Raw genomic sequence first — 72,089 nt, 5'->3', positions numbered from 1 at the left:
ATATGGGAACTATATGTATTCCCGTCTTGGAATACGATTTTACGGCCTTTACTATTTGAATGTAGTAGTATGGTATGAATATATTCGAACCGATCTCTTTGAAACTTAGTTTGCATAATTACAATTATAATGTGTTGCGTTACCCTGAACATTATTTTGATTCGACTATTCCCTGTTTATTTGAGTATTTTGTTTTATCTTCTACATTTTGCAACTGATATCTTAGAACAATGATTATTTGATAAATTGGTCTTGTATTCCATCGTTTGTATTCACTTAATACTATGATGCGTATCTTTATTGTCGTGGGACAGAAGGATAGTATTCTGCCCCGTGGCGCACTTGTTTTTTTTTCAAAGCTGGTTAAATTAAGTGTTTCTCATTACAGGTAATTGGGACATTGAATGTTGAGATATTACCACTGTTATCTTTAAATAACACAAAATTAATTATGTCGATCAGAAAGCTTGAAATCAAGGATACTACAGACTCTTCAAAATCAGCCGTTTACCCAAATCTTCTCTTCCTACGTAAGGGAGTCAGCTTACAACAAAGTTGAATCCTAAGAATACTGCTTTCAGTTTTTTCCTATTTGTTAATTTTCCATTTTTTATGTAGTAACATCCTTGCTTCCCCTACCTACGATGTTAACATAGTCCCTAGGATTGAATAAAGTTATGTTGAGGTGTGCAGGGGTATAAATCTCAATAGGTCTTACATCTGCGAACATCAGCCTTATTTATATTTTTTGATATTTTTGTGTAATATTTCGTCTTTGACAAAACAGGACTTGCGCAACTCTACCACGGAACTTATCGAAATGTAGGCCATCACTCTTCGTCTACATATCGTTATTACTTTAAGGGTTTCCTTCGAGAACAAACGTAATAACGAATTAAAACAAATATTATTTTAATGGTATTTATTTCATTTAAATATGATCATTTTTGAAAAAGAATTAAAAATATATAGTCCAAGCTCGACAAATGTATTCCTACGCTGGACTTGATATATAGTTCATTGAAAAATGACTGGACTTGATATAGTTCATTGAAAAATGACTTGAATTAACTGTGGTAGGTTCATTGAGTCTGAATTATGTTGAAATATAACTATTTATAATTGAACAAGGAAATAATACTTCATCACAGAATTAGGTGAGATGATTGTATATTTCGTTGCTGGATGATGTTAAGCTAGGAATGGTGTTTGGTAAGATTTTCGACAGCAACAAACATAACATTAACAAAACTATTACGAAGTTTGGATGGAGCTACGTCCACACGTGATTTCATTTCAAGACATGTAAAAGAGGCATTCATCAGATCTTCAATGAACATTTTAATATTATTTTTTTTTATTTGGATATAATAATATTCTTAATTGCATGGAAATTTGAGACCAATATTAACATTAAGATTTGCAAACTCGATCAATCGACATACATTGTATTGTCTCGTATAATACAAATCCATAGTGGCAAAATTGACAAATTAAATAAATCGACAGTGAGAGATATTTGTTTCAGCAATTTATCATCTAGGTAATCTGTTAAAGTGACGACAGGAAAAATAAAATTATGAAAAAGAACAATTGCCAAGTTTCCGTTGTTTATTTCCATGGGCACACGTATCAGTGAAACCACATCAATATGTATCGAAATGTTATAGATTAACATATTTCAATGCATACGCATGTGGGTTAATGTTGCATTTATAATTAAAAAGAACAAAAAACATCATGTTTTAATATAAATTCAATATTTAATGATTTCCCGGTTAGTGCTGTTTGTTTTTTTGATCGGGTTTTAATGTTAGGTGTCCAACGTCTTTATCGGGATGTTTTCGTCGTTCCTCGTGTTCTCGCGTGGTCACGTGACCGGCACGAAGGACTACATTAACACTTGATCGGTAAATATGGCCAGAGCACCCGACCAACGTATTTTGTCGTACAAACAAATATGATACACTTATTCATCGTGCTAAGAAACTGAGAAAAAGTGCTGTACATTCTTCTATTTATTCAAGTATGGTTACATAACGGCGTTACAAACTGGTGTTAATTGAAGAAATGCCGATTAATTGACTACTTTTTAAGTAATTTTGACGATGTTTGTCATTTTCGTAAGAATGTACAGCACTTTTCGTTGCTCTCATACAATTACCTTCACGCTCGTATCTGTTTCATAAGTATTGATTTAGGGTAGTCGGGTGCTCTAGGACGATTCATAGAGCAAGTGTTAATGTTCATTCTCCAATATTGGAACTCTTCAGTGTTTTAAGTATCGAAATCGGCATATAGAAACGAACAAACGTTATTAAACGAATGCAATGGATCGTAATTAATTCAATTAATTATTTACAGATGATTTCCAAAGACATAAGGTATAGTTAGAAGTTTTCGGCTGTACACATGCAAGTTTGTAAATTCGTCACTGTGATAAAACCACCGTCCTCGTCGTTGCCATGACAGCCGATCGAAGCTGCGATCACGAATGCACTGACAAAGTGAAAGTTGAAGTATTTTCGCAACATGCGGTTTAAACTTAAAATTACAATCACACCTCATATTGATTGGGGTTGTTTAATCATACCTGATCAATTGAATTATCAGAAAACTAACAAAAACATTAAAAAACACAGAATGAAGCCTTCGTGTCAGGCAGTGCAGACACAACGCGGGATCTGTAAACAATGTGACGTCATTGGAATGTACAAGTTGCAACAATGTACAACAATGTATATTTTACATGAATACACTAATGAGCAACAAAACGGGACGCAACATTAACCCACATGCGTATGACGACTTTATTGCACAAATTCATTGAGCTTGAGTGTAATCGACTTTCCAAACAACATTAATACCAAATCCATCGATCTCATCGCGTACGATGTAAGGATAGTAGTATTCTTCACCTCAATATCGGTAGCTGCCATTCCTACAATATCGCCTTCACAACTACCCTTAATGGCATGGGTTGTTAACTTCAGGTCTTGTTGTAGATTAAACCATGCATGCGGCACGTAATTAGGGACATGTTCAACTGTGAAGCTAAAATATGTACACATTCATTCTATTTCCTGAACATTATCATCATCATTAATAAATGTTTCTGTAATGGAAATTGCTGTCTCGTATGTACTTGAGTTGTCAATATTTTTACCAAAACGCTTCACGACATATTGTGTAATACCGACCATAGTAACGTACAGTAGGACAACAATTAACCCTTCAGTTACAAATCCGTAACACAACCATATATCCCCAAACCTCTCCATGACATTCCCGAATATCACTGGATTAACGGACGCGCCTATACAAGAAGAGATCATAAAAATGGAAGCAACACTTCCTGTCACCGAGGTAATGTATTCATTTGTCCATGTAAAGATCAAGGAAAACAACATGGATCGGAAGACACCGTGAACGCCACAAGAAATCCAAATGCCTACCTCGTAGTAATACAACGAGCTGAATAACATACCCAGGAAGGACACGAATACTAGCACACAATTGACACCCGCGTACGCCATAGTGTTAATACATTTCATGAACAGGGACGCAACGATCGCAACAATACCACATATATTTGTAACAGCGGTTATCAAAGCGCCATCTGACGGTGTCCAATTAAGATAGTCAACACAGTATACAGTGAGATAGGAAACAAACGCTTCTTCTACGCCAACATAGAAAAATAAGAGAATGCTTATTGTGGCCAATGAAAAACCTTTTACTTTTGCGGGCAGATGTCTACGTTTATGAGTGGATTTTTTCTCCGATTTGGCTAAGTCCGTTGACAAACCAACAGCTCTTGACCCGTCTTCTGGTTCCGTCATAGAGGTTTTCCTGTCAATGTTAGCGCAATGTTTTTGTTTATAAACAAAGTACATCAGCAAAAACGAAATCGCTATGCAGAAAAAAAGAAATGCGGTTAAGGAGTATGGTATATAAATCATAGACTGGAACGTGGTGACGAACGGAGGTATGACAGATGTACCATTCATTCTATCGTGGATAAGATAAACGTAATTGCGTTTTGAATCAGATGTGTTTAAAGAGCGATTATATTGTATAGGTTGGAAATCATGTTTAGTGATGTTATTAATTGTTTTTCTATTAACTGGAGTATCCATTAGAAACGGAGCGGATATCAGTGGTGCAGCGAAGCTGCCAAATGCATAATTCAGTTCGAGACAGAAATACAGCAGTCGGTTGTCCTTCCATACAAGCAGGATTTCAGAATTACCAACTGTAAAAAGAAAAACACATAAAAAAATAGTATGCATCATAAAATTGATTGGTCTGATATTTTGAGTATTCTAGTAATTTGTACTATTTAAAGCATAATGACATAGAGGCGGTCAAGACTATGTTTATTTTGTTTCGGAATTTATTTTGCCTCATGGCCATGAATAATCAGGGAAGATCACAACAACAGAAAACAAGTCACTTCAAGAACAACAAATACCGTTATATGGTTTCGTGTTGTCTTGCGTCCTACTGATAGAAGTACAACAAATACCGTTATATGGTTTCGTGTTGTCTTGCGTCCTACTGATAGAAGTACAACAAATACCGTTATATGGTTTCGTGTTGTCTTGCGTCCTACTGATAGAAGAACGTTCTTTAGCGCTCAGCAAATTTGAAGTATGACAACTAGTTCGCCGGTTGTCGGTATAATGTGACCGGATTTGGTGTCCTGCTTGGTGAATTCGACTATATGCTTCAGTGAAGTAGTAAAGTCGGCATCAGTTCCAGAATGAGACAAACACGAACATACCGCAGCCTACCATTCGTATTCACCACATGTATGCATCTCGCCTACACGGGAGTCCGTCCTCAAATGACCTTAGCTGTCGATATGACTTTAACAACACTAAATCTAACTGTTAGCATGACAGAAACAAATCGAAATTGGTATTGGTTGGCGATCACAGTTACCAACAAAGAGAAGGAGATAATAAGTGTCATATGTAACGAATCATCAAGATCAAACTTACTTGTATCTACAATTCCCTGACAAAATCCCTGTACCAAGTGAGCTGCTATCATAACCCAATACACAGAACACCACGGTATTACAGCCACGGATGTGGCTAACGTGATAAGTGATAAACCAAATATCAACTTCCGCTCCACTTTCCCCAACAATCCAGCAGTTAATGATCCAAAAGTGTAGCCGATAAAAAATGTTGTAACAATCCATGATCCAAGCTCTAAGTCGACTTGGCAGATATGTTGAATGTCAGGAAAAGATGGACCGAAAAGACCTCGGCTCCAGCCCTTTATGAGGGATGAAATCAATGATAGAAATGTATATTTTATGTTAAAGTATATAACTCATTCAATCTAGTAATCAGCATATATCGCCCTCTAGGCTAATTGTATTGCATGACCAGAGAATAATAAATGTGTTATGTCATTTTGCCTTGCTGATGATTTGCAAGAAAATAAATAATTGACATATTTAAAACATAACGCTTATACAGCGAATTTGCAAACTGTCACTACTATAGGGTATAACGACATGGCCAAGAAAATGCTGTTTTAAAGATACCACATCGCCATTATATATAGGTTGATGGGTGGCAATGAAGGACACTGCAAGGTCTCGGCTACCTGTTCTGGCGAACTTTTTGATATGATCAGCCTCCTCGTATACAAATAAGAACAAAAGCAAAGTGATATTGTTTTCTTTCTTTTTTCAAAACTGTCCATGTGTGCCATTTTGCCTTGATCGATGATACCAAAAAATATATCTAAATGTATTATGCCGTTTGTATGCATGGAACACTTCACATGTGATCGATAGCGTTTCTCAAGTTTGGAACGAGGAATGACAATGTAAAATATGAACAAATACAATGTTTTGATAAAAATGGTTTTATGGATTCCATGTGATTCCACGTATGGAGTGAACAAAACATACTTATATAATCAAAACATTATCCACAAACTTAAATATATGTACTTACTATCATCAAAAATGTGGAATAAATGTTGATGGAATAAAGTATGTTATGTCGCTTTGTTGTATCTTTCCTTCTGTCGCTACAAGGATTATTTTGGTCTATTTCCATAATGCTGATGACCTCTAAATTCCTTGATGCTTATTTGTATTAGGTTGTAAAAATGGATTCTTTTCGAAAAGCTTTCTCTTAGAATATTAAATAAATATCCCACTTCTCAAATGTATAGTCAGCCTGGAAAAGATTGGAAAGGAAAAATCATTTCACTCGCATTACGTTAAAAATACACACAATATGTCTATGAAAACATGAACGCGTATAACTTATGAATAATTTGATTGTCCTCCACATTTAGGTAAATATGACAACAATCTGGAAGACATATCTATGTTCAATTCGAACCCTAGAGGATAAAAAAGTTCGAACTGCATCTTACCTTGATTATGAGTAAACACCTTCCTATACAGGGTATGTACACGTGATAAGACATATCATTCGTCCCAAAAGTGTATGACGTACGAAAATCGATCTTCACGTCGGGAAGAGGTTTCAACATACAGTGTTACATACTTACGTGGTCTAGATATTCTTATCAGTAAAACAAACAACAATCGCTTCATATATAATCTATGTGGGTCAAACAACAGGAAGACATATGTTTGTCATGTCCCGGTAAGAATTGGCGATATCTGAAACCTAAAACAAACTTGAAATCATATTTTCCCCATTTCATTGTGCCTGCAATAGAGCTTAAAGTTTTGCCAGACATAGGTAATACATTTCAATTGTCCACATTGATGATGGCCCATTGGCGGCAATTTCGTTTTTAGAGTAGACTTAAAAATTTAAAATGTAAAGGGAAATTTCATGAAGACCAATCTTTTTCAATATAATGCAGAAAAATCGATGTTACTTTGTCTTGATTGCTCTCATATTTATATATTTACATATTTCAATATATTAACAGTCAAACCTCGTTTATTCGAAGTCATCGGGATCGTGGAAAAAACTTCGAGTTATCCGAGTCTTCGAGTTAACCGAGTTTCAAGGTTGACGTGTTGGTATAAATACATCTTTAAAAAAATCATTAACATAAACATGCATCCTTAACAGAAACACGCCTATTTAATTTCAAATAATAATTATAACAAAATCGTATCTATTATTTATGCTTAAAACAATATTTCTAAAAAAAAAATTCATATTTCATGCAATACTGTCGTATCGTTTTTGAAATCAAGTAAGCGTGTATGTCTGTGGTTGGGAGTCGTGTCCGACATGTCATTTTCTAAGTGAGTGAAAGTCGAGAAGATTACCACACAATTGTATCTTGCATTTAGAAGTTACAATTCTAATAGCCGGAAACATATCTGCTGAAACTTTTTTAACAAAAACAATATTAATTCGAAAGTAAATATCTTAACGTTATATCAGCTAATATCATATTGATTCCTGTCATCTTATTGGTAGAAAGCTGCGGTTACAACTGTTCTAAAATGTTTATTTAGATTGCATATACAGCATTTCAAAAACAATATTACGAATGTAAATCATTGTTTATATTGTTTTTCTTGTTCAAATAGATATTTTTTACATGTCTTCACATCTTCACATCACATTGTTTTAAAGAAGTATGTAACCTTGATCACGACTTCTATTTTGTAATACGATGTCTTAATTATGTAGAACTACATGTATATATTCCATACACAACAAGGTACAATCGAAGTACAGGTATGGAAAATGTATTCCGAGCTGATTGTACCCTTAATTAGTAAGCATAAACCACAAGACCATCTTTCATTCTTGACATCGAATGAGATGGAAATCCTGAGCTTTGATGACTTCCGGTAATTAAATAAATCATATCCTAATTCAGTCCAAATCAACATAATCAAGCTTAATAAGATAGACCTTGGCCTATCATTTGTGGATCTAGAAGCTTGGTTAGATGACCGACCTCAAGTTCAACTACATGACCATGGCTGCTTCAGAAGGGCGTAACAAAATAATAGCCATTAATATAATTTGATCTTGAACTTTTACTCAATATGATTTAGTTTCGACCAATTGTTCTTCATTTTCCAAATTCGATCTTTCCACGAATGATTTACAGATCTGACTTTTGATATAAATAGAACCAGACAAAAGACAAAAAAATGTTCTAAGCCTGTGACCCGATATGTTGATTTGTTTGATTCCAACTTCTGTCTCAACAAAATATTTACCCATCGTTTGTGAAGTAAAACAACAGATTTAGTCAGTTAAAACACCATGGTTTGTGTGTATCATAAAGTTATGTTTACGATTGTCTAATGAGGACACATGATTATTTTCCTTTTATTGGAATTGATTTCACTGGAAATGACATATAAAGAAATAATTATATTCTAATAAATGTATACAAAATTATGAATTACCAATAACCTACTTACAAAATGCACATACCTCCTCTCCTGGAGTTCTCATGTCTAGGTGTGATTTAGCGAGACAATTGTGAGAATATCCTTCAAACATATCCTAAGGCATTCCACGTATATGTGTAGTGTGTGTACAAACGCGACCGTATCATATATACCATGGATATACGATGTCATATACATGTAACATATACATGTAACAGTCTAATTATACGTGAGATTGACATCCTTGGTTGTGAACTAATTATATAAGTCACGATACTTAACTGTCCCTGACATTAACTATAATTACCTTGTCTATCCCCAGGCCAATATGCTGGAATGGCTCATATAATCTCATTTCACCACGTATTAGCACTATTATAAATATATGTATACTGTATATAATGTATATACCATAAATCTAAATAAATTAGAAAAAAAAACAAAAACAAGAAGAATTATGGCCCACTTCTTTCATTCTTCTACGATGAACCTGCAAAACTTCACATAAAAAAACAACTTTACAATATTATATGGCGATCTATTTCAATTGGATACACCATTATTATAAGCGAGGCACCTGAACTGGATCACAGGCACTAGCATTGCCTGTCAACAAACTTAATTAATGTCCAGTACAGTCTACATGTGCGTATAGATTTTTTTTAGCTAAACTTGTACAAAGAATGTATTTATTGATGCTTTTTTTTATTTATCTTTTTATTTTGTTTATATAATACCTTTATATTCACAAAGCGTTTTACACATATAGCCTTGCACTGTCAGCACTATACACATACATCTTCCTCACTTACAGTATCAGTATAGAGGAGATAACTCAAATTAAAGTTAAATTCAAGGGGTGGAATAGGTGTCGAGGCCAAAAGCTGGCAATTGAACTACATGACATTAAGCTGATATCACTCATATTTGACTGGAAGTATCCCTAGATGGTTGGGACTCAAAGTTGGTGGGGCAGATAACTCAAGGGTCTTGTAAGGGAGATATACATGTAGCAAAAGTTCCCTTTGGTGAAGGCAAATAATCTTAGCAGTGGGTCTGAACGGTTGCTCCCAAATGGAGAAATATTGCAATTCAAAAAAAAAAAAAAAAAAAAAATGTTGGAATAGCAGAATTAGAATTTCCTTTTTTTTCGTAAATGTTGCAGGATTCTGTCGAATATTGGTCTGAAGCATTATTATGTAAGAGGAAACAACTTTGAAAAAACATAGGGTTTTATTTAAAATTTCTGTTGCAAGTACGGGATAGTGTCTGTACTTGTTCTAAATCCAGAAGTGAAGAGGAAATGAATGATAGATCTAGCTCTCTTTGGGTTGGAAGGGTATGCCCTAAAAGGGATATCAGAGTTGAATTAAGTACAACTGTACCGCCCGATGGATTTTGATCAACAATGGTCTGTAGAATTCTTTGGTGAAGATCCAGTGCTTTTTTAAAAGGAAGGACTGGTTCCTAAATTAAGGAGTTGGAATGACGAGTCCCCATAAAGGAAAGATTAATTTCTGCTGTATACATGAATGAATTTTGATAAAATTTGGTTTACAGCATCCTTTTACAATTTGAATATTGTTAAACTTCATAGCCTATTCCCTCCAGAGAGAGAGAGAGAGAGAGAGAGAGAGAGGGAGAGAGAGAGAGAGAGAGAGAGAGAGAGAGAGAGAGAGAGAGAGAGAGAGAGAGAGAGAGAGGGGGGGGGGGGGGGGGGGGGGGTGCGTCCCGATAACGGGAGTCAAGTGTCACTGCAATGATTTGTACGAAGCGGCAGATTCCAAACGAGGAAATATTTGCAATATAATCACGGAAATATCCAGGTGCGCGATTTTAGGCCTCCTAGGCTTCATATTATTTCGCGATTTTCAATCGGCCTTGATAGATTTGTGCCCCAGTGTTATAAGTTATGTGGCGTCATTCCTTTGTATTTTCTAGTTTATTTACAAAATAATCCCAATGGTCATCATTTACAAATATGTTTGTACTTAATAACATCCTTGTTTACATTGTTGATACACGATATAACAATATCGGAAATTCAACACCAATAAGTTACCGGTTTAAATACTTATAGATGTGTTAAGGACACACAGCTTAGGGTTCCATATATAGGACATGTAAAAAAAAAAAAAAAACTAGGTCAGAGCTAAAATCTAGGACAGTGTTTACCTGTAACGACATGTTGCAGTCTACATTAAATGCATACCAGGTAGGCGTTGTTGTTGCTAACGATTTTGCATGTGTATCAATTACTCGTCATTTAAGTCACTTAAACCAAGATTATACAAACAGATATACTGATCATCTTACGTATTTCGAAATATCTCTATATACATATTACATATTAAGACCCTAAACAGATGTACAGTGGTGGGTGTATGCTTGTATTATACTGATTGGCTTACGTCACTTACGTATCGGTACGTCACTTTCGTTGTTTTGACCAATATGTGAAAAGTGAATTATCATTTGGCATATCATTTACATGATACTAGCTTTATATCAGAAGACGGTGCCACATTGGTGTAGAATTATTTGTGTTAATTACTTCTTCTTTCGATTTCAATATACATTACACATGCACACTGTGTGTCCAATCTGTGATATAATATTCAACCAATATACATATATTCTAGATATTACTATCATATATGATATTAGAAAGATACTGGTGCCGGTGTAACGTTGAAAATGGACCCCCGTGGAAAATGGAACCCGGTTCCATTTTCAACGTTGAAAATGGAACCGGGATGCCGTGGAAAACTGACCCTCCTGTTGAAAATGGACCCCATCAGGTCTCTCTTTTCCACGTGTAGCCTGTTGAAAACGGAACCCCTTGAAAAGTGAGCCACATGTACATGTTTCTCTGAATAATAGCACTGTTATAAGATACAAGTCTGTATACAATTAAACAAGCATACAATTTTGATCGATATTGATTAACAATTCGATCTTTGGTGACCCATATAATGACCTTTGGTATATCTTCAAACTGTTGTATAATATGCATATAAAATGTATACAATATTGATCAATATCGGTAAAACATTTGACCTTTGACCTTTGGTGACCCATATTATGACCTTTGGTATAACTTATCACTGTTATCAGATATGCATATGACATGTAAGCGATATCGATCGACATTGGTTGAAAACTTGACCTTTGACCTTTGGTGACCCATATAATGACCTTTGGTATATCTTCAAACTGTAATAGGATATGCATATAAAATGTACAAAATATTGATCAACATTTCACCTATGACCTTTGGTGACCCATATACTGACCTTTGGTATAACTTATCACTGTTATCAGATATGCATATGACATGCAAACGATATTGATCGACATTGGTTGATAATTTGACCTTTGACCTTTGGTGACCCATACAATAACCTTTGGTATATCTTCAAACGGTAATAGGATATGCATACAAAATGTATACAATATTGATCAACATTGATTAACAATTTGACATGTGACCTTTGGTGACCGGTATAATGACCTTTGCTATAAATTATGACTTATATAAGTTATGCATATATGTAACATGTACAAGATATTGATCGACATTGATTGACGATGTGACCTGTGACCTTTGATAACCTATATAATAGCCTTTGGTTTATCTTACAACTGTAATAAGATATGCATATAAAATGTATACGATATTGATCGATATTTACCATTGACCTTGGTTGACCCATATAATGACCTTTCGTATAAATTCAAACAATAATAAGATAATCATGTATATTATATTCATCGACATGAATAAACACTTTCTCCTATTAAGCGTTCGTTTTTTTTGTTTGTTCGTTGGAACCGGTGTAATTTTCAGCAAATGATGTGGAAATGGGTCAGTATGTTGTGGGGTCCATTTTCAACGTTAAATATGGAACTGGGGTCATTTAAAAAAATGATATGGAAATGGGTCAGTATGTCGTGGTTCAATTTCCCTTCGGGCAGGTGAGCTAAAAACATTTAATACAATGGAAATATTGAAACATACTACCGATAGTATTTAGGTTTAAACGTTTAGGTGTGAATCAACATTGCATATAAAACAAAACACAAATAAGAAAGAAAGACTATCATCAGGTTATATAAAATTAAACATTGTATTTAATCACATCATTGACATCACTCTATATTTTTCTATATTAAGTCTTTTCTAATCAGAAAAAATAATGTTAACTTTAAAAACTTTTAATTCAAACGGAGTACATTTAAATGGTAAAAGACTCTTAGAAGGTGTGAACTTTAAATTACTCCCTCTGTTCCAATAGTGTGGGGACTGATAATCCATCAACTTCGCTAGCCAAGGGTGTTCAATACGATACTCTCCTTTTCAGTGAAAAGGAGAGTATCGTATTGAACACCCTTGGCTAGCGAAGTTGATAATCCATATGCCGTCAAGAATTATAGGACGTTAAACAAAATAAACCAAACCAAAACAATATGATAATGATTGAATACAGTAAAACCCCACTTACTCGAACCCGGTTTACTCGAATACCCTCATTCGTCGAACATTTCCTTTCGTCCCGACAGAGTTCATACGTATTAAGTCTACCTCGAATTACTCGAATACTATGTATCCCCGGACCTCGATCAGGTCCACACGAATTCGAGTAAGTGGGGGTTTACTGTATATGAATGTGCATTATAGATACACTTTGCAACGGAAGCTTTCATAAACTTTTGCATCAAATAAATTTAAACTGTCATTATTGCTCAATAAGAAATAACCATTTCTCTTCTTTTTTTAGTCCAAGCACCAAAAACCATAAGAAATATATAATGGGCAATATCATAGATTTAGAATATGAGACAATGCGTCAGCAGTGGCGTCATTGATAACTACAGTATACATTGTATACATATCTGGTTAATACGATATGAAGTCAACGTTACATTCATTAAGTATGGAAAATGATGTCATAGGTAAATATATATATACATTGTATAACATGGGACATATCAACATCGAATACTGTGTAGCATAATTATGCTATGTTAAATCACCAGGAAACAACAATGCTCAAGAACTGGCATTGTCATCTATGAAGATATGGCGACGGTTATCAGTAATTATGCACAATTTGAGACCTGATGTCATTGGTTACTACAAAGCATGCGAGACATGGTGTCAAAAGTAATAGAAATAAACTGTGCAGGAGCTCTGATAGATATACCCCATACCCCCACAAAGTGGTCTAGAGTGATATGTGGTCCTAAAATGGACCCCACAACATACTGACCCCTTTCCATATTATTTTTTAAATTGACCCTGGTTCCATATTCAACGTTGAAAATGGACCCAGCGACATACTAACCCATTTCCATATCATTTGCTGAAAATGACCCCGGTTCCATATTCAACGTTGAAAATGGACCCCACGACATACTGACAAATTTCCATATTATTTACTGAAAATGACCCCAGTTCCATATTCAACGTTGAAAATGGACCCCACGACATACTGACCCATTTCAAGATATTTTTTTTAATGGCGCAGTTCCATATTCAACGTTGAAAATGGACCCCACAATATACTGACTCATTTCCATATTATTTACTGAAAATGACCCCGTTTCCATATTCAACGTTGAAAATGGACCCCACAATATACTGACCCATTTCCATATCATAAGTTTAAAATTACCCCGGTTCCATATTCAACGTTGAAAATGGACCCCACGACATACTGACCAACTTCCATATTATTCACTGAAAATGACCCCGGTTCCATATTCAACGTTTAAAATGGACCCCACGACATACTGACCAATTTCCATATCATTTACTGAAAATGACCCCGGTTACATATTCAACGTAGAATATGGACCCCACGACATACTGACCCATTTCAATATATTTTTTTTAATGACGAAGTTCCATATTCAACGTTGAAAATGAACCCCACAATATACTGACCCATTTCCATATCATAAGTTTAAAATTACCCCGGTTCCATATTCAACGTTGAAAATGGACCCCACGACATACTGACCAACTTCCATATTATTCACTGAAAATGACCCCGGTTCCATATTCAACGTTGAAAATGGACCCCACAATATACTGACTCATTTCCATATTATTTACTGAAAATGACCCCGGTTCCATGTTCAACGTTGAAAATGGACCCCACAGCACACTGACCAATTTCCATATTATTTACTGAAAATGACCCCGGTTCCATATTCAACGTTGAAAATGGACCCCACAATATACTGACCCATTTCCATATCATTAGTTTAAAATGACCCCGGTTCCATATTCAACGTTTAAAATGGACCCCACGACATACTGACCAACTTCAATATTATGTACTGAAAATGACCCCGGTTCCATATTCAACGTTGAAAATGGACCCCACAATATACTGACCCATTTCCATATCATAAGTTTAAAATTACCCCGGTTCCATATTCAACGTTGAAAATGGACCCCACGACATACTGACCAACTTCCATATTATTCACTGAAAATGACCCCGGTTCCATATTCAACGTTGAAAATGGACCCCACAATATACTGACTCATTTCCATATTATTTACTGAAAATGACCCCGGTTCCATGTTCAACGTTGAAAATGGACCCCACAGCATACTGACCAATTTCCATATTATTTACTGAAAATGACTCCGGTTCCATATTCAACGTTGAAAATGGACCCCACAATATACTGACCCATTTCCATATCATTAGTTTAAAATGACCCCGGTTCCATATTCAACGTTTAAAATGGACCCCACGACATACTGACCAACTTCAATATTATGTACTGAAAATGACCCCGGGTCCATATTCAACGTTGAAAATGGAACCCACGATATACTGACCCATTTCAATATCATTTTTTGAAAATTACCCCGGTTATTAGATTTTCAAAGTGACACCAGTTCCATATTCAAACGTTATAGTGGATCTTGGTTAATTAATAAATTACCAAAAACATAATTGGACAAATCTATGTCGATCAATATCGTATACATGTTTTATGTAGCTTATGACAGTTAATATTTATACAATATGTCATTATATGTGTCACCAAACTTCAAAGGTCAATGTCGATTAACATCGTATACGTAAGAGTATGCATATCAAATAACAGTTTGAAGTTTATACAAAAGGTCATTAAAATTGACACCAAAGGTCACAAGTCAGATTTTTTCAAAAATATGGACCAACGTCGTGAACATGCCATATGCGTATATAGTTGAAAGTTACACAAAAGGTCATTATATGGGTCACCAAAGATCATAGGTCAAAATGTTTATCAATGTCGATCTATATCGTTTTCATGCTATGTGAATAATATATAGCAGTGATAAGTTATACCAAAGGTCAAATTGTGTTTCAATGTTGATCAATATCATACACATTTCATATATATAACCTATTACAGATTGAATATATACCAAAGGTCATTATATGGCTCACCAAAGGTCAAAGGTTGAATTGTGTACCAATGTCGATCAATATCGTGAATATGTTAAGTGAATATCTTATAACAGTAATGAGTTATAGCAAAGGTCATTATATGGGTCAGAATAGGTCACAGTTCCAATTGTTAATCAATGTCGATCAAAATCGTGTTCATGTTACATGAATATCTTGTACCAGTGTTAAGTTATTTCAAAGGTCATTTTATGGGTCACCAAAGGTCACAGGTCAAATTATTAATTAATGTGGACCAATGTCGTATACATTTCATATGCATAACTTACAACGGTGATGAGTTATACGAAAGGTCATTATCTGGGTCACCAAATGTCAAAGGTTGAATTGTGTACTAATGGCGATCAATATCGTGTACATGTACATGTTAAATGAATATCTTATAACAGTAATGAGTTATAGCAAAGGTCATTATATGGGTCACAAGAGGTCACAGGTCAAATTGTTAATCAATGTCGATCAAAATCGTGTTCATGTTACATGAATATCTTGTAACAGCGTTAAGTTATTTCAAAGATCATTTTATGGGTCACCAAGGGTCAAAGGTCAAATTATTAATCAATGTCGATCAATATCGTATACATCCCATATACATATTATATTTCAGTTTGAATATATACCAAAGGTCATTATATGGGTCACCAAAGGTCACAGGTCAAATTATTAATTTATGTGGACCAATGTCGTATACATTTCATATGCATAATTTATAACGGTGATGTGTTATACGAAAGGTCATTATCTGGGTCACCAAAGGTCAAAGGTTCAATTGTGTACCAATGGCGATCAATATCGTGTACATGTTAAATGAATATCTTATAACAGCGATGAGTTATAGCAAAGGTCATTATATGGGTCACAAGAGGTCAAAGATCAAATTGTTAATCAATGTCGATCAATATCGTATACATTCACTATGCATATCATAATTTAGTTTGAATATATACCAAAGGTCATTATATGGGTCACCAAAGGTCACAGGTCAAATTCTCAATTAATGTGGACCAATGTCGTATACATTTCATATGCATACCTTATAACGGTGATAAGTTATACGAAAGGTCATTATCTGGGTCACCAAAGGTCAAAGGTTAAATTGTTTATCAATGACGATCAATATCGTGTACGTGCCATATGAATATCTAAGAACAGTGATAAGTTTTACCAAATGTCATTATATGGGTCACCAAAGGTCACAGGTAAAATTGCTAACTAATGTCGATCAATGTCGTATACATTTTATATGCATATTTTAAAACAGTGTAAAGTTATACGAAAGGTCATTATCAGGTTCAATTAAGGTCACGGGTCAAATTATCAATCAATGTCGATAAATGGTATACATGTATAGGGACATCTTATTTAAAGTAATGCTAATGGTCATTATCTGGGTCACCAGATGTCACAAGTTAAAGTGTTAATCAATGTACATAATTATTATATACATTTTATATGCACTTCTCATAACAGCCTAATGTGATATCAAAGGTCACCTAAGGTCACGGGCCATTTTATTTTACCATTGCCCTTCAATATCGTTTATACATTGTAGCATGTAAGCATATCTTATCGCAACGTCCATGACAATATAAACTAGTACCGAGATCCAATACTTTTATGTGGTTCTATATTCAACGAGGTCCATTTTCAACGGGTATGTAAAGAAAATTTAATATTTGGTTCCGTTTTCCACGGCATCCCGGTTCCATTTTCAACGTTGAAAATGGACCCGGGTTCCATTTTCCACGGGGGTCCATTTTCAACGTTACACCGGTCTATTTAAGTAGAACAATTGAATTTGTGATTTTCTTTATCATGTAAATGTATATTGACTTGGCTTGTGAGCGATAAAGAGCGCCTTGCCAGACTACTTTATCTATTGTAATTGATGACCTGTGATGACACTTTTCTACATGCAATGTACGTCGCTAATCGATTAATTAACCTTGGTAAAATGGCACTATATTTAACGTTGATCACTACCAGCGGTAACGCTGTACTGCATGCATTTTAATGGTAAAATAAGGTTGTATCCTCGGATATATCAAATAATACTTTACAACATGGATGGGTTTTCACCATAATTCTCTCATATGCCCTTAAAGACCATATTTAGTATACTTGGTTGAAAGGGAACTCAGTTTGTATAAACTATGAATCTGGAAATGAACAACAAATCAACTGATCGGAAGTCGAGGTCAGAGGTCAGGGTCACATTCTGAAACTCTTCAATAATGAACATTTTGTTATGACATTATAAAGCGAAGTTCTAAATTAAAGAAAGGGTCACCTGATGAAAGGTCAAGTTCACTTGGTCAAAGGCTAAATTTTATGCTTTTTCACTGATGAAGAGTTTGAATCAAAGTTGATCGGAAATTACGTGTCAACTGATAGAAGGCGAAAGTTACTCTTACCAAGGTCAAAGCCGAATATAGTATCTTCACTGATGAACATATCGTGACGACATTTAGAAGCAAAGTTCGTCGGAATTAAATAATATATCAAACGAATAAAGGTCATGGTCGCTGGGTTAACGGTTGTATCTTTCACTAAGAAACATCTTATTAAGACATTACAAGAAAATAAATGGTTGAAATTTATCAATGAATCAATTGACTCACTGTTTAGGTAAAGGTCAAGATTACTAGGCCCAAAAGTTAATGGTTAAGGTAATCGTTTTCTAATTTTTCACTGGTAAATATTTCGTCATAAAATTATGAAGAAGTTGGCTGGGATTTCACATCGAGCTCAAAATTACAAGCTTTGGCATTCCATGTAAGATGTAGATATTAAGTTCTAAAAAGCAACTTTGTTGATAAATACAACCCATATGTAGGCAGTACATAAAATATTTGCCCAATAACCACAAACTGCATTCGTGTATGAGGGAGAAGGTGTTCAACATCTGTTTGCCTAATCTTCTTTAGATTCAAAAATGTTAAAATATGATTTCGATTATAAGATAAAGACACGTATCACGTTGGAACTAAGTTTTTAAAGGTAATTCAAATACATTAGATCCATGTTTGGCCGTCGTGTGAAAAGTCATTTAAATTGAAAGAAAATAATTTCTAGTCATATATGTTATTTCTCAAATGGATGTCTGCATTATCTAAACTAGGCAGATTATAAATACATACATTCTTTCCTAACAGAAATGACAGATAACTAAGATTACCTGGCAGTGGTCGCTATAGATCTGGGGACATCCTACTCCGGGTATGCATTCCAGACTAGGACAGATTTCATCAATATTCCGGAGAGGATTCATGTTCCGTATTGGTACTATGGCGACTCAAATCTAGTCATGCACAAGACAATCACATCTATCCTCTTCAGACCGGATAAAGAATTCGATTCTTTTGGATACGAGGCAGAACGAGCATTCTCCGATTTATTTGCTGAAGATACAGAAACCGGATCGGAATCTAGCATTGGTCAACAGGACCAAAAACAATGCGATCCGAAGCAATGGTATTTCTTCAGGCATTTCAAAATGCAACTTTACAAAGAAGAGGTACTGAAAATAACGTTTTCAATAGAGTAATTTGTCATTTGTGTTGTATATTGATTAAATGGATAACGAAAGATGGACTTTATACTATTATTATTATTACATGTTATGTAAAATCATGAATCACCATTTTGATTCAATCTATTTTTTATCAATTTAAGGTATACACAAGGTGAATAACTGTATATCGAACAATCCTGAGGCGTTTCTCAATGAATTATATATATTTATGTATCAATTTCGTTTTAGCGTATTTCAAAACGAATGAAAGTGAGGGATTGCTTCGGGAAACAGATGAGTGCAATGAAGGTCTTTTCTGCTGCTATTCAATTTATGAAGGATAAAGCATGGACAGAATTCAAACCTGCCCTTGGTGATGGAATGTGGGAAACCGATTTCAAGTGGGTCTTGACAGTGCCTGCAATATGGGGTGATAAAGCCAAACAGTTTATGCGAATGGCTGCAGAGATGGTAAGTTCTTAAAGGTTATATATAAAATATTTACAGTTTTGATATACTTCCGCATGACAATATATATATATAAACAGTAGTAAACTCGAAGAAAAGAAATACATATTAAACTAATACCCGCATGCATTTATCAGTTATATCCGATGATATAAGACATATATCATTTACACTCGTTGATCGGTCGAGACAATGCTGGTGGTCGTTCTCTTACCTTTACCTTCAAATCAACATTGTGTTTTATTTTATGACATGTGCGTTTACTGTTATACGCTACTCCGCTAGAAATGCTTAATTTTATATCATTACGTTTACATGGGGTCTCTGTACAAATCTGTTTTTGGTTCATCGCTCACCACCCCATTAATCAATTTGGAGAAAGTATAGCAGAGGACATTTCGTCGTAAATCCGAACTGATATAATTATAGTTAGTGTTTTGACACTCGGAGGCTAGTACTCGATTGCAAAAGATGTAATGGTAATTAACAGTGTGTGAAGTTCCACGAAGAAAAACATATAATTCTACACGTCGCCCAGGCTTTTTTATGAGCCTGATCAGTTTAAGCTGATTTTGAAATTTATTTAGATTTCCTTTGTTATAGACATTTTATGCAGCTACGGCCCAATAGAATGATTCGTTGGCGGCTTACACGTGACATTCACGAATTATTCCATATATACCATTTCCAATTCGAAGCCTAGACATGCTTTTAAAGAAGATGTCACGTTTATCTTTTACGAAACGTGGTATCAAGGAGAAGAAAGTAGAAACATACAATTGATGACATTATGGAGTTTGCATGCACTTATAGATTTAAAACTAAATTTACGTCGTTTGTAACTTAAATAAAGTCCACTAACACTGATTTACTCAAATTAGGCTGGCATACCACATTCACAACTAGTATTGGCAATAGAGCCCGAAGTAGCTGCAATTTTCTGCAAAGAGTACAAGCAGGCACTTGATGTAATGTACAAACAGAAGCAAAAAGACGATGTAGCTAGCAACCACAGTACATTGGAGTTGAAACCATTTGACGAGGGTTGTTCATTTCTTGTTGTCGACTGCGGAGGTATGTATAATTTAGTAAAAACTATTTGAAGAAAGCATTGTAAGAGCCAAGATAACGACTTGGAAAGTGGAATCAGTCCGTTTCCACGCCGAACGTTTGGAAATGTAGCGATACCTAGATATGTGTGTGAATCATGATTAATGTAAATATATTAGAAATTGTATTTTATATACATATTCGTCAAATAAATTGCCCCTTAAAATTGCTACAAAAATGTTATGTGATTATGCATATCATATCAAATGAATTATAGAAGGTATCTGCTATGTCCATTGCATGATCGTAAAAGGCGACTGAAGTTTTGATCTTATCTTTTCTCCATTAAAAAGTTTCCTTATTCCTCATGCCTTCCATGACTCTACCTTAATTTTGGATTTTTATTGAACGTTTGGTCCTGTGAGGAAAGCTCTGGGTTCTGTCATCTGGCAGAGGCATAACGACGTCTCTAAAAATTGACTCATAATTTCCGAAAGTGTGACGACTGATTCGCCGGATGTCAGTGAGACAGCACTTCAAGTTTGGCATCAGTTTCGCGCGATCACACGGAGACACTCCCGAACATACCGCAGCCTAAAACACACACTTACCTCACGCATGCATCTAACATACAGAGGATACCGAAGTACCATGGCTGTTGATAGGACGCTTGACAATACTAAATCAGACTGTATTATAAATCATATTTTCAATATACACCGTAATGTTGTCTTAATGACCATCGACATGGTTAGCAATGAGATGCATATATATGTTAGCGACTTTCAAACTGACAATTTACATATAAGCAAGTAAGGCATTTCATATTTCAAAAGTATTCATGTAATATTTCATCGTTTGAAATTAATATTTTCAAGGTGGGACAGTGGATATAACAACGTTCTGTATTCAGGACGGTGTCATGAAGGAGCTTCAACAGGCAAGCGGAGGTGATGTTGGAGGCGAGATGGTAACTCAGAATTTTCTAGATATATGGAATGATGTACTTGGAGAGGAGAAAATGGCGGAAACACAATCAAAATACCCAACGGAGATTCTGGATTTTCAGAACGCTTTTCGGTTCTGGAAGAAAACTCTGACAAAGAACAAGGATGTCGTATCAATCACTCTTCCATTTTGTATATCGGAGATCGTTAAAGACGTTTCACTATCCAAGGGAAGACACAAAATACAGTCAAAAAGAGGAAAAGCGATTATTCCTGTCTCTGTGATGTTGGAACTCTTTGAGGATCCGATCAGAAGAATTGTTCAGCTTGTCGAATCACAATTAAGTGATAAAAGAGCCAAAGATGTGGTCGACATTCTTATGGTCGGGGGCTTTTCAGAATGCAGTCTTTTGTATGAAAAGATAACTGGAGCTTTTAAAAAGTATCGCTTCATCAGACCGTTTGAATGCAACCTTGCGGTGTTGAAAGGGGCGGTTATGTATGGCTTCAAGCCTAATTCTATTTGCGAACGAATCGTTCGTTTTTCTTACGGTATCAGCTCAAGTGAACCATTTGAAGAAGCAAAGCATACAACAAGTGAATGCATAAAGCATCGTACAAACGTTGATGGCCAGGACAGGATCGAAGACGTGTTTTGTATTTTCATCCAAAACGGAGAGACAGTTGTACCAGGTACAACATTTGTCTCCAAAAAGTGTCGAATGCTGAACTCAATTGGCCAGGACCAAATCGACGTGTACGTATCTGAGTACAAGACTGCACCAATGTTCGTTATCTCGACCACGGGCGAATGTAAAAAGCTTGGCACTATCCAAATTAATAGTTCCGACAGGAAGATGCGCGACAGATTCTATGACGTCACCATGTCTTTTGGATATACGGAACTACGCGTGATGGCTATAGACATAGACACAAAACAAGAAGTCGAGGCTGTTCTGAATTTGCTTGGGTAATAAGGCATAGGGAACCCACGATAAACTAATACATTGTAATAACATCACCATCTCAATTTAGATGGTAATGTATTATTGTAGCAGTCCAGGTTTATGTGACGCTAGTCAGTAAAATGGTGTAGCCACAAGTATATGTAGCCGCATGCCAGCTGCATTAAATGATGGAAACAAACAAATCATCAAGGGAACATTTTTTTCTATTGTACTCCAATTTTGTCAAATATCACATGATTGATGTATATTTTATATTGGTGCATGTGGTGCTACACAGAGGATGAATTTCATGATGAATGTATTGATATGTTTAGTATAATATGATCTAGTAAGGTGCTAGGTACCATGTCCAGGCATGACATTTCAGTATAATTACACTATAATACATCTACAGTCACCGCTTAAAGCCTTAAACATATGAACAACGATCACTGTAATATAGTTTGCTTGGTGATGCCAATATAACTACAATAATTAGTAGACAAAACTTAAAACGAGGCACTAGTCTAAATGATAGTGATTTGTCTTGATATTTAACATTGAAGGGCAAATTCTATCGACACACTAAACAATACAAATCATTTTAAATGTAGTTCGCCTTCAAATGTGTACTTTCTTTAATTCAATTCGACAGCTGAACACATTGGACTGGATTGGTTACAAGTATATAGATAGTAAAATAGATAAATTTGTTTGCAATAAGTATACAACTGTAACTTTGTAGTATCAGCAGCTGAAATTGACCATTCTTCTTAATACCAACAAGTCAATATATTTTAAAACATTTTAAAGCTTATACCCACGTAATCGTTTTCACATTTAACTTTGTATACATACACGTACATGTATTTAAGGCAATGAGATTTTTAACTGACAAAACAAATTTACACAAATAGTTTGTGGCGCTGTGATAACTTTAATTAATGATGACTGGGATATGTTTCAAAAATGTTTTACATATGCCTTATGCTATGTATTTGTTGACAAATTACATGTTTATTTACCATTCAGGACCATGTTGTAAATGAGATTTTGCTAAACATGTATTATCCTCTTTAAATCAAGTCTGTTGATATTACTGTATCAACGACTCAGTCATTCATTTAAACAATTAATCAATATTTTTTAAAAGTATCTAGACATATTCTGAATTTAATGTAACTGGAAATGTTGCATGGATGATTAAATACCATATATTACCGTTTCTGTAATCCAATCGGATTCCCACTACATCACAAAAACATCTTAAACGATAACCAAGATAAAAAAATCCAAATTGAAAGATTTTGCATGAAGACCTAGAAGATGCATAACCAGAGACATATATGTCTCTGGCATAACTACTAAAAATGTGTGAATAAAAATATAAGTGCATGCGTACAATGTCAATGAGCGCTGACTACATCCGTAACAAAGTGTTAACTGTACAAATATATTCCAGACAAGATTTATTCTAGAATCATTGAACTGCGAAAAATTGGCACATGTCCTAATTTAAATAACATTGTTATGTGAGCTAAGCCAATTGTTCAAAAGCTCCTGCTACGAGAGTGATAGTAAGAAATGTGATGGAAAGTGGATGGAACTTTCACATAGATGGGAGTTTATTATGAATGTGTAAAATATATGACCAACAGTAGAATACGCTGAATGTGTTAAATATATGACCGACAGTAGAATACTTTTCCATGGAGTATCAGGCTAGCCCAAACATGGGAAATACGAGTCTGTTCCTGGTTGTCATCTGTCTCTCCAGCATCACAGGTCTTCTCCTGTTTCTTTCCAGACTTTACTTGAAGTCACTGGTTTCAAGGTGTACAGAAACTTACAGATTTCTCTGTGGTTTGATGAACCTTACCACTGAGGATTATGATCTGATAGCTTTCTTCTTTGTTTGGTGATAATGCAGAGCGAATGTAAATATATAGGTATAGATAACTATCATCTTTGATGGAAAACTGTAAACTTAATAAAGTACAATGAGTCAGTAATGTTAACTATTCAGAGACGTTTCATTGTTATAGAAACTTGAAATGTTACTGCTAGCTGGGCGACTTCACGAATTTGGCAATAAAGAATCCAATAGTGTCAGTGTCTGGTGAGATCTCATCACAACATCCGGGAAGAAACAACTGTAACTTATCCCTGTCAGGGCCACTCAGTCCTTCACACAACCGTCCTTTGTTTCCTAGATGGGGTTCCTGTAGTGAAGATGAAATGTTCATACGGCTATGAATTTCTATTGATAGTAGGAAAAACATTATATCAGATAAATGAGTTTTAAATACTAACCAAATCTCATCCTACTCTCATCTTAAACATTAAATGTTAATATACAAAAACAAATCTTTCTGTTGAATTAAGTTGAAAGTTTTTGACTTTCAAGTATTCCTGACTAGCCGTCTATGCTAAGAAAGATGAAGGATGCCAAAAGTCCTAATAATAAGATCATTGTTTTAGTTCAATTCATGAAATGTTTGTATGATATAGTTTCTGTGTCATCAATATTGTGCTTATTTATATAATACCATAACAAAAGATGTTTCTTCTTTTGGTTTATTAAGAAAATTTAACACTTATGCCAAAATTACTGATAATGAACTTTCTACAGTACTTTTTGTTGATTTCCAAAAAGTGATTGACTTAGTAAATTAATCTTATTTATTAAGAAAGCTAATGCTATATGGATGTGATGAGTTCTATATCTAGGTTTGAGCCTTTTTACAACACAGAATGTGTCTTTGTCAAGAACTTTGTCAGAAACCATAGTGTACCATAAGGTTAAATTTTATGCCCTTAAATACTATCATCAACCATCATAAATGAGTTATCATTATCCAAATATTAAACACAAATTCGGAAATTAATGCTGATGATTCAAGCTTTAATCACTATGCAAATAAATCTTTCGAAAATGTACAAGATGCTTTTCAGCTACATTCAAGAAATATAATTAAGTGGTGCAACGAAAACAAAATGATTCTAATTATGTCCCCAAAACACACACAGAAAAAAGAGAAACTTTCAAGGTCTGATTTCAAACTTTGTCTTAATCATTCGGACACTGAAATAAAACAGGTGGTAATTAAAAGCGTTTATATAAACATTTTGAAAGTCGCATGTCATGGAAAAATGATAGAGTTATCATTCTGTTCCACAATATATGACTAACCATAGCCGCATTTATCTTAAAACTACCTACCTGAGTGTAAACCTATATTTTACACTTATTTTTAACACATTTTGTTTGTCTGATGGTTTTTTTTTTTATTTTTTTACTCGCCATGTATTTGCTCTATAATGACCTTTTCTGTCTTGACAGGTGGCTAAGATACAAAATAGAGCCATGGCACATTTAGAATTTCTTTGAGATGCAATAACTGACTTCCTCACTTAAAACCTGAAAGGTAAATTTTGAAGCTCAAACTTTCAGAGGTTGGTAGTAGCATAAAGTATGTAACTTTTGGTATTGTATGAAAACTCGATCTTGTTTTTAATCCGTAAAATTTCTATTTGTCGGAGATGAAGCATCTTAATATATTTAGAACTAAATTTTTTCCTGTACTCACCATTTTGACTAAAGATAAGCAAGGAAATGTTTGTAGAGCCCAAACCACTATTTCTTCATTCTCCTCCAATGTGATGGTACAAGTACTGTACACCAGTGTTCCACCTGGTTTAAGAAGCTTCACTGCCTGTGTATCAAAAAAGGGTCAGCCATGATTAGGTGTCTACTAAATATATTGTCTAAATAGGCCAAGCTCTCTGAAAAGTGTTAATATAATAACATGATCTGCTGAGAACAGTGCAATGTATAGCTATACAATAATTGAATTAATTACTTCATTTTTTTAGTTACAAGTGACACAATGGACCTACTGTTCACAGACTTTCTTTACATGATGACCTTTAAGTTAGGTTAGCTAGAAACTGGAAAAGAATGTTATACAATGTTACCTGATGGAAAAGTTGTTTCTGCAAGATGGGATAGGATTTTAAGGAGTTAAGTGACATCTTATTTTTGCTAGAAGGTCTCTGGCCAAGTGCACTGCATGGCCCATCAAGCAGGATACGATCAAATGTATCTGGTGGATAGGGAGGGCCACCACTAATATCTAGTAAAACCAGAGCAGAATTAATAATGTCAAAGTTAAAAAATCAATAGTTGGCCAAAATGTAAACTCTTCTCCAAAATATTTTGTAAAAATTATCTTAGATTCCTTATATATAGATTTACTTCCCCACCACAAAATATTCTCCAAAATATTTTGTAAAAACTAATTAACTTTGATTCTTTATATTATATAAATTTACTTCCCCACTATAAAACATACTAGGAGCATACATTATATGTCAGAACAGGTATGTCTTATTTCCTTCTTATGATGAGTTATTGAGTAAGTAACTAATATTTACTCATTAAATGCCTTGTAAGGGCTGTTCCGAAATTAAAGAAAAGCAAGTACCAATCAAACGTTGTTAAGTGACAAACAAAAACATTACAGTTTTCCTGTTTCCCTGTGTAGGAGTCAATTCTTTCCTCCTGTGAAAGTTTTCCTGGTGAAAAAATCAGCTAGTTAATTGTTTCCCTGGGAAACTTTCAGCAGGAGGGAAAGAATTGGCTGCTACATCGGTTCTGGTTCAGAATCATATACTATTGCATGAACAAAGTATTGTATGAAAGACTTTACCTGCTGAATCTTTGCATGAATGTCTTGCATCGAATGGATAAGTCTCGATGAAATTTATATTCCAGTTCTTCGCATTTTGTTTTATTTTATCAATTTTAGCTGGTGTTTTATCCAAACCAACCAAGCGACCCTTAAATACAATGAAAACATGCCCTATGACACATGAGGGATATCAAATCACAGTACTTCAGGATATTCCATTTACAGTGATCATAAAGTCTTGCTATAATTATAACAAAGTAGTACCATATATGTTAAGATAAAAATATGCCAAATAATCACTTACACAGCAAAATTGATGTTGATATCTTATTCATTTTTAGAGACTTGTCACACTTTACTATACATCATTTTATAAAGCTGTGAAATACCATGGTATACTGAACTTTGTCTCATTTCCAGAAATTTACACAAATAAATTGTACATGTATGGAATACAATACATGTATCTATACATACCTCTCCAGCCATTAGTGTAGCTATATGAACTGTCTTCCCACCTGAAAATCAAAGAAAATCACATTTTATACTCAAGTTGCTTCCATTTTTTACTTAATAATTGATATCTTGCATATTGTTAGCACAAAATACATATTTTAGAGGTAATCTTACTTCAGCACCTTTCATTTTAAAGCATGATACTTCTACAGCAAACATATTTCCCATGGGTACTTTTATTTATTATTGCACTTATCAATTAATATTCCAATATTGTATTGAGACACTAATCAATCAATACTCAGATATTGTGTTAAGGCACAAATCAATTAACATTTCAATATTGTGTTCAGTGCTTAAATTCACATTATACATGCATATCATGACATTCTTTGATCTTTGAATGCACCAAAATAAGTTAATGTACGGTATAAATAATTTATATGTAACAAAAGAGCAAGTATAGTGTGCATCCATACTAGGTCGTATCCACTACCCTTAATTGGCTTATTGGTTCACCGCTGTTCAGACTGACTTAAGTTCAATTTCCTGGTTAATGGCAACAAATGTAACAGGAAAGTGAATAATGTACCTAACAAACCCCTGACCCTTGGCTTGGCAGTCAGCTTCTCTACTGACTGAGCTCAAGAGACATCCCCCCTGCATGAAGCCAGAAGGCGATAGTATTAACATGTACACTATTTGGCAATTCAAAACTGTCACAAATATAAATATATAATATTAACAACTAGGGTGAGAAAAGAGGAAAACTGAAAAGAGGGGAGGATGAAAAGGAGGGAAAAGGAATAAGGAGGAGCAAGATGAACAAAGTACATGTATGAAGAAAGAAAAAGGGAAATTGGAAGGAAAGGATAGCGGAGAGTATAACATAGAAGGGGAGAGAGAAGGACATGCAAGCAGAGGAAAGAAAAAATAGAAAGGAATGTACTCTTATTGTATTTGATTTACTTGTTCCTAACATGTTTCAAAACTAATTAACTTGTAAGATTATTTAACATTCTCCTACTCAGAATCTACCCTCACTTGTGCCCAACACTGAGAGGTTGACTATATATATATATATATATATAATAGATAATAAATTGTTTTTATCCTTACGGACGAATTATAAAAGTAAAATAAAAAAAAAAACTCTCCGTTAGCGCTTTCGTCGTGTCATGGTGACTCTTCAGAATGATTTTATTTTCAAAATAGATGATTATGACGTCATATATGATGACGTCATAGATGTAGACATAGAGACAGTAATACACAACACAGAATGGCAACATTGTGAATATAAAAATATTCGGAATAAAAATAAAAATAAAACTGTCCTCACGAGGGATCGATCTCACGACCATAAGACTGAAATAGCGGGTGTCTTACCCGTTGAACTACGCGGGCTGTGATTCAAACGTTATGTTTTTTTAATGTTAAATTCTAGAGATGTTGTATAAATACGGAAACAACAAGAAAAATGTGTACCTATGGTTCACAATACCGAGACATTTCAAACGTGTCCCTTCTCCGGGAGTACATACGGAAACAATAGAAAACACATGTAAAATATTTGGATTACAGAAAACATTGTACATAGTTCATCGTACCGAAATATTATGGCCACCTATATGTAGGACCTATGTCCCGTGTCTCAAGATACATGTGATAGCAGAACAAATAACTGTTACAGTAAAATTCCTAAACATTACAATGAAGTAGTACTGTTTAAACTAGGTTTAAGAAGTCTGATAAATTCAGATTCTTTAGCTTCACGTTTAACTACATCAGCATCATTCATTTGATATATTGGGAATATTTTAAACTCTCCGTTTGAACAGTCGTGTATATGTTTACTGACAGGTAAAGCGCGCAAATGATCAGTGCGAATTTGTTGTCTATGTACAGTCATTCTAGTTCGCAATTCAGTACCAGTTTGGCCAATGTAAAATTGAGAACAGTTACTACAAATCAAAACATATATAACATTACTTGATCTACAATTCATATTCCTTTTAACTTTAAAATTAAAACCGTTCCTCAATTGAATTTCACTTTCTTGAATGATATAACTACAAGTTCCACAACGAGGCGTGTTACATTTAGATACACAAGCATTAGTATTCTGACTTCCGAATTTAGATCTTGTTAAAATTCGCTTAAGATTTTTCGGTTGCCTTTTGCTGTTGACGAGAACACATTTATTTAAAACACTCTTCATCTGTTCATTATGCATTTTCATGTCTTCACATTTGTTACGAATGATAGGGAATATATTGAAATTACGGGGATTAAATGTGGAAACAAAAGGAGTTATACTGTCATTTTTGTTTGTTGTGCGATTACGGGATGTAAAAGGTCCCTTTTCTATAGCCAGACGTATGCCATTTTCAATCAACTGGTCGGGATATCCTTGAGACTTCAGGTAAGTGGTAAGTTCATTAAGCCGTGTCTTAATATTGGTATTATCACTCACTATAGTGACAATACGTGATGCCTAATTGAAAGGAATATTAACCTTTATATGCTTAGAGTGGCTAGAATGAAAATTCAAGTAATTGTGAGAATCCGTAGGTTTAGCATACAGATCTGTAGAAATATTGTTATCTTTCATAATCACAAGTACATCGAGAAATGGCAACGAAGATTCACTGGTCTCCATTGTATAACAAATAGAAGGATGTAAAGAATTAAGTTCATTAAAAAAATCCTCAATATTTTGTTCATCTGGCCATATGATGAAACAATCATCTAGAAATCGTAAAAAATGATTTTCAATTAAGTTACGGTATTCAATACCTTGTTTTTTCTCTACAATGTCATACAACTTTTCTTCTAAATATCCCAATACTAAAGTTGCGTATGTTGGTGCGACTTTCGTACCCATAGCAGTACCCTTTTTTTGGTGATAAAAAATATCATTAAAATAAAATACATTTCTTTTGAGAACAATCTCCAGAGCATCAATAATAAATTTCTTTTCAAAACGTTGATCGATCTTATTGGGATACTTTTTCAGCCAATAATCTATGGCTTCTAATCCAATATCATGAGGTATATTGGTGTATAAACTGACCACATCAAACGATACAAGTTTAGATTTAGATCTGACATTTTTCGGAAGATGTTGTAAAAAGTCAAAGTCATCTTTAATGTAACTTTTAACTGAACTGCACATAGGTTTTAAGATAAGGTCCAAAAAATGACAAGCCTTTGAGTGCTACTATTAGGACCACCAACGATAGGTCTGAATTTCAAATCATCTAGAGCTTCAATCTCTACATACATAGAATTTTGCTCTCTAATAGCATCGTTAATTTTTTCGCTCTTATGTATTTATATGTACAGTGTATATATATATATATCTTTCTACAACATGATCTAGTTGTTATCACCAAGGATGCTCTGTATCAAAGTTAGTCCAACAATTTCTCACCTGTACCATAACTTTGGAAAGAATCAAGAAACATTTTGTAGATTAAAATATAATTTAACCAATTTGACCTCACTGCTCTGCCCTCAAAAGGCTAATGATAATACATTTATACAAAAGTGATTGTTTTTCATCAACAAAAGGGTGGATGACAAAAGAATTTACCTGGTGAAGCACACATATCCAGGATAGTTTCTCCTTTCTGGGGGTTGAGAGCCTCACTGACAACAACTGAAGGAAGGTTTTGTGGAAGATCAGAATGTTGCATAGATTTGCCAAACAAGGGGCTTCAAATAAAGGCTGTATCATACTAACTCCAACACCACTGAAACATAAAACACAATTAAATGTACATATGATCAAACCATGACAACACTGGCTATAGCCAGGCTACAGGAGAAACACAAACAAGAGGTCCAATAGACCTGTATGGTTTACTTGATCAACTTCAAATTCAGATAAGAGCAGGCTCAATATTATTCACCTGTTGCATGTATATGAATATCTAGACTATACATGTAGTTAAATTGTGTAGATTTGTTAGGTTTTTTTTTTCTGAGTCTTTGTTCTTAGCTTGTTAAATTCAAAATGTATAAGCTGACCATATATTAACCACCAGCTATTTCAATCAACTTGATAACGGACAATTGGTTCATTATAAGGTCAAGAAGTCACTACATCAATAGAAACATATATTTTGTTTAATAATTACATTTGTTTTATAAAATAAAATAATTACCAAACTTTTTCATTGGAGCAGAACAATTTTTCCCTGCTGACACGGGCTTTGCCATTTCCTACAAATATCATGGACTCTTCCTGAAGTTTTGTTGCCCCCTTTAGACAGGTGGAGTCAACATCACAAAACACTGATACAGAGTCCTCCACGAACATTCCTGTCACAATCAAACACAGCAATATGGATGGAGATGTATACAAGTACATGTATGATATAATACATGTCGCTCTGGTCAATGTGGTTATCTGAAGATGACTGTACTTGAAACATATCCACTTACCTAACGAACATCCCATAATGCCCTGGGCAAAAACATCAGCACCGCGTAACACTGCCATTCCACATGCCAAATCCACTACAACTTTCTTATCATGCTTTAAAACAGAATGGTACATTATAAGTATGTATAAGATGATTTCTGTAGGAGGAATGGAATACTTTCTTGATATTTGGAATAAAATGATGATATTTTTGGAAGAAAGAATCTTTATATGTGTACTCAATGTTTTGATTTTACAAGCCAAGACTCGCAATAATAACAAGAGGCCCAAAGGGCCTTAATGGTCACCTGAGATTTGAAATATTTCAGTTAATTCAATTGACCCTTTTTGGCCCCACCCATCAGTCCTTGGGGTCAGTCAGGGCCAATATGTGCATATCATTAAGCTGTCATCACATACTGATAATTTTAAGAAAGTTAGAATGAATTCCAATAGAAATAAAACAAATGATTGTCAAAAATATGAATTCCCTATATAAACTATAGCAAAGTTTACCCTCTCCCTAGGGGCAAACGTGAGACCCCAGGGTCATGAAATTCACAATTTAAGTAAAACACCATGAAACCCTTCCTTCTATGAAAAGTATTTGATTCTATTTTATATAGGTATTGAGAAGAAGATTTTTTAAAATTTCAGTCGATTTGACCCTTTTTTTGCCCCGCCCATCAGCCCCTGGGGTTCAGTCAGGGCCAACATGTGCATACCATCAAACTGTTATCCAATGCTGATAATGCTGACCAGGTTAGAATGAGTTCCAATACAAATCCAACAAATAATGGTCAAAAATGTGATTTCCCTATATACACTATACTAAAGTTTACCCCCTCCCCAGGGCCAAACGTGGGACCCAAGGGTCATTAAATTCACAGTTTTAGTAAACTCCATCTATGGAGAGCTTTTGATTCTACCAAATATGAGAGTAGAGAAGAAGATTTTTGAAATTTCAGTCAATTTGACCCTTTTTAGCCCCGCCCATCAGCACCTGGGGGTCAGTCAGGGCCAACATGTACATTCCATCAAACTGTTATCCCATGCTGATAATGTTATCCAGGTTAGAATGAGTTCCAATACAAACTCAACAAATAATAGTCAAAAATGTGATTTCCCTATATAAACTATACTAAAGTTTACCCCCTCCCCAGGGGCAAAAGTGAGACCCCAGGGTCATGAAATTCACAATATTGGTAAAGCACCACAAGACCCTTCCATCTATGAAGAGTGTTTGACTCCACCATATCTGAGAGTAGAGAAGAAGATTTTTGAAATTTTAGTCAATTTGACCCATTTTGGCCACACCGCTAAGGCCCCTGGGGGGTGGGGACCATATAATTCACAATTTTGGTTGACCTTTAGCCATAGTAACTTTCTGCCAAATTTCATTGAATTTGGTTAAGTAGTTTTGGAAAAGAAGTCGAAAATGTAAATAGTTTACGGACGCACGATGGACGATGACGAACAAAAGGCGATTAGAATAGGTCACTTGAGACTTTGTCTCAGGTGACCTAAATACTTCTGAGACTCATCTCACACAATCTCATATGAAATGAAATCTCATTTATATAATTATATACTGTCTCAAGTAAGATCAGCATACACAAACTGTATGTTTCTCAAAGCTAACACCTTGTCTATAATACACTGAGTCATTATGGGGTGTACATGTATAGAAGATACTAGTCATACCCTTGAATGTTTGCAACAAGTACCAGAAATATCTTTAAGATTTATTTCTTCCCTAATCCAGACATTTTTTTGCATTCACAAAAAAACAGTAAAATGGAAATATTTAATACATTCCATCCATAACATAAATGCAGAATTTAAGGCACAGGCCTGACTCATTTTATATAATAAATACATATAGGAGTACATATAATCTCATTTATACGTACTCTTATATGTTATTATTATATAAAACGAGTCAGGCACCTGTTGTATAGGATATTGTCTATCACCTGTTTCAGGTCTAGGTTTGGTCCCCGTCCATCCACAACAATGAGGTTCTTCAGTACAGTGTGATAGTAAACCCGAGGCTCCTTCCATCCCTTTCCTTTGTAATTCTGTCCTCAGAGAGATGAAATATAATCAGATTGACTCTATAAATCCAACTCCTACTACATTACAACAGACAGTGTAGATTTCAACTGAGCAAGTAAACAATGATGTATTGCAACATCAATAGAATCTTTCATCACACTGTTGGGATAGTGTACCCCAGAGATTATGATCTAGCTTTTGCATTGCCAATTAAGTGTTGAACTATTCAGAAACCTTATTCCCAGATCTAGAGCCGAGATGGTTCTAATTGCATCACACAAACATTTTTTTCTTCTACATAATATCCCTGACCTTGTTTTTTCCAGTTTTCTTTTTTTTCTATGTAACCTTATATTTTTCAGTTTTTTTTTTCTTTCTATATAATATCCCCACTTTACTTTTTTTCAGTCAACATCATACCTGATTTTTAAATGTTTTCTGTCATATATTTTACCAATAATTTTCTCCAAAATTTTCTTAACATTACATAAATTTCTCACATATTTTCTTAATAAATATTGAAAAAAATTGCAATGGTAAACAAAAAAAACATTGTGTAATCACCAATGGTTCATCAAAAGTGTGACAGAATTGTTTAATGCTATCTGATTGTAACGAAAGAAAGAATGGTAAACTTCACCATTTCCACTGGTGAATTTGAGGCCCATGCAGAGATGATGAAATTTATAATTTCGATAAATTTCCTCATGACTCTTCAATATTACTTTTCATATCATTTGCTTCTTTCATATTTCTGTACATAAGAAGACTAATAGAATTTAATCCGATATTTGGTGGTCCCTTCAAGACTTCAGACCTTAAGGCCTAAAACAAATCTGCTAATCATACGCACCAATCTTTCTGTGCATACTCTGAAGGTTTTGGTCATTTTTTAAGGAAGAACTATTTAAGCTAAGAATTCTTTTCAACAACCTTAGTAAAAACTATTTGAAAAATAAATAGAGGATATCTAACCGTGTCTTCAGTAATACCAAATATATTTCACGAGTGGGGCTAATATTTTGATATTTTTCACGAGTGCGCAGCACGAGTGAAAAATATCTTAATATTAGCCACACGAGTGAAATATATTTGGTATTACTGAAGACGCTGTTAGATATTCTGTTTATTACATTTTTTATCAACGAAAAACCTACCCCGTATGCTAACTAGGCCTACAGCGATAATTTGTAAACAAAAAATGTAGTTCCCCCTGTCCAGGTGTTGAGATATATGTCGGGCTCTCTGATTGGTCAATTATTTTGGTATTTTCTAATCATTGATTTGATTGGTCAAATCAGCAAAAGTGATATTTTTCACTAGTGATAAATATGATATTTTTCACTAGTGAAAAATATCACTTTTATAGAATGAATATTTTTTGATATTTCACTGGTAAAAATGTAATAAAAAGATATCCCCACCTACAAATGTACAATTGTAGCTATCATATTTTCTTTTGGCATACATGTATGTTAGCAGAAACAGCCACATATATTTGTTAGGTTTAATAAATCAAAGAGTTCAACTTGATAACCAAATATATTACTCTAGCTATTTCTTCCTTCACAGTTCTCAATAAATCTTCCTGATCCTTCCCTGCCAGCGGGTTGGTCCTCAGGGTTGTGAACAGTGGAGGCATCCCAAGTCTGTCGAGGAGTTTCTCATACTGGGCAGATCCATCTTCCTGGGGGCTAGATAATTGCTATTGAAAGAAACAAATTTAAGTAATATAAAATAGACTGCATAAAGATGCCTAATGCTTTCAGATAATTTACAATTAATTTCTCTAGTTTTAAATAATTTTTCAAAAAACAGACATTAATGTGTATCCATGCATTTTAGGATCTGACGTTTAAAAATCACCAACATTCTTAAAAGTTGCACAATACATCATTGTGTAAATAGTCAATCCCTACATGACAGTAAAGTTACAATATTCCCGACATTCCTACCAAATCTCCAACTCGATTCCTTGCTGTAAAAACTAACTGTCTCACATTTTTCCTCAAATTGTTTTAACCTTAAATTTAATAACCATATATACATCTTCATGACTTCATGGGATAATTTAATTCAGTTGACAATTTAGGTTGGAAGCTTGATCCCATGTATCTGCTGTACCACTTGGTGTTTCCAAACCTAAATTTCTCGCACTCAAAATATTTATATTTTCACACATTCTCTCATTATATTAACACATTTTTCTTCCAAGTAAATTGAAATGAGTCAATTAAATTGATTAGATGTATGTATATGCAATATCAATACGAGTTATTTCCCTTCTTCTATTGGTGTACCCTATTATTATTATTACATTCATTCGACAGATAACGAGTCGTCCGAACGAAGTGACGTTTAGGATCAGGTTGGGTTAATGTATTAACTGAATGATGACGAGTATTGGACGTGAAAAAACTCGTGATCAACGAATTACTATACGTGCATTACTTCGCCAGACATGGCGAGACTTAGAATCGTCTGCTAAGACATGTGGTTAAATGTATTTAGTTATTGAAATATATTGTCTGACGCGGATGAATAAATGCATATTTGTATTATTTCATCATACCCGAGACTTAAGCAAGGAGCGCTTGAGATAGCTGTTAACTTCAGCTGTCAGGATAAGGGGTCTTAAACCTGAGGTCCAACATCGTAAACAGTCCATGAGTTTTAGTACTACTTCCGGCGGAATACCGTGCACATAATCTAACATTAAATATGATGCTGTCAGAAATATCCGGATACCGTAAAACCCTTGTAAAGAAATATCAAGGCTCGTATAAAAAAACAAACAAACAAACAAACAAAAAACCAAACAAAAACAAAATTAAAATCACCAGGTCCGTCATAAACAAACAACTCTGCTCCAGTCGCTTTTACCGCGATAAATGAAAACGGCTAACAGATCATATTAAATGATGATTATTTCAGCTTATTTTCTCAGAAAGGACGGAAGTTTTGTAGAGAAATGTTAGATCTATGTAGGACGTCCGCGTATCAGGTAAACATACAGAACAATTTGACGTCATACATATATGTTAAAGTGCACATATTCGTCTATTTTAGGAAAAGTAAAGCTCAAGAAAAAATGATCTGAAGGTTTCTGATGTTTTATCGGTCTTTTTAAAAAATCTGACGTCCGCGCATATCATATTCTAAAAAGGCAGACAAAACTTCAGCAACTTTCAGATTATTGAAAAGTATGTTCAATTATCAGATAAAATGCTAACAATAATTTATGATGTATAGAGTTTCAAGAAAATGCAAGAAAAAAAAATTATATATGTTGAAAAAAAAATGGAAAATTAATGATTGTATTGTATTTGTTACGGCCCATCGACAAGAATGGAATATATAATAAATGTAATTTATTAATATTGCAATTCTGTGTTTTACTACTATGACTGATTTCATACATGGTATGTACATAAAGTTTAAAAATATTGCTTTTTATGATATAAATGCCAAAGCCTTACAGAGCCTGAACAATAATTGAAATCCACATTCTTCCATACTTGCTTCTAATCTGTCAACATAGATACTTGTCACGTCATTTTAATGTGATGGCACTTCAAATTATAACAACAACAACAATCAAAAACAATCCAATTGACCATTAATTTTATCCAGCATATCCCATTGCAGAATTACTCAAGAGAAATATGCAATTTGATATTTTCAAAAATCGAAGAGGGATCTGCGTGCTTAATTTTCAAACAACACCATCCATCCAGCTTGTAATAGTCTGTACGATAACCATACCTAGTTAATGACTTACACTTAATAATTAATCATCAGGTCAATACATATCTGATTCCCTGTGTAAATAGACAAAACCTGTCGGGATATGTCCTCAACAACATTCCCTTCGCTCCATATATGGTTTGATTAGATCAGACGACTATACAGTACGCCTCTCCAGGTGGATTTGAATTCTGACTGGAGAATAACGGGATCCAGAATAGTAATGCAATTTTAACTTAGTCCTAGGGACTTGCAATTGATTTATCATTCGCGTTGCGTTAGCAAGTCTGTAGAAACAACAGTTGGGTGTCTGGTATAACGGTCAGTCTGGTCACTTGTTTATTACACCTGAGCCCAGTTGTTCAAAAGGTGAATACGCTAATCACATTTTAACAACATTTAAAAAAAATCCTAGTATGATAATTTGTGGTAGAACTAGCTTGTCAAAACTTTATGAAATTCTGCAATTCTTGATTTATTGACTTGTCGCGGTTTGAAAACGCAACAAGACGACATTTCATCTTCTATATCTCGGGTTGTCGCAGTTTCTGAACGCGACAAAGCGACAAGACGACAACATACATAAGATGGCCGTAATCGATCACCATACGAGGCCGCGCGATCTGTTTACGAGCGATAATTTATGCATTCTTGTCGGACATATTTATACCGAATTGTTATGTTATTGTTCAGCATTGATTTATGTGGCTGTATTTACTTAGCACGATTACGGAGACTTTATATAGTTTTGATTAAGGAAAAGTCTTAGTTTTGTAATACATGTATGTATACATGTATATATAAGAAAATATTACGTACGGTGATGTTTTCCACAGTGATATTCGCAAACAATGTATGGTGACATATTAATAGAATTGAAGCATAGATTATACATGCTTATACTAATTATACTTCTATAACGGCTGTGTGAAGTTAGCTGAACATACGACATACGACATTCAAAACTTCATATCTTGTGTTTTTACCAGGCAACGAGGGAACTTTTGAATGTTCAGCGGTATGTCGTATGTCGTATGTCGTATGTTGAGCTAACTTCACACAACCTTCTATAACAATAGAAATCGACTGTTATTGTCACGCACTGATATATCTATCATTAAGGACGACGAGTCCCTGGGCTGAATTCGAATTGATGCCTTGCATTTAATAACGACCCAATGGTACTCAGGTCCCAATATATTTATTGAATAATTAATGGAAATATATTTATGATAACGTATGAAGCGTAGGTTACCAGAATCACGGGAGTGTTAGATGAAAACTAGACGTGATCTATACCTGAGGAGTGACAGGTACAGCAAGAACAAAACAGATGAGGGTAAAGAAAAATGTAACCGATATGTTCACCAAACTCCAACCCGCAGACACCATGAGGATACACAACATCAAAGTGTCTCCCCGTCCTAGTAGGAAGGTAGGTCACGTGTCTGTTATCAATCCTACATAATCCTCTATATGTGTGAACATTTCATATAAATTGACCAAGTTGATAAACTGATTGGTTTTGAAGCGACACCAGGGGAATTGATTATATTGTTTTGTCTATTGAAACAATAGCCATTTTCTTTTTATTTTAGTTGGAGTGTTTCACGTTCGTAAACAAAGAAATATGGTCACATGGACTTTACATATGAACAATGCTAAGATTAGAAAAAAAACATTCAAGTTAATTAAGGTACCTCGTCTGAAATAAATCAATTCGTTTTATAATTACAAAAAGGAATCCTGGAATACTAGTATGCTTCTCAAAGTATTAATTAGCAGATTGACAATGTTCCTACTTTGGATAATACAAATGTACCGTATTTGACCTAATAAGGGCGCCCCTACCTTTTTTCAAGGAAACAAATCTTTGACTGAGTGTCAAAATGGTGTTCAAAAGTAATAATTCATGTGAAATATTTTGCTACTTTATTTGTTCAATTTTCTTCAGCAAATTAAGTAACTGGAACACATGTTTTCGCCACATTTTGTGTATTCCTACAGGCTACAGATGACATGTCAGTGCAAAGAGCACCCAAAACTAAACACATATACAAATAATAACTTACCATCTTTATTTGAAGGTAAAGTAAAGACTTCATTCTTGTTGATAAATAACTTTTGTTCAGAACAAAAAGCTAGTAAAAGACATTGTAAATCAATTATTAGGTCAAAGAAAACGATGTTTGATATGATCTGGGAAATCACCTGTTTCTATAAATAGAACACAAAAGAGTTCCATTTGAACATAAATGGTGGAACACACGTTCTCTGGTCTAAAGATCATCTGGCATGGTTTACAAGTTTACAGGAGTATTCAAGTGGTGTTAAAGCTTAATATATGATAATGATTAGATATCTTCATCTGGAATATTTTTATGACTGAATATTTTACCGTTTCCACAACCTTGGGTATTCTGCTATAAGGTATAGTCTGTTTCATAAAACTTCAGAATAACTTATCTTAATAAGGGCGCCCCCACTGTCAATTACCCGCGCCCTGCGCCCTTATTAGGTCAAATACGGTATGTGCTTAAGCAGGAGTCTTTTCATGACAAATTCGATTTTGACACATAGCGCATTCTTGTACCAATGTTTAGACTTCTGTCTTTTATGATGAAAATAAAACATTTCCAAACCAATCCAGTAATCGATTTTACGTCAACTCTCTTTTTTATGCGTGGTACTTATGTCTTTTTTGACATTGCCACGCTTTTGATCATGCTGGTACTCGGTTATCTCCCCTGGCAGAGACAACGTTCGCTGGCTCGCTCGTGGTCACTATATTGTGACATTTTGTGGTGTCAAGTCCATCTATAACCAATTATTTCGTAAACATAGCCGATAACCTTATTGTGTTTGTAGGACAATACCGAACCAAACGTCTGCGGTAACCAAAATTTAGGACTTATTTTTGTTTCATTTTAAAAGATATTTCTAACGTCTCCTCGGCACTGCCTTACTGTCAGCCTTTAATTGAGCGTTCTATCCCCTAGCCGAGACATACCAGTCTCTATAAATGGCACTTGCTACTCTTGCATATTCAAGAGAACTCGAAAAAAGATACCTCAAACAAAATTAATGCTCTTATCAAAATAAGGTAACACCCGTTTGACCAACAAGTACATGTTTGCTGTTGTTGTCGTCAAGATGAATCATACGTCATCAGGATTCAAAGATAAACTTCAGTTGCATATAATATACCGTATAAATACAGACTACAAACTTGTTCCTTAGTTAAAGTATAAGCTGTCTTGTCTTTATATTGATTATGCTGGAAGATTTCAAACAACGGTTTTGACACCAAGAAATATATCATTGCTTCTTTTTATTCATTTATAGAGGAGCTTGTCGGATACCTTGAGGTCCATCAAAACCATAAATGAAGCTGTTACTAATGTAAAGAAGAAAGAGCCCGGCGACAATGAGGAAAATATTAGAACTGTTATTAGATCTATTGGAGAAACATCGTCAGTCCATGGTGTTAGTCGTGTGTTCAGTGGAAGCACACGGCGGCGCACAATCTGGTTATTGTTGATCCTCACCTTTTCTGGATACTTTGTGTACCAACTTCACGGTATCTTAACACATTACTACTCATATCCAATCAAGACGAGTTTAAACATGGAGACACGCCCTCTCCTGCTCCCATCTATAACCATATGCAACACCAACACTGTAAGGATGTCTCAAATCCGGGAGTCAGGGACAAAGATAATGAAGAAATTGATGGAAATTGAGCGGCCAGGTCTAGTAAGTTTATTATAAAAACGCATTGTATTTTTCGTGAATTTTAAATGTAATCATTTTATCGGGTATTTATATACCACCGACAGTATAAACGCCTTGTTCATATCACACCAAAAATCAAGAAGACATAAATCACGACGATAAAATATAAAAATGAAAGTGACTATGGTTATTTATACCCTATTGGATAGACCGACAACTTCCTGGTAGGCTTGGATGTGTTTATATGTATTTAAGGTCTAATCTGATTAATTAATTATATTTGAAAATAATTTCTGTAATTGGCTGAAGGTCAGTGCAATCTGGATGCATATGTTAACTTTACAAATAAAAAAAAAACATCTGAGCTATTTTTTGATATGATGGCAAATTCTAATGTTTTTTTTATGTTATTTGACTTTCAGTTTAAGAACGGCACATCCGGTTTGGAATATGGACGCGAGACATTCCAGGACTTACTCAGCAGCATGAGCAATATAAGCGATACTGTGTACGACACTGCCTCATTTCAGATCAGTGATTCTGATGTAGGACATGCTGATGACGATCATCTTGGCGTAATGGGAGGAAACGAGGCACCCGAAGAGCTTGATGATTTCTATATTCTCAATGAGAAACTTAAACAGGAATACGAATCTTTGACCAGGTGAGTAAATTCTATCAGGACACTTGATTGCTATTCATTAGGTAACATTGCCACTAAAGAATTATTTAATTTTATACATTCTGTGAGGTACAATTTGCACTACCATCCATAAAGATACGGACAATACATAATATAAATTGCTTTAACATTGCAATTTCGGGAAGCTGATTATTTTTTCAGTGACGAAATAAAACTATGATGATATTCAAAAACGCTTACGTCTATTTTTAACACATTATATTTAACACATTTACGTTCAAGTTACACTCCAAGTATCATCTCTTTGAAAAAAAAACTTTCTCTTGCGTAGAAATGTTTAGACAAAACTACTTTATTCATTAATCAAACTAGATAAGACCAATGTATAACGGATCTTTTTTTTTTTTGACACATCTCTATGTTCAAATATATCCTTTCCGTGACGTCTTATGTGTGTTGAAGGGAGGGGTCTTACTCTCCTTAGAACCCGGGAAAAACCCATGTGGTCGGTCAGGTTACCCCATACCTTTTTACATCCGATCGGGAAATCGAACCACGGCCGCCATGGTGAAAGGCAAGTGTTTTACCACTGTGCATAGCGACCACACTGTGGCAAAAATGTGCAGTTATGAAACGAGGAATGAAACAGCAATCTACAGGATATATATGTTCTTATTGCCAGACGCGAATTAATGAGTAACCAATGGTGATATACGAGACTGTGACACGTGTCACTGGAGTAAAAAGCAGCATATATATAGCCACGTGTCTTTTGTCTATAACGTGCGTCAGTACCAGTAATGAAATATTACGGGGATGCCATACAGTTGTATGTTTTAGCGAAGGTAAGGGAGCCATCGGAGAGCATATATGCGAGGTCGCTTGTTTACCCTCTGTCATAAAAGCCGGACGCAAACTCCATACACGTTAAAGCTGAGACGTTTTGTTCTGATGATGTAGGCCAAGCTCATTCTGCAGATCAACATGTGCGATACTATAAAATCACTTTTGTCATGACAACCGATTACTGGGTTATTGTTTAAATGTTTCTTTTTTAAATTGTAAGATACAATAAGTGTATTCAAAAAAGTTGTTGCAATTTTGTAACATTAAATGACAGCGAGCCTTACACTGCCATTCATAATAGGAGGCTCATGGGCCTTAACGGTCATCTGACTCTAAAGACCCTTATACTATTGTAGTATACATACTCTGTAGCAAGTATAGTGACATTGATGGCCATGGCGGCCATCTTGGATTTTGGACTGACCCGAAATACAACAGCACTTGATCAGGACCATCACAGGATCACTTCAGGTAAGCTAGAGCTGAATCCCACTGGTGAAACTTAAGAAGTTTGAAATAAGTGGTGTTCAGGAAAACCATGATTGCCAATCATGTTACAAAATGGCCACCGTAGCAGCCATGTCAAAGTTTTTACGAGGGTGAAAATTCCACTGGAGCTGGTGGAGAAGTTTGAAATAGTTGTTCAGGAAAACCATGATTGCACAGTCATGATCCGGACATAGTCCTTTCCATGTGTTTTGATATTTGGGTCGGTCCGAAATGCAAGATGACCGCCATTGCAAACAGTACTACTTTACTACTCTACTATTTTATTTCAGAATACTTAGATAGGCTATGCCTGGTGTCTAATCCTATTGACTTTCTCTATGTCAATAAAAGGTGTTGAAATTGAAACAGTACTACTACACTCGCTACTGAGTATGTACACTACAATAGTACAAGGGTCTTTAGAGTAAAATTATCGTTAAGGCAATTAATTATTCTCATATATTAATGACCATTAAACAATTCATAACCAAATTAACCCACGCATGCCACGTATACAATTCTACGAATAGAGATAACAGATTAAAATATACCTTATTTCATATTAATTTAACGTATCTCTACTTTATTTAGACTTGGGATTTTTTTTAATTTTTTTTTTTTTTTTAACTTTATTTCCTGCCAACGTATTTGCCTGCATTGTCCCCCATCTCTTAATACTCTAAAACATCGCTTACAAATGAGTATAGCTGTTGTGATATTATGTTCTAAAATCATACGTACAGGCGATGCCTAAGATACTGGTTTTGATATGAAAAATGGAGTTCAAACTTTTGATTTTTATGCTGTGTGTTATTAATGTTGAAATACTAAAAGCCGAGACTCGTATAAGCAACGTAAGCTATAACCATGCGTTGGAAAGGCCGTACAAAGCATGCACTTTTCAACAACAGAATATAGCGACATAATAACGTAACCGTAATTCTAACTCTAATCGATAAAAAGGAGGACCAAATCTACAAATCTAGGTCAAATCCTGATTAAACCACATTCTCAAAATTAGAACTAGGGTTGTGACAACATATCCAATAGGAAATAGCAATACTCATCGGACACGTCTAACTTTACATCACGCAAGAAAATGGAAAACTGACTTTCCCCATGGCCTTCATCAAAATGCATTTCTTGATGCATGGTGTTATAGGATTATTCGTCAGTAGTACACATCTGTCACGAAATTTGTGATACACGTGCATGGAACAAGTACTTGCAAATCGAATCAACTGGAACATGTTAACACGTACTGAAAGTGTGTGTGGGGGAGGGGAGGGAGGAGCTGTGATGATACTATCTAGAAATGGAACATTAACACAATTGGGAAATTGAAATCATCACGCACTTAAATTGTCATACAGCCTAGATGTAAGAAGGTTAGTCATATCCTTTAGAAGGATTATCTGTTTTCTGTAACCGGGTTCCTCCGTGTTCTGCTGATCATAAAGCGACACTAATTATATTTATAACGCCATGTAATTTTTAGCAAAGGTGATCGAGGACTATGCCATATTGGCCCTAAAGGAGGTCAGGCGCCACCCGAGAATTACGTTTTAATTCTAAAATATACGATATTATATGTTAAAATTTTCTGTTTATAATAAACGGCTGCCCCCTTTTATCAAGGGGTATGCCAAGATTTTACAGCCATTCAGATTGTTTGGTATTTTATATTCTACAAATTTGGAGCAAACAGAGCTCGAGGATTAGGACAGTTTTTGTAGTAGATGCAGATTAACAGGTTGATATTGTTTTATAATCTTTAACTTTAGAAGGATACAAATACCAAGATTTAGGTCTTCTCGTGGTCTATTTATAGCTGTTTGGCAGATAATAGGACACTGGAAGTTGTTATTCACACTATTGACCGCCCTGTATTTCAGAAACTCCCAGTAATAACGATCACCGTTTGAGTCTAATCAAGTCTAAATGTCATTGTGTTTCCACAGGGAGGAACGAATAAACATGGGTCATGAAATAGACAAGATGCTACTCCACTGTACCTTCGCCGGACGTGCCTGTAAATGGTGAGACGGAACAGATCATCTGAACTAAATCTAAACTAAGCCAAAGCCTTTTGTACTTTAACGTTTTCAAATTTTTCATTCAAGTCTGGTTTATGTTAAATTAATGTCACGCGCTGCAAAATCAATGTGTTCGTCTTCATATTAAAGAAATTCGGACTAAAGACTGTATTAGAGCAAGTCATTTTTCATTTACTAACACCTTCATGGGACTAGATGATTTGTTTTCACTTATTCAAGCAGTTTGTTCTAGGATTTATATATTTCAACGTAAAATATTGAGTAACTAGAGCAGTTTTTTCGGCTGATCGCGTCATGTTGGTGCCATAAAGATGACAATGCTTTGTCGTTCTGGTTCTAAGACTCGCAGCTGAATGTGACATGTTTTAATTAGGCTTAACAGATTACAGCTGGCATCGCGTGCATTTGCCAAAGCACTTCCCTGTCGGGACTCTAAAACCAGTTAGGTTAAGGATTTCCATAGGCATTGTGATACCTATATGAATGTGCTCTTCGCAGCCGGAAAACACGTACATTAGTTTACATACCATCTTTCAAGCTAAGCTGAACACTGTTGGTTTTGACACATTTTGTATTCTTCTCATTTTGTCTAGGCCAAAGCGCAGACACGTGTCCAATGAATATGGTAACTGTTACACGTTTGAGTCACCGTCGTATGTCGCCACGAGGAGCGGACCAGAGTTCGGTGAGAATAGCGCATCTCTACACATCAATTTAAATACATGGCATCGACTAACATATCGGTAATACATTAATAAACTTGTACAGTAGCCATACTTCAATATAGAGAGATATTGCACCAGGCATATTTCAATATATTAAGTTAATATACCAGCTACACATCAATATAGACATATTAATACTATATATATACACATTATAACAGCAATATATCAATATTACACAAATATCCCATGCCTTCGCATGGTAATCAAGCTATTTCAGCTGAGTTAGTTGTAGTCGACTGATATATCAGCTTACAATCAATATAGTCTAATGAATGTATTACAATACGTCCATGCAGACATGGTAAATGATTTTACATCTTTGTAGCAACAGCTGAGGCCATATATTTACTCATTGTCACTATGTTGAGGATATGACCAAAGGCTTCGAATTTGGGGAAAGTATGACAAAATGTATTATTATGTATTATAAATGAAACACTGTCAGTGATTGACTAAGAGCCATCGCATGTCAAGGAGACTAAACTTCGAGTCTCCCTCGCGTGCACCAAGTTTCCTTGTGAGGATCCCCTCGTAGGTTTCAGACAGAGTTACCGTTCTTGAACTCTTCGAGGTGTGTGACACATAAATATCACAGAAAATGTCAGCTCAACCAGGAAGCAGATGTCGCTTTCATCTGGCTGGAGGTATAATAAGTCGTGGAAAATGTTCTTAAACCACTCAATACCAATCGTTGCATTAATTTCAGTTTGACGGTAAAATTCTCACTTTAAAATGTTGTTTCTTATTTGATTTCATGGTGTAATTAAATGAGTTAACTATTGACAAAGTTAAGTCATTGTTGATTGTTTATTTCAATTTAATAAATACTATATTAAATTATTCAAATTATTCATTTTGTGGGGAGGTATGCAATTTGTTTACACACGGCAAGTTCTATTTTCCACTGGGATAGCATGCATTCGAAAAATAAATCATCATGAGAAAAAACTCACAGATATTTGAATTTAATCATAATAAGAATATTTTATGCCTTCTAGTATAGCTAAATCAAATCCACAACCATGTGAACCCCAAGGGCTTACAGTTTACTATACATAGGACGGCACAATGCAGAGTTTTCCAGATGTTATTAAACTACTATAATTTGTGGAATTGTAATACTTAGATTGAGAAAACGTAGGCTGTGTAATCAGGAATGGGCACCAGTAATATTTTATAACGGTATTACGATTACATCGCATAACCAGAAGTAAATGTACCGGTTGTTTTATAGATATTGATTATATTTTTTCGCCTGTTTTCGGGAATATATCCCAAAACTTTTACCTGAACGAGTGTTCAACCTTAAATTCAAATAATGTTCCATCCCCTGCCAGATCAGGGCGGTTTTTCCGTAAGCTTCTGCTTAACTTTATACTATTTTCAATATGAGTAAAAGCTTAACTTTATACTGTTTTCAATATCAGTATTATGACTATGTCATACTTCAACATCTCATACGCAGATTAAGAAAAAATAAAAAACAATCGGGTTTTAATGATTTGCATTGCTGGAAGCCAGGTCTTGTTACTGTCAACACTATTATGATATCGATTTTGTTAGGGGAAAATAGGTGATGAAAATAAATCGCCTGTTGGAACATTTATTAAAACGATGTGTAAAATGTGAATGATGAACAATTAATTCTCCTCTTTTACCAGTAGAAAACGTACCTACAAGTATTAATATATAATACCTTATACTGTAAGTATGCATCATTGTTTATCGTTTGCTTCCCAAGGTTTCCAGATGACCCTCAATTTAGAGACCCATGAAGCAATTCCTCACCTTACACGTGGTTATGGCGCGCGACTTGTCACCCACCAATACGGAAGTTTACCTTTTCCGGCGGAAGAAGGGGTAACTTTGTCGTCTGCATACGAAACTTCCATTGGTCTTCGGATGGTAAGGAAAAACACTTGATCCAAACTCTACCAAAAGCTCCAGTTATTCCTGATACACACAGCGCAAAAGAAGGTTGCTATTTATTTCCATGTACCTTGACATGCAAATATGTCAACCGTCCGGTCACATTATACTGAAAAAAATGAAAACACAGTTTTACCACTATATATAAATCTGAATATTAAGCACTAAGCTGCTAATGCCAATTCTATGGATTAAGGATAGTCTCTATTTGGATAAAGAAACCGTCGAGCCGTACAAGCGAAAACGTTTGTTTAGAAAGAAGAAAGAAAATATTCCAAATCTTTTGCGTTCGTTAACGTAAAGCCTCTCTGTGTTTTGTTTATAGATAAAAACTTTACCTACTTCATTATCCCCTATGGATTTGTCTTCGTTTGATCTCCGTCAAACGTCAAACCTGCTCTTTTATTTATTTTTGCCTAAAAGACTCGCATTGACTCTGTCGTTGATGATGTCGCGATTTTACCCGATATTGGTCGCCACGGTAACAAAAATACGTATGTGTTGATGGCAAATTTTCCGCGGCTCATTTACATAAAGGGAGAGCACCCAATTAGAGATAACCCATAATCAGTTAGTAGTTTCCCAGTTTTAATTGTTTTGATGAATAACTACGGTATTGATTCCTAAATTATATTTTTAGGGTACATATTCTGTCGGTCAACATTTGTGCTTGTAATTCTGTCATAATTTATATGTTACGAAAACATAGAGATGCATAACAATATGACACCCATTGCTTGCGATTAAATGCAACAAATAAAAGACTTTCCTTAATACATGTACTAAATATGTATTTTCTGTTATGTTTATAGACCAAAATAAGTCGTCTGGGACAACCACATGGTTCATGTGCTATACCAACGGATTACTTTGGGAAGAGAAAGGACGGAAACACGTCATTCAGTATACGGTACAGCAATCAGGTACATGTTATATATATATATACTTAATGCCGGAAGTTTGTAACACATTATCAAATTTGAACCATGATACGTAATGTTGATGAGAAGGTAAAGAAAAGATTTATTAGCCATGTCATTTATTAGCGGAATTATTATAGCGCGAAAAAGGCTTAAATAAAGAAATAGCGATGAAAACTAGTGTATTTACAGAACCGGTATATTAGGAAGTAAGTTTCAGTTACAAATATTATATATATATGCATTTGGTTTGTGAGACTGAAAATGACTATCTGGAACACTGTTGAGAACACTTTCACAACATCTAAAAACGTGATAAAGAAGCAATTAGATGTTACTAAATACAGATTTTTGTCTTGGAATAGATACAGATATATGCCGAGCCAATGTGACAATGGATTTACGGGATAATTTTTTTACTTTCTGAAAAAAAACTTTATTAAACAATTTAACTGTATTACTTTTGAAGTGTTTTCGATAGAACAATACTAGAACATATCAACACAGCCATGACACCGACAACACTGATAATTCAATTCAACTTTAATAACTGAAGATCACCTTCTTCAAAAGGTTCGAAAATATTTACCCTTAAAATCGTTGTAATCGGTGCTGCAGATATGGTTTATTAGCTTTCCTGTCCAGAACTAGAGGTCTTATTTAATTCCGAATACTTCAATTGGTACCTGCTGCTCTCTGCTTGATGTATTGTACTAAAACACACAGACAATTACCTCATTTTTTGTCCGTTTTTAGCATGTCAAGCTACCTTGTACAACTGCGGCATTTCAATTTAATAGCTCTAAAAACCGTCCTCAGTTGCCTCATCAATCGCATGCATTATCCTTAATTGGCATACTTTTTGTTAAGAGATTGTAAGACCTTAAGACTGAAGTTTTTATACAAATAAAGCATACACCAAAGTGGATAGTTAAATGAGTGTACAATTGCTACATATAAGTAGTCTAATTGTTAATTAACTTTTAAAAATACAAGGTTCGTTAGTTAGTTATTAGTTTTTAACGGCCCATCATCACTGTAAATGTTATTAGGGCCGAAAAATGATGACTAACATTATGAATAAAATGGGTAATGTCAAACATACACACACGAATAATTTAAAATCAAAAAGTGGCTACGGTTACTCAAATCTTATAATTCAGACCAACAACTTTCAGGTATTTAAAACAAATTTGTATGCTAATAGACCCGAAAAGAACATTTATAATTGCTTTGCTGATGAAAAAAGGGGTATATTAAAACATGTTTGTAATCATAATGTAGTAGCATTTACAAAGAGAGACTTCAAAACTTATTGTATGTAGAAAAAAAGGTAACAGGAAATGTACACGAGTGTAAAATAAATACCAGTTTAATGGACGAAGCTTAAACTGAAAAAAAATTAAACAGCATTTTGTTTTTTTCGGCGGCGAAGTTTTGCATTTATATCAAACAGTTGGTTAGCAAGGAAAAGTCGATGGTATTTTCATCTTTACGAAACCTTTTTCTTTGACTTTGTGAAAGATAATGTGAACATTATTCTACACAATGAGTCGTATACAAAGTGGTGTTTGTCTCTCATTTTGAAAAGTGGTTAAACGTTTGTTGTAATGCGACCATGTGACATCGAGATAAAGATATTTTATGTTTTAAAATGTTTACTATACATTTAAACTCTACTCAATTTACATAAAAGGACAAACAATGTATTTAGTCTAGACTAATCTATATACTAATTGTTGTTACTTTTTTGTACATTTTTTAATCAGCACGAACTAAGACTAACAATTTTAATAGATTATGACCTGACAAAAGTAGAATAAAAACGTAAATCATGGTGGGAGTAGTGTTCTGCTTGTGATTCCTTTAGGTAAGATCGGATTCTAAAACTAAACTATAAAATGGTTACCATGAGGTAACTATAAACCTAGTTTATTTTCATCTTCTCATAACTGCGTTTTCTAATTACTATACTATTATTGTGTGAAAGAAATATTGATTACTTTTTATTATTTAGGCATGTATGGTAAACTGCAAAGAGGATGCGATAGAACGGGTGTGTAATTGCTTCGAGAGTAGCATCAAGAATGAGATAAATACGGGGTATTTCCGCCGATCTGAACAGCTACAACACTGCGCACAGTCTGTCGAAGGTTTGTTACGGGAATGCGATTGTTTGATTGGTGTTGTAATCCTCATTGTTGCGATGCATTAATGCACGCTCACACCATAGCAAATAAGTTACAAAGAATAATCGTTGATCAATTATATTTGTATACCGATATTTGTTATAGTAAGTGAAATTGATTATTCATTGAAGTCCGTGATTTTATTTCGGAAATCGACTTGAACACGCAAATATTCGTATTTATATCAATTTTACGTTTATTTTTTTTTCATTTGAATATAAATAATTTTCAGTATTTGATACACGTGCCTGTGTGTTACTATTTCCTGTAATTTGTTTTCCTCGTCATGTCCGTCTTGTCTTTCGAACCATTGTTCTATTTAAACGAGTGTACATATCATGACGAATATTCTTGACTAGACAATGGCATATCGATCTATCAAGGAAAAACCCAAGTGTAAATCACAGATACAAGGAAAGAAATGTTCAGGTCTGTGTATTCCTAGTAAATACTACCACACCGATCTGCTATAGATAACTTATTCACTCGATCGATTCAGGGTAATCCTAGTAATGCAGGGACCCTCATGAATGAGCATAAGTTTTGCAGAAAGATACCTTCAGGTCACCTGCATTTGGTATCCTATCATTTTTATTGTTAGCTCATAGAAATCCCGAGGGTCAATTCAAATTATTAAATTTCATAAAAAGCTTGAATACATATTTTTTTTTTGAAAAAAGCATCATATTTTAAAAAATCTGTTGAAAATATTAAAACTTAAATAAGTTTAGTTTGGCATCTGGTCTGATAAAAAAATACCTACAAAATACTAAAATCTTCCATTTAACAACCCCATAATTACTTGGCAACCATGATAATTGAATACGGTGAATCTGGTTATTTTTGACGTTATGATCACGGACTACACATGAGCAGGAGCGTGAATTTCTTCTTTTTTTTCAATTTATAGATTCACTTTCCCTAATTTGATGAACAAACCAAATCTTAATTCCATTCAAATTAAAATATAAGGAAAGCATAATTGGATTCATTAGGAAAATCTGATGAGTTTTTGTTCAGTTCTTGAATGCTTTGCTAATGGAAAAGTTAAAGTAAGAAATTTCCTTGAATTAAAGAAAATCGGCTTGGGCCTGTGATGAAAATGAAACAAAGTATTGAATCTTATAGTTTTATTTTTCATCGATGCAGATTTTGGCTGCGCTACGGCTGTAACGAAAGACTTTCTCACTGGAACCAGAAGATGTTTCTGCCCTAACGCATGCAAGTCAGTATCCAAATATTCAATAATAAGAATCATTTGTTTTATCTGGAAATGAGTTGGGAAATCAACGAAATGAACAAATTATTTCAAACGATTACATCCTGCAGCATACTGCAGACATATGCCCTTAAGTTTCAAAGACCTTTTAATGAGTACACTATTACACACAAATGCTTTGGATAATTAGATAATCACAAGTACTATTGAATTATATCAGTGAGGTAATTTTGTGTTGTTAAGAGACCGACGATTGTAATTATGTTGGGAATTGTTTAATTTGCAAATGAAAAAGTCAGTTGTCATGGCATCGTTCTGAACGTACATAATCCAATCAACAAAATATTGTTGTTTTCGTAGCTTTGAAAATTGAGTAAGGATTGGATTGTCTAGTTTTGCTATTTAACGTCCATCACTGAAGGTCACATGAAAAGGACTGGCCTGTGGAACAACGTGAATAGGTCGTCAGTTTTGCAATGGGTGAACTAGATCGATATTTGTTCCTTCTATTTTTCCTAGGTACAAGTTACTGATACAAACAGTATGCCTATTATTATTCAAACGCAATAGGACAAAAGAAGGAATCTCATCTTATTTTTCTTTCTTGTGAAAAAAGGACCTAAACATTAGGAGATGCAGTATTATAATCAGCATATACTGTCCTGTCCTGCAGATAGGGCGTAAGTTAGTGGCGACTGAATTAGGAATTGTTCTCGATTTCCCCATAACTTCTTCCTTATATCTCTCTTGACGATACCTCTATTAAGCCTATAGTTAAGAGTAAACCCTTGTGAGGAAGGTTTTGGTTTCTGCTCCAAAGCTGACAGAGATATTCAAGAGTCTGTATAATTGGTAAATGCTACTCATGCTTGTGTTATCAATTTCGGAGAGGAGCGATAGGGTTGTGGTCGCCCATTGTTAGTATAATGTGCCTGGATGAAGCTTCTGCTATTCAGTTGTAAAAGTCACATGGAGACAGACATGAAGTTGCAGCAGCAGCAGTTCACTACCACTACAGCATGCATCACGTACACAAGGGAGACCGCCCTTAAATAACTATAGCTTTTTTGCTAGGGCATTTAACAATACAACGTCAGCCATATGATAAAAAAATCATACTTAAAGGTGATATTAACTAATCCTAAGTATTGCACAAAAAGAAACAGAAATAAATAAGCCAAGCTATAAAATAAGTAATGTATACGAATATATACAAACAATTGGAATTGCACCGTAAAACTGTTTTGTCAGTAAAGATGGGGACTGAAATATTGATTTACGGAGTTAAACGCCCTCGCAACACACAGGGTCACAAAAGGTTGAATGATTAGCAGACCGAGGAAAGCAAGAAATAAGATGAAAGAACATGTTCCAAAGAGTTGCGACGGGGACATATAAATTTTGCTCTCTACAATGTGCCCTCAGAGTTAGGAATATCCCGATTCTGCTTGTGATAACCAAAAAATGTAGTGCTTCAACTAGTTTGGAATGATTTGCATTTTCTATGATCTAAGTACACGAATTACTATAATCTGAACTGGTGCCAGTATTCATAAGGATTTTTATATTACATGCAGGGTAACGGCAATTCTTCGGCTTTTCCACAGTGCATTTTGCAAAACATAGAAGTGAACAACATTGATACGCAAAAAAGCCGTATTAAAATTAAATTTCACATCGACTAAAGTTTTTAAAAGAAAAAGACTTTGATCTAATCGCTCACTTTTCAACATTAATGATATAAGTTATAATGAGAAAAACTGTATTTGTATCGTCATCTACAAATATACACACCATAGATGCCACATCCTACTTTGGGATCTTCTTGACACGCGGGAGATTTTTTTCGGGAATACGTTTTGGTAACCGCTACATTATAAGTTTGTCAATTCTCCGATTGCAGAACTTTGATTACTTTGATTACGTCGTGAACTCCCTTTTCATAGTTAACTGTTAATACATTTTTTTACCAGCATTTATATAAAAACATTACCTTCGCTTATTCAATTTGTGTATTCTGCTTTAAACGTCAATGCATGTATGTGTCTGTCGACTGCCTTGCTGGTAGAAATGCATTTTGCATTATAGCTGAAAAGGAAAAAGCAAACGCCAATTTTTGAAAATAAATGCACCAGAGAAATAAACAGACAATGATATAAATAGACGTAAGTTGGTAAATCGGAGACTTCATCTAACATTTCAATTTTTTCAGCAAACTTGGATATGAATGAGAAAGTCTCTATTGGGTAGGTGTTAATTACATACTACGGTGACAGGCAATCATTTGCACTGATCTAATTTTCTCGTAGGAATTCCCATAGGTAAACGCTGCATTTCTGGAGAGAAGAAAATCCATTGATCCTACCTAGAACTCAATCTAGCATTTCGAGTTATGTAATGCATAACAAATTAGCGCGTAACATCTCTGTGGACTTGATATTATATATTACTTTGACAAGATACACTTTTTCTATCAATCTTATTTGATTTACAGAATCACAAAGCGAGACCCGATAATATATCTGAACTAATGAAAGTGTTTGCTGGATGCTCTAGCAGCACAAAATTACGTTTTATTTAGCGGCGGTAAGAAACAATAATTTAGATACATGTATTCTGTCTTTTTTTTTCCTTTCGTGATTTCAGTTTCTGATGGTAAACAAGAAAAGCTCTTATTTAATTAACCAAATGATATCAGAAACATTTTGTAACTTATGAGATATCTTTTTTACTTGAAATCAACAGCCAATAAATAATGACTTATATATGAAATATATAATGATAACAATAATCTCTTATAGATAAAATAAATGGCATATTATATACATGTATGTAAGATATATGTAAAGATGATCTTTTATAAGATAGATTGCTTATATGATATCTCATAAAAGATAAGAGTATTGCTTTTGTTGTTGTAAGTCGCTTAATTAACACTACAATCATTATACGACCGCAATGTTCAAATTGAATATCAAGAACTTTGAGTTCAATAGTGTATTGGTATGTGTTTTGTCAGCACGAACATGGGATATATAACACAATTCCCAATAGTTGCAGTTAGTTTGTTATCATTTAACGTTCAATCAACCCAGCAAAATCATTTAAAGGTGATGCATTCTAATTACATTGGTCTTGTTGCAAAACCAATAGTTTTTCTTATACGGGCTAGCACTTAAGTTGATTACCAAGCTAGTACTATATAATTAGAATTAATATATAAAAAAATAATTCTATTCACAAGTGTGTCTATTGCTCACCTTTTACTTTTTTGAATCCCAACATCCCTCAAGACTCCACGTAGGTTGCCTCTTGCAATGTGGGTAATATAATGCGTATTATTTTCGATACCCTGGCACGAATGGCAATAAAGAAATGCATGAAGGAATAACAGAATATTGAACTCGCTGTTGTCCTATATATACTCATTTCTGAACAATTGTCTGAGCCAATAAAGCATACATGTAGTGATTATAATCAGACTTGCTGTAAATAACTGCATACTTTTGGTACCGAGGGACACCCCTGGCTCCTATATGGCACGTTGTAGATACAGTAGCAGATAGTCTACTGAATTATGTTACCCGATGTTGAGACTTTGAAAGAAATAATATTATTTTCCGACTTAATGTATAGACATAAAATGTACCACAGGTGTTCCCCACTGCCGTAATGGGTATTTATTGTATAACATTCGCAAATTACTTGTCTCGCATTCAGTTTTGATTTTTTCAATAGTATTGCATGAAAACCGTATGTTTCGTTTTCGCATATATATGACTATATGACGATCAAGTACAAAATGAAGAACAGAACAAAATCAAATTAAAAGAAATTGTTACTTTAACCGGATAACCCATACATCATACACTGTATATAAAATACAAGTAGAGGTAATTTGATACATACTGCGAAATACGGTAATGATCTTGCTAAGTACACAATGTAAAGGCATTGCGGTAGTATATACGTATTCTTATACCATTTTGTAACTATATTCATCATGTCTAGTGAGACGGTTTATTCTCGATCCTTTTCTGGACGTCTCTGGCCAAGCCACGAATATTTGGTAAGTTCGACCAATAATTACTGTCTGTTGCTGCTTTTCCCGGGAGTACAGTTCATAGTCATGTTATATTTGCATATATATTAATCGTGTTATTTTGGCATATGTGCGTCACCAGCGGGAATATCAGAACCTTTTACATGGAGGAACTTGTAGCACATTACTATAGTTCTTGATATGTGTTGTTAATCTTGTGGCTCTAAGAGTAAAGACAATGGAATTTTTAAAGCATTTTCTTTGTTCTGTATCATGAAATGCATAGGGAAATTCTTAGAATATAGCTCTACGCCTGAACCATTATAACACAAACCCGTTCTGTAAGAAGGACACGTCTTATCTGCCATGATTCACAGAAAAGCGCACGTTCAACGATGAGTTGTTTAATGCAATTGACAACGAAATGTTAGATATGGTTTCGTTACATTTCCAGGAAGACCTGATGAAACTTGCATGCAGTAAATATGACCTACCACATAAGAGCTGTCCTCTTCGAAACCTAAACCCGGACCAAATGAGGTAAGATGCAAAATACATGTTCCCCCTTTCTCCCCCTCCAGATATTTTGCAAATTGAGTGCGCTTTGCATTCTGGAATTTTAAGTTGCTATAACCATAGACGACTATAGAGTCAGGATTGATGTCCAGTTACTTTATTTGGTGCATTATTTCCATAAAGTTTGTATATTACAAAAAACACCAGGATGTGTGTACATTATACACACGTATAAGTTAATTGTAAAACATTTCATTTCTTTAGAATGAACTTCCTGAAGATCAATATTTACTACGAAGACCTCAACTTCGAGTTTTTGTCCGAAGAACCAGAGTATGAGGTAAAGTCATGTCTAACTTGAGTACATGTTTAACTGTATGTGTTTTTTTTATCGTTTGTTCTATATGCGTTGACTTCGGTACCCTTTTTTCATCTTCAATGTTGTTGTCTTTTCATGACTCTAAGACCGTTGCCTGTAACGACGGGCCGTAAAAATTATGATTTTATTGTTTTGTCGAGATAGATAATTAACAAATGAATTGATCAAGAAGAAAAAGAAGAGATGAGACCGGAAACACATTATCTTAGATTTTTTTTTGATTGTCTGCAAAAGAACACTACAGAACAAAAATGAAGCAGTGTCAAGTAGACACGAGCAAGCAAATTCTTAAGAGAAAAGAGGGAAATAGTGAAAGTTTACGAAACGTGCAATGAGGGTAACAGTGCGATGGGTAGATTTTACGAACGAAAATATAGACTTAATTGCAAAACTGAAACAGAACTCATTGATATAAATGTATATTGGTTTTAATTGTGCCAGGCGTTCCAGTTTTGATATGACCCCTGCTTATTACCTCAACTTCCAAGGCGCAATATAACACTTAATGTGTACATAAGAAAACTACAGTTTATAAAGGAAAATCTATACAGCCGTGGTACTTGGCGACATAAAGCTCACCTTTATAAACCTCATAACGACGTTACAGAAAGTTGCAAACAGTTTTATGATGAAGTAAAATCATGAGTGACGGTAAAATACCAACGGCTACTTTGAGACGTCTGAACTTTTTATATTTTTAAAGCTCTGGATATTGGACATTTTATGGATTGACCCAGTCACTTGTTATGAGCACTTATTCAATCTTTGAGCGTGCGTTTCTCAGAAGTACATCCTAATAAAAATCGTGTGATTTTTTTTATGTTTGGGAGTTTAGCGACGGCCTCATGACAGTCAAGGGAGGAAAAATAAAAACAAAAAAAGTTTATAGGAAAAAGAAGACATAATACATAAAAGACTCCTTTCTCCAATTTTAGACTTAGGGGGACAAAGACGTTGATCCTGAAAAGGGTTGGGATGAGAGGCTTGGTTGTAAAGTGGCAATACACTTGCCTTTCACCTAGGCGACCGGAGTTTGATTCCCCGATCGGTCATGAAAAAGTATGGAAGCCACCTTACAGATCACATGAATTGTCTCCGTGTCGGCGGCTCTAGCACGCTTCAATCCGAGACAACATGTCATTAATAAACATTGGTAGGGCTTGTTGGGTATTTGTTGAAAAATCACTAGAGTTTACGGATACAATTGAGATTTCAATATACTCCATTAACGTCATATCACATACCAGCATCCAATGCAAATACCATCACATCAGATGGGTATGTTGTTACAATTTATCGCGCTATCAACACATTGATGTCGTTTAACGACAATGTCGACTCGCCTAATGGTATAGGGACCAACTAAATGGTACATTTATGGCATTTTACTGAAAGGTCGTGTCCCAGGCATAATGGCTTGGTATCCCTCCCGGACCATCATAATGACACTAGAATGACTTTTAACGTCTTTGTTATGTCACGGACGTAGAAACCGAAGTCTTCCCCGAAAAAGTAAATGATTAATGCAAGGACCCAACCTGAGATAGTATCAAATGTTCAATGAGGATTCAACGTTTAATATTTCGTTTTCGAGACAAAAGTCATTAAGGGCAAAGAAACACTAGCAAAAGCAAAAGAAGCTCATTCTAAATATAACTCGCATTACACTTATTGATTGTAAATCACGACCTTATAGTATATTTGCACAAAAATTATCAAATGCATATAACAGCTATGCAAAAACTGTATCCAGTAAATATGTTAGGGGATGCTCAACGGTTTGACGGAAGTGAGAGTTTCAAGTAGCTGTATCTATAGCCAATGGCAAACGCGACAAAACAGCTTTTTCCTGCTGATATGCTTTAAATTGAACACATATACTAACATACGGTTGAGTTTCAAACAGCTGTTTTATTGTTTGATTGCATTTTCCCTTATTCGTTTGTGTCCTATAATTGCAGATCATTTGCGGTGTCATTTGCTTTCTTTTTTATTCTGGAGGGTTTCCATTTAATCTGATATAAAAAGGAAAAAAAAAGATAAATGCAATCATAATAAAATTATGCGAACACTTTTCGTTTTAGATTGCTCAGAAAATTTCGAGTTTGACACGTTGAAAAATAATGGCTTTTTAATAATTTGATTTAAGGAGCTATGTAAGTCATACGTCGTACAAGAAAATATGGAAATAACCTCTTATTTCATTTCCATCATTATATAGGAACAACAAAGTCGTGGAAGATAATTAATGTATATCCCAAATAAATTATCCTTAACGCCGATGCAATGGGAATAGACAGCAAGTAATGCTAGGATTCGAATCCAATACTTGGTCGTTTACCAGTCTTGACTTGAGTATGCAAATTACCCGTTATTCTTGTCTTTCTAACCTTAGCCCATGTTCCTCTTCTTATAATGTAATTATCCAAAGCTCACATAAATATCTAGCACGTGTACAAAACATCTAATAGAAACTCGTTAAGCAATCAAACTAGCACAGTAGAGCGGAAAACAACCTCTGTAATAATATTTAGGGGAAAAAACGTTCGCTAAATTACAATTGCGCTTAATGGAGTTTCTTATATTGTTTCCTATGACAACTTTTATTTGTGCGCAAATTGATCATTGCGATAACCTGTTCGAATTTGATAATGTGTTAAATTTACAGTATTTTATTACGGTTTAATAACACAGTCACACATGCACGTATGAATTCAAATATATTACTTTTAGAATAATTTACAATACTGGACTCCTACGTTTCAGGAAGCAAGAAGTGCATGAGAAAAACGCATTATAGTAGTAAAGCCAGACATGTTACTCATCAGTAGGGATTGGCTCGAAGTGCATACTGAATTCTTCACAATTCTTCTAGGCAGTAATGGAAGGCATCACGATATCCTAGAATTCCTTAATTTTACTTGATTAAATGTAAGATATTAAAAACCTTTACTGAATGACAATCTAAAGCTTTGTTTAAATTCACTGTCGACATGTAAAGGTTTTTTTACAGTGGACGCGACACTTAGAAAATTGCATTTCGTTTCTTTTAATCAAGGCCTTGTTAAAAAGCGCACATCTTCCTAGCGCGATTCACACTTGCTCTGAATTGATTTAATTACTTTCCTCGACAATTTACAGTACGGTTGGCAAGCTATATTTGAACACGGCAACATTTTGTAACAGTATCGTGCTTGCTAATGACTGCCTGATGTCTGTATTTGTCGCTATGTTCAGGAACAGGCTTCAATCAATGTTTTGGTTGTGCTCCGTTAAGATAGCAATTACCGCCATAGTTTCAAGCTTGGTAATACGATACATTTACGTTGTGTTTACAAGATTTATGAAAGCACAGTTAGCATGGTATCAGCCTGTATCGACGCGTCTCGCTGAAGTAGTGGATGTGTTGTCACCACGGCGGACAGATTGACGTACCTATTGTACGTACAGCAATATATAGTGCCGGTTGGTGGGTTTCTTACACCAACATGAGTTGCCTGGAGATATATCTTCGACAACAATTTCAATGTAATACAAACCTGTAAACCTTCCGCTTTCACACACGTATCTATTTTCCATGTTTTGTTGTGTATGATTTTGTTTTAAATTTTACACCCTTTAAAACCGGTACATCATGAGGGAGTGTCATTTCAATTAGATATATTCTAAATAAATTTACTTTCGTTTTCTGAAATGATTATTTAGAAATTTCAAATATAGCTCACCTTGGAAATGGGAATTAATAACAAATCATTGCTTATGTCACGTTCAGTATTACTACGGACCAACTTTTGAAGCCACCATATTGGATTGTCGCTTTGCTTTTCGGGGCGCGCAACATAACACATCTTGCCTTTACGACTGAAAATTTTCTGAACTGTTGTTGGGGTCAAGCCGTTTTAAAGCTGGGCGTTTCTAGATGAGATCATCGCATGTTCCGTGTTATCAACAACCGGCCCAGTGACTGACAACTTTGACTTTGCCTTTTAAGTGAGAAAGCACTGTTTAATTTTACTGGGGAAATTGCAAATAAAATATCTGTAGTTCCGATAAGATTTTCCTTTCCAATACACGTCTGTGCTAAATAGGATGCACCCAGTGAACGTTTACAAAGCAAAACTGTAATTGTATCAACATCTTTCAAACGAATCAACTTCTAGTTCATTTCCCGCGCGTGTATGTCCGCGAAATTGACCCTTGCGTATGCTCAGCTGACGACCACAACAGACAAAGGAGTTCATTCCTCTACATTATGGACATGATTATCTACTGCAATTAGCATCTAAAAAGTAAACACTTAAGTTATTAAATAACAAAACAAAACAAAAAAACATAAAAAACAACCTTAAAAACACTCAAAATTTAAGATTTGTTTTTCGTTTTTTTGCCATAATCGCCGGTTTTAGTCGACAGCTCACGGAGTCTCTTTTTCTCTTGTCTTTTATTGCGGGATATATGTTTCCCTTAAGACGGTGTCTACAGATGGCATGGTTCCTTAAGGGATATTGTATGCAAGACATTAAAATGCCCTTATATGAATACGATTGTATAGCACCAACCAAGTAACACTAAGTTGACAGCTGGCTCACCAGTGCCAGCTTTAAAGTTTAAACATCGTCCAGAGAGCATCAAGTACCAATTATATACAATTTAGGTCTCGGCTTTAAGTGTTGAGCGTCAGCCAAGGCGAAGAAGTCTATGGATTTTACCTCCAGACAAACAGCCTCTCAAAACACAAACGCACTCACCACACGCATAGTCTCTCACACAAGGGATGTCGTCCTTAAATTACCCAAACCAAACAAATCTAAAAGAACACTCCATGCCATAATTGAAGATCAGTGAAGGTGTCCAAGTCAGCATCGGTAGGCAATGTTTAAGGCTAGTCGATTTCCATCCGATTTCCGAACTACTGGATAAATAAGCCTCCAATTACTATTCTATTCAGAAGGACTGACAAATGTTACCTTGCCTAATCTACCTATCTATCGAATCCGCTATTTCACAACTAGCTATGTCTATACAGCGGCATTCACGACTGTAAACGTGATTATTTTCGCGGGGATGGGGGTTAATTTTTGCGATTTCGATATATAAACTATACGCGTGGAGGTAGTTTTTGCGACTGATCCACCATCGTTTGTAGTTCGAGATTACGCAAATTGATATCAAAATGATACGCGTAGGAAGAATTTTCGCGATCAGAAAGATTCCGTATAATTAACGTCATTTTTCCCCTCGCGTAAATTATCACGTTATCAGTATAAACCCGACAACGTGTGAAAACTGCTTGAAGTTAATCGTCGATCTTCGCTACGTTTTCCAATAACCACTCCACGTGGAAACATTTTTTCTCACTTTGTATTTTGACGTATATTGACAATAGTCCCTTAGCACACTAATGGTTCGCTAGGAATGGTGAAATCAAATTTGATAGTCTGCTTGAATACGACAGACATCAAAACATATTGAAGAAGACAAAATTTCCGAATTCCTTTAAACGTCTAAGGGATTAAGGAATCGAAAAAGGACGGCGAGGTAGCGTTGAATAAACAACCAAATGACAGGAACCGTTCAAATCAATGACAGCAAATAATAATAAGAATAACAAGACCATGCTCTCAAATAAACTTCACGAAATTAAATCTTAAATTATAAATGTAAATGATGTAACGGCAGAACCAATCAACGAGAGGTAGTTTTCTTATCCCATGTGCGCATAGGACAAAGGGACAAACATTCGTTTTTTTTCCAATACAAATATCCATTTTCCATGCCTTCTATGAAATCTTTATTTGACAGAACAAAAAGTAACAATAATTTACACATGACAATTCAATAAACGTAACATCTCAAAACCATCCGAAAAAGATGTAAATGGTAATCAGTACGTTTAGTTTTAGTTCGATGTACTTGTACTTAATTTTATGCGCTTATTTTTCTACACTTAATGTGGATGAGTCATTAAACAGTATTTAATCAAATCATGTCTCCTCTTTCATCTTTGAACTCATCAGAAGGAGTCATCCATCGACCAGCTTTGCAACAGTGATTCAGAGACAGATATTTCTTAGCGTCTTAAAAATGAGTGCGTTAAGAGGAGATCAAGGTAGCTGTGGATATACCAAATCGAATTTTCGTTGTCACCGCTCTGTCCATCACGAAAGTCATTGACAGCACGAGACAGTATGTGATTACTTACTTGCGTTACTAGTCACGACAGTAATGAATTTTACTGCATGGTCAGTTCAAGATGTTGTGCCAGTAAATAAAAAAAAGTCTTTCACTGGAACTGTTCCGCCCGGCGAAAATAATTGGGATGAATGAAGTATACGTACAACATCTTATTTGCTGAGGCACGCAAGCATGTCGAGAGAGAAATTTGTATAGAGAACGACTTTGTGAAAATCGCGTTGTAGTCAATCAAAATATGTAGATAATGGTTAGGTTATTAGGTTGTAAAATTTTCACTAACATGTAAGACAACATAATATCTAATTTACATTTGCAAAGCATTCCTCCACATTCTTAAAATTCCAAGAAAATCCTTTTTTTATTCTTTAGTGTTAGAGTTATGGAAATGACTACTGTCAGCTCCTGTATAATATTCTAGATTGAGTGTCACACTACCATGTTATGGGATCACATTTCAGAGTGTTGTGAATCTATTTGAGACCTGTCAGTGGCCCCGTCGTTCAACGACACTATCCTCAAATAGTGTCATATTGTTAACGTAAAATAATACCAAACCAAACATTCAGTTTACAATAACTTGCAGTTAGTCTGCTCTGATTGTTCACGAGTTGATAATTAGGTAGCCTTAGCCATTTTAGGACAGCTGCAGCCTTGCTATCACAGGCTCTAAATGATGCCCCGATAATCACTGCGAACGCTAATGATATATAACTTCACCCTTAAATACAGAAAACACCAATGCAGCACTTGATCAATTTTGACATTCTGAGTACCTGAACATACTGGGATACCGTGTCAAACAAAGAAAGGTAGATCACAATATTATTTTCCTCCAAATTCATATATGATGAAAACAAACGCGTTTTACTAATAGAAGAGACTGGCGAATTTTCTATCAAACACATTTCCTTACCCACAGGCCTCGTTCAGTCCACCTCTTTCGGAAGGGATGAAGTTTACTAAAATTTATACTAATAATATAGAAATGTGATACTTGCCGTATACATTTTTAAAATTGCCGAGTAAGTGAGAGACTTATGAATAACCAAGATAACTAGGGTGGTGGTATTAAGACAATCGTATGCTAATATGAAGGGCTACCACACATATTCAAATGAAGAGTTTTAATGTCATAGGGGGGAAATATAATAAACGTCTTATTAACAAAGAAGTCCAGTTTTATGACATTAAGCCAGTACTATTCTAAGACCAATCAATCAATCTATTTAAACAACCATTTGTGTATTGCACGGTTATTTGAAGGAAAAACGAAATTGACACAGAATTGTTTAACATGCCGGCTCTCGAATTAAGCAAACGTTTTATGTGGATATTGGAAGGACGGTGTAGAATATCAACGTTGGGTTCTCTTCTGTTTCTAGCGTGATAATAACTGATCCCTTTCGAGTGTTGGTTTTTACATGGATACAGTGCATGGCACTAAATTTACTGAACACTATACAGTGTTTTGTTAATGCCGCCAAGAAACATCTCAAGGAAAAGATGAAACTGTCACCATCCTCTAATTGACGATACCGACATGCAGGGAAGTGTTTGTTCTTACCATTGGATGATAACGTTAAACTGTAGTAAATGGTTTTCGTTGACCTGATGTTTTATTTGGGGAGACGGGATAGAGAGGACATTCACGAACTTTGCTGTTGCACAGGATAGAGATGGCCGCCTGTACATGTACATGGTTCGTGATGGGATGATGACTAATAAGACCCAAATTTTGAACCAACTCCATTGGTCGACACATGTCAGTAACCAGTCACAAAGCCGAATCGTCTTTGAAAATGCACACGGGTTACACTGATCAATTCATCAACGAAATATATCTTAAACCATTTCGGATTCGCTGCATTCTGTCTTGTCTACCTCAGCGCCACGACAACACAAAAATGATGAACGAGTGTGATTTAAAATAATGAAGAATACGACACCAATCACAATAATCTAGATCTTACAAATTTGTGACCGATACTGTATGTATAACTTCATCATATGCTGGTTGAGTCTGGTTTATCATTTATTAAAAGTGGCTGCCACAATTCAAGAACACAATTAATAAAAAAAAAACTAAAGAACCAGAGGAAAATGTTGGACGTATAGCCTAACAATCAGCTCGTCGATTGTATGATAGATAAACCCTTAATCGTTTTATGAATTTTCCACTTTCCCACTGTATCTAACTGTGGAAATGTCATCATCAGTTTCAAAACGAACATTAGTTTTGTTGTCACTTTTCTGAAATTTTCAACATTCAGCTGATGAGATGTTTTTTCTAGACAAAATGTGTTTTTAACATTTGAATGGATGGATTTTTTTGTTATAATATTAGAATTTGATAGACGGATTAGCTTGAATTACTGATAAAAAATATCGTATTGCCTTTTAAAGTGAATGCACGGGAGGACCTAAAGCGATCCTCCTGTAAGGTTCTTTATTATTCGCCTTGATGGCGCGACATACGGCATACAACGCCCTGCTCCTGTATAGCAGTGTTTTAGGTGATATGTTGATAATCTTTTTGTATATTTCAGCTGATGAACCTCTTGTCCGATATTGGAGGATCACTAGGCTTATTCCTTGGAGCGTCTGTACTGAGCTTAGGCGAAATCATTGAAATACTCGTTGAATTGATTTACTTCATTCTCAAGAAAAGCCGTAATCAGCTAACTGGTGAAAGCAAGGATTGATGCATCAGGAATTCTCTGAAAAATAAAGGAACCTATGTCCATGTTTGCATGAAATAGCGAAAACAGGATAAATGACAGATATATCGCTTTATGTTACCGAACTGCTAGATTATGATACCGTAAGTATACGTGGACCAATTTAGTACATGCAATAACATAATTTGGATCAACCGATGTTTTATTAGTTATTTTAAAGAACTGTTTTGAACCTAAAATCTGCACAATAACTATGTATGTGCCTTGGTATTTCATATTCGCTTGATTTGATTCCTTTTTACAACCTTCGCATCCCGATATTGTACTAATAACATTGCAAGTATGCTATCTGGCTGCCTGAACTCTATATTCGTTTCCATGAATTTTGACATGACTATAGAAACACATGAAATCATCACGTTAAGTATTCCACACAGGAGCTGTTGTAGAGGATTGCTTCATAAATAAATTGTAAGATTATATATGGATTTGTTAAGATTCATTAGGTTCCAAATAAGGTTTATAATTTCAGAAACAGGAAGAGGTTGACGTACATTTACATGTTATCGTCAAATACCGAGACGAAAGAGAAACAAATCTGGTTTGATTTTTACAAGCGTGTATGTGATAACACCCTGCATGCGTGATCAAATGATTAATCCAATCAGGATCACCCTGATACTTTACTTCAGTACATCAAATTAATATAAGTGCATTCCACCAAAATTCGACAAAGGTTTTAAACTGGACACCGACGGGAAATGAACCCGCATGTTAGCATATTGGCATAACGTAATTAACTGCCACCAATCGCTAATATGTAAGGATTTAACTAATATTCAGACGACCGTGATTTGCATATTATTCATTCAGAGCTATCTGTGGTGTGCTGGTACTTTAAACTTGATACTTCGGCACCCATAGCTGCAAGCCTGTGACACTTAATGTAAAAAGATTGATGACCATATCACTTCCACAGAACAAAGTACACCACGACACAGAACATTCCCAACAACACAGCGAGACATTTAACTCTTTGATATATAAATGACTACGTTTATTCCAGTGATTGTTTTTTATGTTTGACACATAATGTGAAATTATTCAGTTTGTTTACTCGGTTTGTTTTGGAGTGATTTCGTGCAAAAAGTGCACGAATCGGCAGAGCTGACAAAGTATACGGCTTATTGTTAAATGACACTCCAGTGCGACCTTTAACTTTCAATTCATTCATATAGAATATTTGCTAAACTGGTCATAATGTTTAATACTACAATACATCAGAATCTTTAAATAAATGTTACTCCTTGTGGCCGGAGTGGCCGGCCTAGCGTCGTCGGCATTATACTTCAGTGAGGTAGGAAGGAGGCAGACATGGACATACCGCAGCCTCCCAAACCACAACTAGAGCTGTCACCGAGGGGGTAACATGCATACCCCCCGCTTTTCCATGATTGATTTGGATATTTTGTGAAGCTGCCCATTTATGGTACTATAATCAAATCAAACATGTTCTATGTTTAGGTAAGAACTAAGTGAATGCATAGCAGAACAAAATTTTGCTCGTTTTTAAAGAAAGGGGGGCATAACTCTATTAGAACTAGTAATTCGGCAAAATCTTTGCATATGAGATAAGCCTCATAGGGTCCTCTAACTGCATACCAAATTTTAGTAAAATCCATTGAAAACAAAGCAAATGCATAGCCGGACAAGCTAGTAGCCATTTTTTACATAAAGGGTCATAACTCGTTTTTTTTCGGAAGAAGCCATTACTGGAGACAAAACTTCATGCCATCCTTCAACTCTGTATAAAGTTTCAAGTAAATCCAGCAAAGACTAAGTGAATGCATAGGCGGACAAAATTATGACACATTTTGTATGAAAAAAGGGACATAACTCTGTTAAAAAGGACAAAATCGCAAAATCACTGCAGGGGATACAAGTTCATATAGTCTTCTAACAATATACTAAATTTGAGTGAAATCAATAAAGAAATGAGCGAATGCCTACCCGGACAAATTTTGTGACAGACGGACGGACGGACGGACAAGGTGATTCCAGTACACCCACCCCCCCCCCCCCCCCCCCTAACTTCGTTGCCGGGGGTATAAAAACAACATCACCAAAAACATGCAGCTGACACACATGGGTAGCTGTCCGTAATACAACCAAAGTTATTTGTTGATATGAAGTAAACTGATACTTAACCAAACGAAACAAAATAACAACCAGTCAAATGTTTTAACGCAGGATAACAGATTGTGTAGAAGTCGCACATGATATGAAAAATAACATATGAGGTGTCGGACTAACGGCCTTTATTCGACTTTCAATGCTTGTTCCCAATATAATGATTTCTGAACCAAGCTTCGACAACTAACGGCTCTCAGAGTACTTAGAGGATGTGTGTGATAACCTCGTGAAGATACCCCATGTCTTAGATTGGAATTGATGAATTAATATGACTATAATATTGTAAAAAGATTTCCGATTTCAGTGCTTCTATTAATGTCATGCAATCACTGAACGGAAACATTGCAAATAAAATATTTTTCTTCCCGTCATAAATCAAAAGCGGGAACCTGCATTAACATCCTTGAAGCATAAATATGAGACATAATTCCATCGCTTAAGCACACTTTAATACCCTGCACGATAGTAAATGAAAATAAGACTACACCTGCTGTTACCGATAGCATTAACTGAACCTCTTTTAAGAGAAGTTAGAGAACCGCGTCCCTTTTCCCACTGGTAACTTTTGAGTATCTGTTATCATCTGCATAAATCTAAATTTCTATTAATCCCTTAACATAAAAGAAATCCATTGGCATGTTGTTGATATACTACATAAAGAGTTATTTTTACTGAAGAGCCTATCGGAACAGGCAACAAAGACCTTGCAAAGTCCTTTAATTTCACCTACATGCATATTGAAATACAGATATATTGGTGATGTGTTATATTTAAAAAGCAAATCTCTATTGGCCATATCGATCGAATATACAACGTATAACTTTAAACAGGGAACATCAGTATCTTCTACTTAACAACAACTTGAAAACATAACTAGAAAGGACAGCTTACAACTGAGCTGTATGATAAGTGTGATGATTTCAAATTATCTATCATAAATCATCCTTTTCTCAAGAGAAACATTCCTGCATCAACTACCACGATGTTAACATGTCCTAGCTGATTCGATATTCAAGGACTTGTTCCCATTATCACGTGAAGGACGCCAAATTTTAACAACACACGGTTTCGTGTGATGCAGGTTGATGTAGACTATAGGGAAGTTTATGGTCGACTTTATGATCTCATTTGGATAAACTATTGTTTCTTTGTTCGATATGAAGTATCGATGCCTGTTATGTCTTTGTTCGATATGAAGTCTTGATGCGTGTTGTTTCGTTGTTCGATATGAAGTCTTGATACCTGATGTTTCTTTGTTCGATATGAAGTCTTGATGCCCTTTGTTTCCTTGTGCGATATGAAGTCTTGATGCCTGTTGTTTCTTTGTTCGATATGGAGTCTTGATACCTGTTGTTTCTTTGTGCGATATGAAGTCTTGATACCTGTTGTTTCTTTGTGCGATATGAAGTCTTGATGCATGTTGTTTCTTTGTGCGATATGAAGTCTTGATGCCTGTTGTTTCTTTGTTCGATATGAAGTTTTGATGCCTGTTGTTTCTTTGTGCGATATGAAGTCTGGATGCCTGTTGTTTCTTTGTTCGATATGAAGTCTTGATACCTGTTGTTTTTTTGTGCGATATGAAGTCTTAATGCCTGTTGTTTCTGTGTTCGATATGAAGTTTTGATGCCTGTTGTTTCTTTGTGCGATATGAAGTCTTGATGCCTGTTGTTTCTTTGTTCGATATGAAGTCTTGATACCTGTTGTTTCTTTGTTCGATATGAAGTCTTGCTACCTGTTGTTTCTTTGTGCGATATGAAGTCTTGATACCTGTTGTTTCTGTGTGCGATATGAAGTCTTGATGCCTGTTGTCTCTTTGTGCGATAAGAAGACTTGATACCTGTTGTTTCTTTGTTCGATATGTAGTCTTGATACCTGTTGTTTCTTTGTTCGATATGAAGTGTTGGTGCCTGTTGTTTCTTTGTTCGATATGAAGTATTGATACGTGTTGTTTCTTTGTTCGATATGAAGTCATAATACCTGTTAATATGCCTAATGATTCCATTATCACCCTTAGGCAAGCAAGTTTTGGGAATGTGACCAATATCTTATCACGATGTATATTGCGGGGGTTCCTCGAAAAAGAAGACGTTTACCCTTCCTGAGCAGCGGATCTGATTCTCCCTGTACGTTTCTTTAAAATTTGTTCATAATTCTTTTTATCTATTTAGAAGATAGAATTATGTTGCATCTACTAGTGATCTAATAAAGGTAGAGAATAATACCCAAACAATCGTTTTTATCCAAAAACTCTTGAATATCTAGTTGTGGTCCGCTATAATAGTTACGTAATGTAGTAATGGTAAAGCCTTACAGCAATGCATTGCTTAACTACGGAAAAACAGAATATAAAATGACAGAACAAACTGACATGCAAAAGAAATTATACTTCTGACTAAAAATCCTTACAACATTGTGATCACACAGAACACCAAAACCCATTGAGCAAATCGTGCATACATAGTCCACAAGGAAGTGCGATTCAGTCACATCAATGTCTGGTAAAGTACGACATTGTATTAAGTACTGAGAAATATCTGAATAAGTCACGCTTGCTTTAAAGTAGAAAAGTTTTAATTATCTGCATAGACATACAAATAGGTCATATATATTTCCCAGAATGTACTGTTTCTTAAGGAACACAAACCTAATTAGTCGGTCATCTTATCCGCCGGTATTATTGTACCTTTAAGCGCACTACGGTATCGTGTGATAGTGTTCATCGCAGGTCTTGCGATCAACAAATAACCAGATATAGAATTTATCCTTTCCCCCTTCAGTGTGGCCGAGATCATGTTGGTGTAATTAATGCATATTTCATGTATGGCGTCTCTATGACACTCGAATTATCTTACCTTGTTTGTGAGCCTCGTTTGTGAAATACTGCCAATATCAGGTTTAAAACGATCTAAATGGTTATTGTTTATCATTGAATAAAATAAAACATGTATAACGTCTAATGCCATACAATATCGATATGCACAGCCGTATTATCACAATCGTTCGAAATTATTTCATGATTATTAATAATGGATTCCTATACTGGGAGCAAATACCATAGCTATCGCACATATATTTCGACCGCTCAACCTAATGTTCTATCTTATACATATTCTGTTGTAGATTCATCTGTAAACTATGTATGAAAAAAATGTTTATC

At 35.0% G+C, this 72,089-nt stretch overlaps 4 protein-coding genes and 1 pseudogene across 4 annotated transcripts in view; 2 read left to right on the top strand and 3 right to left on the bottom strand.

Moving 5' to 3' along the window:
* LOC117343844 (sodium-dependent glucose transporter 1A-like) overlaps window positions 1-927 on the bottom strand; it is an 11,897-nt gene extending 10,970 nt beyond the window's left edge. Inside the window, exon 1 of the mRNA XM_033906380.1 lies at window positions 1-927. This exon is cut by the window's left edge and continues 1,100 nt beyond it. The gene's annotated coding sequence lies outside the window, so the exon portion shown is untranslated.
* Window positions 928-2,806: 1,879 nt separating this feature from the next.
* Window positions 2,807-8,449, bottom strand: LOC117343843 (sodium-dependent glucose transporter 1B-like). The gene is made up of 3 exons (XM_033906378.1): window positions 5,982-8,449; window positions 5,007-5,289; window positions 2,807-4,255 (listed from the first exon to the last, which is right to left on the bottom strand). Exons 1-3 carry the CDS (start codon window positions 6,084-6,086, stop codon window positions 3,072-3,074), a joined length of 1,572 nt encoding a protein of 523 aa, XP_033762269.1. The 5' UTR covers window positions 6,087-8,449; the 3' UTR covers window positions 2,807-3,071.
* A 10,569-nt stretch (window positions 8,450-19,018) lies between these two features.
* On the top strand, window positions 19,019-22,904 carry LOC117343786 (annotated as a pseudogene).
* Window positions 22,905-23,708: 804 nt separating this feature from the next.
* Window positions 23,709-37,136, bottom strand: LOC117343785 (tRNA (cytosine(72)-C(5))-methyltransferase NSUN6-like). The gene is given in 12 exon segments (XM_033906284.1): window positions 23,709-25,009; window positions 26,378-26,503; window positions 26,766-26,923; window positions 27,500-27,629; window positions 27,959-27,999; window positions 31,536-31,619; window positions 31,622-31,695; window positions 32,110-32,266; window positions 32,390-32,483; window positions 34,346-34,450; window positions 35,977-36,132; window positions 37,000-37,136. Coding segments are annotated over 12 exon segments (1,380 nt in total). The 5' UTR covers window positions 37,096-37,136; the 3' UTR covers window positions 23,709-24,850.
* Window positions 37,137-39,430: 2,294 nt separating this feature from the next.
* Window positions 39,431-67,221, top strand: LOC117344202 (amiloride-sensitive sodium channel subunit beta-like). Its single transcript, XM_033906865.1, has 13 exons — window positions 39,431-39,609; window positions 41,520-41,930; window positions 42,332-42,573; window positions 45,849-45,926; window positions 46,538-46,629; window positions 48,414-48,577; window positions 49,414-49,524; window positions 51,539-51,674; window positions 52,860-52,935; window positions 56,941-56,998; window positions 57,426-57,511; window positions 57,752-57,827; window positions 66,608-67,221. Exons 1-13 carry the CDS (start codon window positions 39,508-39,510, stop codon window positions 66,761-66,763), a joined length of 1,788 nt encoding a protein of 595 aa, XP_033762756.1. The 5' UTR covers window positions 39,431-39,507; the 3' UTR covers window positions 66,764-67,221.
* Window positions 67,222-72,089: the final 4,868 nt, after the last annotated feature.

Source organism: Pecten maximus, chromosome 15 (genome assembly GCF_902652985.1).
Source record: "Pecten maximus chromosome 15, xPecMax1.1, whole genome shotgun sequence".
Classification (NCBI taxonomy): Eukaryota; Metazoa; Mollusca; class Bivalvia; order Pectinida; family Pectinidae; genus Pecten; species Pecten maximus.
The sequence above is the reverse complement of the archived record's forward strand: the minus strand, read 5'-3'. Positions and strand labels throughout refer to the sequence as shown.

Bases quoted from the DNA above. Each gene is read 5' to 3' on its own strand.
- LOC117343843 (XM_033906378.1), bottom strand. From the start codon at position 6,086: ATGGAAATAGACCAAAATAATCCTTGTAGCGACAGAAGGAAAGATACA. The intron at 5,290-5,981 runs GTAAGTACATAT...TCCCTCATAAAG, and splicing joins ATTCCACATTTTTGATGATA to GGCTGGAGCCGAGGTCTTTT. The intron at 4,256-5,006 runs GTAAGTTTGATC...TTCTTTTTACAG, and splicing joins TCAGGGAATTGTAGATACAA to TTGGTAATTCTGAAATCCTG.
- LOC117344202 (XM_033906865.1), top strand. From the start codon at position 39,508: ATGAGGGTAAAGAAAAATGTAACCGATATGTTCACCAAACTCCAACCC. The intron at 46,630-48,413 runs GTGAGAATAGCG...TTGCTTCCCAAG, and splicing joins GAGGAGCGGACCAGAGTTCG to GTTTCCAGATGACCCTCAAT. The intron at 52,936-56,940 runs GTCAGTATCCAA...CATCATGTCTAG, and splicing joins TTCTGCCCTAACGCATGCAA to TGAGACGGTTTATTCTCGAT.